The sequence below is a fragment of the Coffea eugenioides genome, chromosome 7 (genome assembly GCF_003713205.1).
Source record: "Coffea eugenioides isolate CCC68of chromosome 7, Ceug_1.0, whole genome shotgun sequence".
Classification (NCBI taxonomy): Eukaryota; Viridiplantae; Streptophyta; class Magnoliopsida; order Gentianales; family Rubiaceae; genus Coffea; species Coffea eugenioides.
In genome coordinates, this window is record NC_040041.1 from 13,700,740 (window position 1) to 13,772,828 (window position 72,089).

The 72,089-nt window shown below is 34.2% G+C and overlaps 6 protein-coding genes and 1 long non-coding RNA gene across 9 annotated transcripts; 3 read left to right on the forward strand and 4 right to left on the reverse strand.

Annotated features, from left to right (window-relative positions):
- The first annotated feature begins 5,164 nt into the window (after positions 1–5,164).
- LOC113777654 (probable transcription factor At4g00390) lies at positions 5,165–6,844 on the forward strand. The gene has a single exon (XM_027322807.1). It carries the CDS (start codon positions 5,271–5,273, stop codon positions 6,507–6,509), a length of 1,239 nt encoding a protein of 412 aa, XP_027178608.1. The 5' UTR covers positions 5,165–5,270; the 3' UTR covers positions 6,510–6,844.
- Positions 6,845–13,586: 6,742 nt separating this feature from the next.
- LOC113776975 (probable disease resistance protein At5g63020) lies at positions 13,587–15,288 on the forward strand. Its single transcript, XM_027322027.1, has 2 exons — positions 13,587–14,496; positions 14,570–15,288. The coding sequence occupies exons 1-2, from the start codon at positions 14,271–14,273 to the stop codon at positions 15,286–15,288; spliced, it is 945 nt and encodes a 314-aa protein (XP_027177828.1). The 5' UTR covers positions 13,587–14,270.
- A 2,899-nt stretch (positions 15,289–18,187) lies between these two features.
- Positions 18,188–27,882, reverse strand: LOC113778559 (probable disease resistance protein At4g27220). Of its 2 annotated transcripts, XR_003469287.1 has the most exons (4): positions 27,716–27,882; positions 20,591–23,590; positions 19,456–19,574; positions 18,188–18,953 (listed from the first exon to the last, which is right to left on the reverse strand). XR_003469287.1 is itself a non-coding variant. In XM_027324000.1 (3 exons), exon 2 carries the CDS (start codon positions 23,583–23,585, stop codon positions 20,613–20,615), a length of 2,973 nt encoding a protein of 990 aa, XP_027179801.1. In that variant the 5' UTR covers positions 23,586–23,590; positions 27,716–27,882; the 3' UTR covers positions 18,188–18,953; positions 20,591–20,612. The 2 variants fall into 2 exon arrangements, 1 of the variants encoding a protein (XP_027179801.1); XM_027324000.1 differs by lacking the exon at positions 19,456–19,574.
- A 4,990-nt stretch (positions 27,883–32,872) lies between these two features.
- On the forward strand, positions 32,873–36,912 carry LOC113778391 (probable disease resistance protein At5g63020). Its single transcript, XM_027323792.1, has 3 exons — positions 32,873–32,934; positions 35,121–36,540; positions 36,787–36,912. The coding sequence occupies exons 2-3, from the start codon at positions 35,125–35,127 to the stop codon at positions 36,814–36,816; spliced, it is 1,446 nt and encodes a 481-aa protein (XP_027179593.1). The 5' UTR covers positions 32,873–32,934; positions 35,121–35,124; the 3' UTR covers positions 36,817–36,912.
- LOC113778393 lies at positions 36,215–36,871 on the reverse strand. Its single transcript, XR_003469260.1, has 3 exons — positions 36,639–36,871; positions 36,411–36,533; positions 36,215–36,305 (listed from the first exon to the last, which is right to left on the reverse strand). It is a non-coding gene; the product is annotated as an uncharacterized LOC113778393 (long non-coding RNA).
- A 3,766-nt stretch (positions 36,913–40,678) lies between the features above and the next one.
- LOC113778854 (probable disease resistance protein At4g27220) lies at positions 40,679–46,513 on the reverse strand. Of its 2 annotated transcripts, none has more exons than XM_027324372.1 (3): positions 46,360–46,513; positions 42,339–45,303; positions 40,679–40,922 (listed from the first exon to the last, which is right to left on the reverse strand). In XM_027324372.1, exon 2 carries the CDS (start codon positions 45,296–45,298, stop codon positions 42,362–42,364), a length of 2,937 nt encoding a protein of 978 aa, XP_027180173.1. In that variant the 5' UTR covers positions 45,299–45,303; positions 46,360–46,513; the 3' UTR covers positions 40,679–40,922; positions 42,339–42,361. The 2 variants fall into 2 exon arrangements, with proteins under 2 accessions (XP_027180173.1, XP_027180172.1); XM_027324371.1 differs by having other exon boundaries at positions 40,679–40,930.
- A 3,309-nt stretch (positions 46,514–49,822) lies between these two features.
- Positions 49,823–51,717, reverse strand: LOC113778812 (NAC domain-containing protein 104-like). The gene is made up of 3 exons (XM_027324309.1): positions 51,543–51,717; positions 51,160–51,413; positions 49,823–49,994 (listed from the first exon to the last, which is right to left on the reverse strand). Exons 1-3 carry the CDS (start codon positions 51,703–51,705, stop codon positions 49,824–49,826), a joined length of 588 nt encoding a protein of 195 aa, XP_027180110.1. The 5' UTR covers positions 51,706–51,717; the 3' UTR covers position 49,823.
- Positions 51,718–72,089: the final 20,372 nt, after the last annotated feature.

Here is a 72,089-nt window from a genome sequence, read left to right on the forward strand (position 1 = left end):
GTCCTCAGTTGGCACAAGAATTTTATTTGAAGGATTTAATTCATGCGACAAAACTTTTAGGGACCAAATCGGGTTTAGTGAAAAAGTTTGGGGACTAAATTGGCAATTTTTCCAACTTTTTAACATGAATTATTGTCCTAAAGTATTAGTTTATGCCTTAGATATCAACTAAAGTTGGTAATCTTTGTTGTAGATTCATAGAATCCTGAATGTTGTGAGTTGGGGACTATTATTTCCTCTGGTATCATCATAGCAAGGTGCTTGAGAACATTTCCTTCAACAGACCCCGTCTAGTTTTGTCTTCATGTTTTTCGCCAGTTATCTGCCCATGTGATTGGGCTTGCCGGTTAAGGCACCAGTTTGAAGCTTAGAAGTGAATCTAAGGAATTTTAGTACTCTAATCATCAGAATATTGGGATTGCACTCTTTGCTGTTGCCATGGTGCAGGTAATTCACGGGCTTGCCGGTTAAGGCACCAGTTTGAAGCTTAGAAGTGAATCTAAGGAATTTTAGTACTCTAATCATCAGAATATTGGGATTGCACCCTTTGCTGTTGCCATGATGTAGGTAATTCATGATAGAGTTTCAATTACCACGGTGGTAGTGGTGGTGGTGGTGATAAGGTTTAGAAGATTGAAGAATTGGAGGAGATGAAAGAAGAATAGTGATTGATCCCTTACATTTTGGTCAACACTAGAGTGATATGCCATTTTTACCCTTTAAAAGTTGGTCACATGATGTGCACATGACTAATTCTTGCAAAAATTCAATGGAGAAGTGATTAGGGACCAAAATTGATCATTTTTTATTTATTTATTAGGGACTCAAATTACTCATTTTCATTCTAAGTAACTAAAATTTCACATCAGTGATATGTGAAGGACGATTGGTATAAGCTTTTCAAAAGGGATAAATTTAGAAACCTTCCCAGTGGTTTCTGACAATTTCACTCGCCTCCCCTGAAATTTGTAAAATTACACAAACCTCTCTTGAGGTTAAGGTTTTGATAACAAAGTTAGTCCAATTAGAAAAAGTAATATTAAACAAGTATTTTAAAAAAAGAGATGAAACTTTTATTTCAAAAATACCCCTTATACATGTATATAAGTCGTATTAGTAAAAGAATAAAAATAATTAAAAGTTAGAAACAATTAATACACACATTTAACCATTCACAAAATTCACATTTAATAAATTAGATAACATAAATAAGCAATAAAAATACACCAATGATTATAAGATTTAGCAAAACAAACTAGCCATCTTTTTTAACGTGATGTTTGTTATGATTCTCATTATTTTGAATAGAAAAATTTTCAAATTTTGTCTTTCTTTTCCTTCCTTTCAATTTTCTTTGAAACTCTTAAAACTGTGACAATTGTAAAGTAATTTCTTGAAAATAAAGGAGACAATTGTAAAGTACTTTCATGGAAATAAGGGAGAAAGGAAGGAAAAGAAAGGTAAAATTCGAAAATTTTTCTATTCAAAATCACAAGAATCACAATAAATATTATATTAAAAGAGATGACTAATCTGTTTTGATGAATATTGTAATCATTAGTGTAGTTTTTTTTTTGCTTATTTATGTTGTCTAATTTATTAAATATGAACTTTTTGAGTGGTTAAATGTGTATATTAATTGTTTCTACCTTTTAATTATTTTTATTCTTATACTAATACGACTTCTATACATGCATAAGGAGTATTTATGGAATAAAAGTTTTATCCTCTCCTTAAGGTACTTTTTAAATGTTACTTTTCTAATTGGACTAATTTTGTTATCAAAATCTTAATTTCAAGGAAGATTTGTGTAATTTTAACGAAATATGAAGAACGTTTTAAAAAGATTTTACTTTTTAAATAATCTACAAGCATGGATTCTCGTCTTATGAAGGGATATGTCTTAGGCTCCGTTTGATAACACTGAATCTGAATTCTGAATTCTGAATTCTGAATACTGAAATAATTAATTTGTTGAATTTTAAGCACTGAAAAGAGATATATGAATGTCTGAATCTTAATGCCGAATCTATTTATACTGTTTGATAAATATTCATAACTTAATGCTTAATAAGCTAAATTGTACAATTTTGCCCTTCTATCTTTTAATCCAAAAAGGAAATAGAACCTATGATTTAATTAATTTAAAATTGTTAGGTATGAAAATGACAATGATTGTGAAGAGCAATTCATACAATGACAATGTTTTTTTGTGTGGGAAAAGGGTATGGTTTCATCGTTTTGAGAATGGGAAAATGAGCTTTTAATACTCCAAAAGCACGTTCAATTACATTTCTCAATCTTGCATGTGCTTGGTTAAAGCGTTCTTCTTTTGATCTTGGACGAGAAGCATTTCGAAAATCAGACAACCAATATCTAATATTTCGATATGGTGTCATAAAGCCACGTGTGTGTGGATAAGCTGCATCACATAAATAATATTTATCTGCACAAAAAAATATCAAAATATAAATGTTTGTGGATGAAAATTACTGCAAAAAAATACTATTGTTAAAAAAAAATTTTGAATAGAGAATATCAGGTTGTTTTGTTTAATTAGATAAGGATTTTGAATAGGGAATATTAGGTTGTTTAATTAAATAAGGATTTTGAATGTAATTAACAAACAGGGATATATTTGGTAGATAAGATAAAGTAGTTGAAGTAAATCTCTTGATTCTTATCAAATTAAGCATTCAGCTACGATTCTTGTGCTGAAAAAAATACATACAAATTCAGCACCACTTAATAAGTTCAGCAGGTGAATTTTTATTTATCAAATACCCATAACATCTGAATGTCTGAATGAATTCAGTTTCAGCACTTTTTATGTTATCAAACAGGCACTTAGTTGGGATTGGGCAGTTGGTATAGTTTATCAATACAATAACCGAGAAGACTTCGGGTCTGTTTGGATCCCTTGTTTTTTGGGTTGTTTTTGAAAAACTGTTTTTCACATTCCAAATGCTACAGTAAATGTGTATTTCCAAAACAACTTCAAAAACACCATATCCAAACATTATATAAAAAACAACTACATATTTATATTTCAATTTGTATATTTCAATTATGTATATTATATATATATATTATATTAATATAAATTGAAATATACAAATTGAAAATTATATATATTATATATTATATAAATATTTATATACATTAATATTATATATATTATATATTATATAAATATTTATATACATTAATATTATACATAATATTGTATATTATACATAATATAATATAATAAACATAATATGTAATATTGTATACATAAATGTGTAAATATTTATACATAATATTTTATGTACATTATATTATAATATATACATTATTAATGTATAATATTATTATGTACATTATTGTGTATAATAATGTATAATAATGTTATGTATAATATTTCATATACATAATACGTAATAATGTAATAATGTATATTATGTATATTATATTATATATATACAATATTATGTATATTATACAAATTGAAAATTATATATTATATATTATATATTACATGAATATTTATATAATGAAATATACAATAAATATTACAAATTGAAATATTATATAAACACCATATTTATAATATTATAATATTTATAATTAATATTAATGTATATTATATATATTAAATATTTTATTTTATTTATACATATTATAAATATTTTATTTTATTTAAAAAATATTTTTATATATTTATAATATATTTATATCAATATTATACATTATATAAATTATATATAATATAATATATAATATATATTATACATATTATACATTTATATAAATGTACATTTATACATAATATGTATATTAAAGTATATTTATAATATATATTTATATTGTGTATTATATATAATATAATACATTTATAATACATTTATACATTTATATTAATATACATAATATTAATTTTACATTTATACATAATATTAATATATATAAATAAAATTATAATTTATACATTTATATAATATTCATTTGTAATTTATGCATTTATAATAATATACACTTATGCATTTATAAATATATTTATATTTTGTATTATATATAATATAATACATTTATATATTTTATATAAATACATAAATATATTTATTTATAAATATTTATAAATGTATTATAAATGCATAAATGTATATTTATATAAAAATAAAAAAATTATAAATTATAAATTATATATTTATATAATATTCATTTATAATTTATACATTTACAATAATATACACTTATACATTTATAAATATATTTATATTATGTATTATATATAATATAATAAATTTATAACACATTTATATATTTTTATATAAATATATAAATATATTTATTTATAAATATTTAATAATGTATTATAAATGCATAAATGTATATTTATATAAAAATATAAAAATATAAAAATATAAAAATTATAATTTATACATTTATATAATATTCATTTATAATTTATACATTTATAATAATATACACTTATACATTTATAAATATATTTATATTATGTATTATATATAATATAATACATTTATATATTTTTTAGCGAATATATAAATACATTTATTTATAAATATTTATAAATGTATTATAAATGCATAAATGTATATAAAAATTATAAATTATAAAAATACCCAAAAATATGTTTTAAAAATACCTCTAAAATAATCCAAAAAACATCTACAGTAAAAGTTTTTCATATAGTTTTTGAAAAACAACCCCAAAAACAACTAATCCAAACGGACTTGTATTTCAAAAACGAAATGCTACAGTGCTGTTTTTGAAAAACAACCCAAAAAACAGCTAATCCAAACGGAGCCCTCGATTTAATCTATTTTTAACAAACAGAACTTTGAATGAACAGTCAAGATCAATCCCAGCTCATTCGAATTTCAAATGAATGACTGAGATCAATCTGAGCTGTCTTTGGCTGGTTTCAACGTACGCTTGCGCCTCCAATTATATAAAACCGGATCGATCCTAGTATATTACCATCTGTACCGTTTATTTCAAAATTTTGAATGCCTTGATCCACCCATCCAAAGTGATCCCAACCATCATTGGTTATCATGGATGGACTCCAACAACCGTCACTGCTCACAGATGATCTAGCAAAACTGCCCCATCCTTTCAACAAAATGACAACTATACCCTCTCCCACTTCTATGTCCAAAAGGTCAACTATTCTCTCCCCTGCGTCCACGACTCTTCCCTAATCATTCACAGAAGATCGACTTCTGCTAAAACCCTTCTGTCAATTTTTCTCTCTCCCAAAAATGGCCAAGCCCCGTGAAACCGCAAAACCTGATCCAACAGTAGAATCCGAAGAAGAGGAAGAATCCGGCGAGGAAGAAGAGGAAGGCTCGTCGGAGGAATCAGAATCCCAACCCGAAAACGAACCTTCCGAGAAAAAGACCGCCTCCACTCCCGCTCCGGCTACCAAGAAGCCCGAATCCGCAACACCGAAAACCCAACCGACATCTGCCGCTGCTGCAGCCTCTTCATCTGACGAATCTGAAGATGAGGAGTCCGGATCCGATACCGACTCCGACACCGAAACCCCTTCCGAGAAACCCGACCCGAGTATCAAACCCATTGCTTCAAAACCCATGGATGGCCCGCAGAAAACTACAACTACTGCAAAAAAGCCCAGATCCAAGCCCAACGCGCTGGGTCCGGCTTCCCCGGCGAAGTCAACCACCGGCGCCGGAGCAAAACGGACGGCGTCGGCAGCGGGAAGTGATGAGGGGAAGGATGCAAAGAGGTCGAAGAAAAAACCCGAAGCGGAGGCTGAAAGTTCGGAGAGAAAAGGGAATTCTAATGATGATTCGAGGAGGTTGTTTCAAAGGCTGTGGAGCGAGGATGATGAGATTGCTATCCTCAAGGGAATGCTCGATTATTCGGCCAAGAAAAAGGCTGACCCGATTAATGATTTGAATGCTTTCCTTGAATTTATTAAGAAAAATATCCATACCGATGTTAGCAAGACTCAGTTGCAGGATAAGATCAGGAGGCTGAAGAAGAAGTATGAAAACAATGCTGAAAGAGAGAAGAAGGGTAATAAAGAACTCACCTTTTCGAAGCCCCACGAGCAAAAAGCTTATGAATTTTCGAAAAAGGTGTGGGGCAAAGAGAAGAATGGTGATGGGGAGGAGAATGTTGAGAGTACTAAGGCTAATGGGACTGCAGTGAGGAAGAGCCGGAGTAGAAGCGCAGTGGTGGGTATGACGCCTAAAGTTGATGAGGTGGAGGAGAAGCTGAAGGAAGTGAAGGATTTGGTGGGTGAGAAGAATGTGGTGGAGGGGTTGAAGAATGAGAGTTTTGGTCCTACTGACAGTTTGAGGATTGAGGAGTGGGTTCTTAAGAATGGGGCACATTTGATTAAGGATGCAAAGAAGAGAGCTGAATTGGAGGAGAAGTGGAGGGAGTTGAAAGTCAAGGAGATTGAGTTGTTGGCTAGGAGATCAGAGTTGATGGCTGAGCAGAGTAACCTGGTCTTGGAGGGCTTGAAATGATCGGGGGGTTGATATTGAGTTGTTGGAAGAATGCTGAAAAGGTTAGTTGTATTAGTGGGGTTTGGTGATGATTAATGTAGTGGCAAAAGGCAGCACAGCATTATGGTGTTGAATATATCTTTAGTACTTTTATGGTTTTAGGTTCGGTAATTAGCAAATTATGGTTTCCTGTACTTTGCCATTTTTAGGTTATATTTTGAATGTTAATGATTTTGAAACTGGGATGATTTGGATGTTTCAGTATTTATGTGCTGAATTAGGATGTTTGCTTTTTCGTATTTTGTTTAGTGTTGCAGTTGGATTCCTATGGTAATTGACTTTAAATGTGATGTTAATTGCTTGTTGGTATGCAAAACAAGATGCATCTACATTGGTTTATATTGATGATGTGCTTTGTGATATTGGTTACCTTTTCCTGATGATTAAGTGGGCATATAGAGATGGTAAGGAATTAATAGTAGCTGATAAAAACTTCTTTTAAGCTTTTGCTACAAAGGCCGACTCAACAATAATCTGCTAGTACCATTTTCCATTTTTCTAAGAGAGAGAACTTAGTAGCAATTAACACGTGTTCCATGTTTGGCGTCGATCCTTTCTGTAACCCATAATCTATGACATGAAGCACTGACGAGTGCAACTCTAGAAGAAGCAACTATAACCATGCGGAAGCCATTTTTAAGATTTAGATCTAGTAATCACCTCCCAATTCCTATATTCTCTATCCCTGTTATTTGTGCTTAAGACAAATATCTGAAAATTTTTTTAACTCTATATTGCTTGGTATGTGATATAGAAACTAGAAAGAAAGAGCAAACTATGTGAACCATTAAGGTATCTATGCCCTTTTGCAACATTCTTTCTAAGTGTTTACTCACAGTGTCAATGCAGGCATTCAGCTTTTCTTTATCCTCCCCAAGAACTTTTGACGGTTTGTGACAGGTTAGCGCCCTAGTCAAGATATTTGCTCAAGTTCTCCACTGGAAACCTAGAGTCCATTTTGAATCAAAGTATGGTTGCACTAATTGTTCTCCTGGCACTTCTTCTAGCATAAACTACTTATTTGGAGTGTTAAGTATCACTGGTTAATGGCACTGACCTCTTCAAAGATTTATCCATCATTCTCCCCCATGGTTTCCAGATTTGTATTGAAAAACCTCCTTTTAGATGGATGAAGTTAATTTTACTTGCAACGTGATTGATATGCTATTAAGTCTTTTAATCCCAAGCCACTAGTAACCTAACAATGACATATATGCCAAGAAGTGCCACTTGAGTGACATGTCCAGTGCCACCAGGTTTTCCTACTTTGTCAGCTCCCCTTCTTTTCTTCTGCTTGCTGAGTTACCATCTATAACCACCATTCTCCTTCTATTTTCTCTCTTATTTTCCATCTTCTCGCTTCCACTTTTCTGTAGAATCAAATTATTTTTAAGCGATGACTTGGAGTCCCAATGCCAGGATCTTTTCGATTTTGTCACTTTTTTTTTTAGTTTTATTTGATCAACTGTGTGTACCATATCTCTTCTTGCACCAAAATTAGATTTTTGAAGTCAAAATTTAATTGACAAAATGTTGTAAAATGAAACTTGAGGATCGTTTTGTAGACCTTTGGGTGTTTTTGAGTAAGTTTGGCTGCTAATTGGTGGGTTGTTGTTGTTGTTGCAAGCTAACCCAAAATTGGCTTATAATTTCAATTTTTTTTTCTGGATTTTTACCTGTGGTGTTTTTAGGCCATTTAATCAGGGTGGAATAGTTTAATTTTGGGGAGTAAATTTATCAGTGGCCTCTAATTTTATGGATTTAGTACAACATAACAATTAGGCAATGCAGAATGCAATGGATGTGTGCAAAACTAGGGCTAATGAGCCTTATGTTAGACTTTTTGAAGAATCATTCCTATTAATCATTAATTACATGGTTTGCAGTAATATGATATGCACCTTTCAATTATACTAATGAAGTCATGACTAGTGACTTTGCGATAACTCTTTTCGTGTCCCATTTCCAGATTTGCAATATCTGTATACATTTTGTTAATCTTGTATAGCTTGTTACCAGTAAGGCTGCTCTTAACTTTTTCAAACTGTAATCATCTTTTTGTTGTGTGAAAGTTTATCTTGTACTCAAATTATGGGTTTGTACTTTTCCAAATCAAGAACTGCTATGCATCATGTCAAACCTAAACTGGGTTATGCTTTGGCTGAGTTCTCGGACTGCTTCTTTATTTCATTATCCAGAATCTGAATCTGCAATTATAAAAATGCTGATGGAGTTTAATGTAATAGGCCAGCCCTTTTTACGATTGGCATTCTCGACATGTCAGTTGGAAAACAGTTGGATTGCATGCAAAACTTTGGCGAACCTCAGTTCATACTGCATTTTATATTCTATTTTTTGGTTTTATCATAATGAATATGCAGTCAGCTGTATAGTTTAATTTTGCCCCATTCATTTTTTCCTTAGCAATCAGTTGGTGATTACCATACTGATTTCTATATCTTTGAATTTGATTGATGTTAAAAAGTGATTAACTCCTTGAGAATGATTTTAGGACTTATCAATTGTGAAGATGGACGGCAACTTCTGCTTGTAAAATCCTTATTTCACGAATAGCTATGTGCATGGAGTAATGCTTTGACTTTCTCCTACTTATTTTGTGAAATCCGCTAACAGCCTAGAAGACTTGGTTCATTCTAATTATTGTATGAACTGATAGCAATTGGGTATTCCTGTAAGTTCAATAGTTTGAAACAGCAGCAATTTCTGTATTGTTTTAGTTTAGTTATTTATTCTGTATGAGTTATTGCAGTTCTGTTTTTCCTATGATTTACCAAACAAGTCATTCTATGTGTGCCGAGTTGTTGGATACCAGGCAATAAATGGATGTTAACAAATAGTACAAGCAATATCAAAAGATGCTAGGATCAGTTTCTGAAAATTCTACAGCTAGTTGTGTCCTGCTAACATGGCATTATGTTTTTAGCTAACAGTTCTGATGCTATACAAAAAATATAGCTATATTTCCTGGACATTGTGACATCTTTATGAGAGAACTGTCTCTGCGGGCTTAAAGGTTGCAGCATTCCATACTAGATTCATCCATCCTGATCATCTTGCTTAATCATAGGTTAAATTATACCATTTGATTCTGTGGAGCTCTGGAGCCAGTTATAATCTGATTTGGATGGTCTGGTGTCGCACATTTTATTACTTTACTCTTAGGTCGTTGATTTGTGCTCAGCTGTTATTTGGGTCGTCAAGGTTTCTTGGATATTTTAGACTCTTGGGGGGATACAATTTAGCAATATGATCCATGGCTTTTGCATGAAAGCTGGTGGATCATATATTGATCCACTTTCTAAGAAATTAGCTCAAATTCTCACCTGTATTGCTTGATTTCTACGGCCATCTTCTCAAAAAGCCATTTGAATACAAAGATGCATGTTTTTGTGACACTGTAATTTTCTGTCAGTAGTTTGCAACATGATTGATAATCATACGAGTATATTCAAAAGCTAATTTAAAAGCAAGAAACGAAAAAATTCTAGTTGAGAGAATAGTTTTCAACCTCACAAAGACCAAGCAAAAAAGATCATAAATGAAGACCGGTATGGTTTTCGACCTGGCTAATGAAGAACCAAAACTGTGTGCCCCTAAGATTATTCTGTTCAGAATGGTGCCAAATAGATGTATAACCACACAATATTAACATCCTTTCCTCAATACTGTGTAGATGGTGACCCTATGTTCCTTATTGTGTATAGCATTCTTTATTGTGTTCTAGTGAAGCAGTTTTAGTATATTGGAATGCACGAAAGAGGACCATTTCTTAAAGCTGAAAAGATGGATCCTGAAACATTTTTGTGATACTATGCCTGTACAAATTCCTAGTTCTTGCCTTGTCTGCTTAAAATTTTTTAATAAGATTTCTCTGTGAAGATCACCTTCAATTATATTATTGTTTCCTCCGTCCAGACTTTCTAGAACTCTATAACGGTTTCATCACCGCATAGCTGCCATGTATTCTCAACTTCGTCCTACAGTTCCTCACCATAACCACCTTTTTAAATTTGACAAAAGAAACAAAAAAAAGAAAAAGAAAACCACCATTCTGATTGTCACCTTGTAAGGATATGATTTTTGGCTCTTTTTCATCCTTGAAGTGGTCATTTTCCTACATTTTTTTTTTGGTCATTCAATTTTTTCCTTGTTTTCCTAAGCCAATCAAATGAGGGTGTTCATTTAATTCGTCACTGTTTTCCTAATTTAGTCAAGTGAGGGTGTTCGTCAGAGATATTCATGAGGTGGGATTTATAATCTCTTCAGCAATTTATTCTTGATTTTGTTTCTGGTTGTTTAGTTTGTATGATTCTGTAGGAGTTCAATTTCAGATTGTTTGAGCAAATGTTTGGAATCAGTATAGTGTATACAATCATTGGAACATGTTAATTATTGTTAAACAATTGTCTCCTTTTTTCTTATTTTCTAATCCTCTCTTCTTATTTTTTTGCATGGGTCAATTTCAAGTTGTCTCAACAAGTATATAAATGTGCCTCCATTGATGAAAGGGTATTCATCCTTGGTATTGGGTGGAAAAAAGTTTGATAATGATCCCAAATTATTAGTTGAAAGTCATGTCTATGTGTGTCAACTTGTTCACAAGTAATTTATAACAATTTTTAATACGAGAACAAGTAATGGGAGTAATTTGTCACTATATATAATTGATCACTACAAATACAATCTTTATGCTTTGTGGGGGGTTTTTTTTTTTTTTTACACAAAAAATTCGTACTTTAATAACTTGTGTAGGATATTAGTGGTTTGTTGCCTCCTATTATGTAATTCATTAAACACATATTCTACTATTCGATAGGTTATGTGAATATCATAATTGTCCACCAATTTTTTTTTTTTAAGCGTATCATCAATAATAGTTTTCAACCTACTCCTTTAATGACTCTAACTCGCGGCCTGTGAATTACAAATGAAACGTCTCACCAATTAGACTGCATTTTATTATCCACTTATATTCACAGAGTGAACATAACTTTATTTTATTTGTTCCTTCGCTGAAAATTTTATACTTAGGCACACTATGGAAGCCGAAAGGACACAACCCACCTCCATATGCAACTCGAACCACACTAATACATCATCTACTGATTTAGGGATTATCCCCGGGGCTTTGGTCTGGTGGTAGTAGCCTAGTTAGGTGAGTACCACTGCTAAGAATCGAATTCTCGGTGAAACAACTGATTCAGGATACCACACGTGGTCATATGACAAAAAAAAAAAGATTTAGGGATTGTCCAAAACTTGACATACTTACGAGGTCATAACCACAAACTGCTTGTCAAATAAAAATCTCTACATTTTAGTCAGTCTTTCAAAAGCTAGGTATATCTTGAAAGAAAGTTAAGTTCTTGAGCAATTCTACTTTGATAATGTACATAGCTTTGGACAAGAGTGAAAATGTTCATTAGAAAATTTGCAGTACAAAGGGAATCTTTTCCATGTTCACGAGGATATAAATGTGAAAAAGTTTATTGTATTACCTACCATTTGGCCAGAGATGTCAACTTCTATTAATCATGTTTTGTGGAGTAAATTTTCTGAAATGAGAAGCCTTCCTTCTTCTTTATCTTCCAAGTCTATTTCCCTAACCGCCTAAATCCCTCAAAAGTATTTTAGTCAGAGAAAGATAAATAGAAAAAGAAAAAGTAATATCAAAATTTTTTTGCTAGTCTGGGTAATATCAGAATACCTATCCAAACACACAGATATTATTTCTATTCTTTTTTTAGGTCACTTCCCTATATTTTAATTCTCGACAGAGCATTCTAATTTTTTTTTTGTACACTAAAAACAAAGCCAAGAAAAAAATTATGATTTTTTTTAGAAAATGTAAGATTGTATTGTACAAAGGGAAAATATTGCTAGGTGGGAAACCAAAATTCATTCAAAGTGGGAAAAATAACACAGTGATAATTAGGATTCATACCTATTTAAATATTGAAAAAAGAAAACAAAAGGAAAGGTAGAACACCGTAGCAGATGTCACGTGCATGCCATGGGGACCAAAATCATTTAGAAACTTCAAAGAAATGTCCAATTCATTTTACTAAAGTTTCCTGGAAATTTGGTTGGATTTACCTGTTATCTTCCGGTCTTCCTTCCTAGGGTAGAAGTTATTACTTCATTTACAGGATTACGCGGTTGAGCAATTGGCAACTTTCGGTCATAGAGCTTGGTCAATGCCTCAATGGAACTTGTAGCTAGGATGGGAGGAAATTTCCTTTCTTTTTCTCTCTAAATTCCTAGGAAGATCGGTCTTTATTTAGTAGCAGAGGGAAAAAATAAAAAAAAGAATCTTGTTAACGAAGCAAAGTGACTTTTGTAGGTTATGTGCGTGTCTGTCTATATACATATACATATACATATATATATATATATATAATGCACATTTTGAAGATAAACTGTAGGTTTTTTTATTTAAAAAAACTTTGTCCTAGCAGGGAAAGAGGAATTTAAAAAACGGTGAAGGTGAAAAGGAATTTGAACTCACAACGTCTACGTTTTAGAGTCTCAACCTTAACAATTAAATTAACGCATCCTCAATATAGGTATATATGTATACACATACATATATATATATATATATGTATATGTATAATCTTAATTCCCTCTTTTTGGGTAGAAAACGTGGTAAGAATTCAATACGAGCAGGAAAATTATATAATTTTTTTTTGCACTTTACACAAAATTAACTTTCTGTTCAAAATATTTATGGCCACACTATTTTGGTAGTAATTTTATCTTAATCTGCTTTAAGTGCCAAGAGTCCAATCCTTGGCTTGCCTCATGCTGTGAGAATATGTCACTCAACCAAAAGGAATTTCCAAGAGAGTTTCTGATCATTTTCCTCCTCTTTTCAGTGCTCTGTCTAAAATCCACAAAACCCTATTACTTCTGGACTCAATACATACAACTCCTAGTGCCTTTATTTCCCTATATCTAGGGGTGAAGACACCCTTATTTTGCCCAACTTTCATTCCCAATATTAATCCATCTAAGTAGGGATTGTCCCATATACCTTCATTGTTCACTAGGTAATGCTGTTGAGTACTTGTTCAAATCATCTACGTTCCATTATTTTCTCCCAAGTTCTTTGGCTATTTGGTTCAGTAGTTTTAAGGCAGAAAGACAATCCCTTTTTCCTTTTTATTTTTTCTGTTATTGCACTGTTTGCAGCATCTTGTGTTTTGCCCATTTTTGTCCCTGCGAGCAGGACCTGGCAATCTCTAGGACATCTGGAGGAAGCTCTTGGTCCCTAATATGAAGTTCCTTTATAAACAGCATCCAACCTTCATCAGCAGAAAGTGGTTCCACCTACCTTAATTTCCTTCTGGCATCCCATTTTGTAGCACACGTCCAATGATAGACTAACCACAATCAACTTCCTCCCTTCTTTTCCTAGAGGAATTCCTATCTTTCCAACATCAATAGGTGTCGATACACCATCAAGTACGATCACAAACTTGTTCTTCCTCTCTAATGCCCTTGATAATTTGGCTGCCCTCTACCTATCATCACCAACATCCATATTTGAGATATCGGCATGCAAGTCTCCTGCCAAGTCGTCCTGCAATTTGGAGACTGCAGAATTAGCATCACTGAACCAATATACATGCTTCAAAAATTTGTCTTCTTTTACTACAGCTGTTCTGCCTACTCCAGGCATACCATAGATCCCATTGCATGAAACCTTGTCATCCGTTAACCCAGCCCGTGCGTCCGTCAAATTTTGTTGAACTGATTGGCTCTTCTGTTACCAAGGCTTATTTTCCACTTGGACAGGAATCGTATAGCCACTGCAAAATGACCCTTGTTCACGAAGATCTGATGTCTCCCGAATCATTGCATCAACACACTGTGCCAATGAAATACGCGAACGAAATGGTCTCCTCTAGTATTCTCCTTTCAGGTGTCGGTATTTCGCTTTCTTGATTTCTACTTCTTTCAACCAATCATCAACTTCCCTCTTTCTGCTCATGAAGGTTGGCTGCTGTTTATGGAGAAACTTCATATTAGGGACCAAAAGCTCCCTCCAGATGTCCTAGAGATTGCCAGGTGGGCCGTGTCCTTTTCAAAAAAGTACGGAGGTTTGCCGCTTGGAATCATCGCTAAGGTGAGAAGCATGATAGGGGCTAATGACATTCGTGAGTGGAGAGATGCATTGGCAGAGATGGAAGAAGGACCAGATGACAAGGTTTTTGAGGTAATGAAAAGCAGTTTTTATGGCTTGAGAAATGAAAGGTGGAAGACCTGCTTCTTGCATTGCTCTATCCTCTTGAAAGATGAAACAATTCCAAGGGATGAAGTCGTTCGAGGGCTCATCTCGAAAGGATTGCTAGATAGAAGATGCAGAGAAGCAAAGTTTCATCAGGGTCATACCATACTCAAAGCACTCGTGAAGGCTTTTTTGCTGGATTGTGTTGTGAATGATGATGGAGTGGATTGCTTGAAGATGCATCCTTTGATAAGAGACATGGCCGCTGAGATAATGAAGAGTGACCCAACCTACATGATAAAACAATTCTCTTCCTGCATTTCCTTTGTAGGACTAGGAATTAAGTCTAATTGCAATGGAAGTAGGAGTATTGTTGTCCTTTCATATGATTCAAAAGGTGGAGATGGTACCATTAACGAATGGTGCAGTGCAAAAATTACTCTGCTTTTAGGTATAGTATTACTCTTTTCTTTTTCCCCAAAGTAGAGACAATATGAATACTAATGTTTGATTTGGAAGTGACAAACTTTGTGCAAATCAATAGACATATCAACAGAATGTCATATCCCAGTGACCAACAAAGGGAAGTTAACCTATGCTGTTAATCGGTTGGAGTTGAACCAGAAAACAATAAAAAAAAAAAAACCAAAATTACCACCAGGGAATGGACACGTAAATGCATGAAACTTGAACTTTATAATTAAGTGACTAAACCCTTTTGACTCGTCTTGATAGAAGAAGTGTGGTGATACAAAAATGATCACCTAATCAAATGGCAAGACCTGACTTGGATCATACACAAGAGTCACATCCATTTGCAGCCTAATAGACACTAAATTCAGTCAAGTCCAACACAAGAGTCAGGTATTTTTTCTATACTACCTAAAAGTCACATTTTAATCATGTTGAATAGATTCAACTTTATTCTTTCTTCATGTTCTAACCTGAATATCAGAGTTTAAGCAAGGGTTATAGCCCAGCATTTGACTAGTAGACTAGACAAGTAGTAGACTAGGAGGCAGAAGATCAATAGCAGGTAACAGAAAAATGGATAGACTAGTACAAGATTTGAAGTCCTTGCCATCAGCATATAGTGCTACAAGTGCGAACACATGATAAATGTGCCAAAGGCTCGAAGAGTTGAGAACAAAGATGGTTACCACTAGGAAGACAATCCGCAATACACACGCCACTCCAGACGCTCGACACTTACAGAGCAACCAAAGGAAACTTTAAGCCCTGCTAGAGCTGGACTCAAGCGGATCGCTTTGGGGAATGAATAAAAGGGTTCAGTAGGAAAACTAGGAATAGCATCTAATTTGCTGGTTGAGCTGCATGGATGCCTTCTCAGCTTGGAACTCAAGCAAATGGTTCAATCGCAAATGATTGCAGGTACCTAGCTGCTGAATGAGCAACTAAGTTCACAGAAGCAAACGGGAGAACTTGAAAGTTGAAATAAGGACTCATTAGATAGTGTTATTCTTACCAGCTGAGGTGAAACTTTGAAAGTTTGACCAACTCATTAAATATGTCGTCGTACTGTTCCTATAGTTATTTCCAATATTTTGACTCGTTGACTCCTACCCCTTTTATGTCTATTTGTTGAAGATAAACAAGAAGAAATCTCTTTCCAAGAAACTTACATCCTTGCCAAATAGAATATGCATGATGGAACTCGACATTTCTTGCCAAATATAATGCAGGAAGTATTTCGCATTATATCCTGTCAAAGTTCCCTAACCCCCCGGTGCGGCCCAAAAAAAAAAAAAACAACTCTGGCGGTGTCTGCTGCCACGGGTGCCCTGGTACCGGAAAACTGTCCTAATATTTTGTTATTCACGTCCACTTTTTCTACTATAAAGAAAGTAATGTGACTTAATAACTCTGTTTGGGCTGTAAGTGGGGGCTTAAATTCCACCTGCGGTAAAAAAAATTCCAGGGTTATGTCAAAACACTTTCTTGATTTATTAAGGTCCGTGTCTCTACTAGTCCTAACACAAAGCCTCTTTAGACTCCCCTATTTTTAGTCTAGAATAGATAGATTATACAATAATTGTCGTCTCCGAAAAAAAAAACCCTTCCCCCCAGGCGGCCCAAAAAAAAAACAACTCTGGAGGTGTCTACTGCCACGAGTGCCCAGGTACCGAAAAACTGTCATAACATTTTGTCATTCACGTCCACTTCTTCTACTATAAAGAAAGTAATGTGACTTAATAACTCTGTCGATTCAAAATCACTGAGCTTAGCTCAGTGGCTACTAAGGTGGGTCTTAAGATCCTGCTTGGGCTATAAGTGGGGGTTTAAATTCCACCTGCAGTAAAAAAATTTCAGAGTTATGCCAAAATACTCTCTTGGTTTATTAAGGTCTGTGTCTCTATTAGTCCCTAACACAAAGCCTCTTTAGGCTCCCCTCTCCTCTAGTCTAGAATAGTTAGGTTATATAATAGTTGTCATCTCCAGAAAAAAAAAAAACTGCGGAAAAAATAACCCCCCTTGCGGCCCAAAAAAAAAAAAAAAAAAACTCTGGAGGTGTCTATTACCACGGATGCCCTGGTATCGGAAAACTGTCATAACATTTTGTCATTCATGTCCACTTCTTCTACTATAAAGAAAGTAATGTAACTTAATAACTCTGTCGATTCAAAACCACTGAGCTTAGCTTAGTGGCCACCAAAGTGGGTCTTAAGATCCTGCTTGGGCTATAAGTGGAAGTTTAAATTCCACCCGCAGTAAAAAAAATCCCAGAATTATGCCAAAACACTCTCTTGATTTATTAAGGTCTGTCTCTACTAGTTCCTAACACAAAGCCTCTTTAGGCTCCCCTCTCCTCTAGTCTAGGATAGATAGGTTATACAATAGTTGTCGTCTGCGGAAAAAAAAAAAAAAAAACTCCGGAAAAAATAACCCCACTTTGCTCCCAAAAAAAAAAAAAAACTCTGGAGGTGTCTACTGCCACGAATGCCCTGGTACCGGAAAACTGTCCTAAAATTTTGTCATTCACGCCCACTTCTTCTACTATAAAGAAAGTAATGTGACTTAATAACTCTGTTGATTTAAAACCACTGAGCTTAGTTCAATGGCCATCAAGGTGGGTCTTAAGACCCTGCTTGGGCTATAAGTGGAGGTTTAAATTCCACTTGCAGTAAAAAAATATCAGGATTATGCCAAAATACTTTCTTGATTTATTAAGGTCTGTGTCCCTACTCCCTACTAGTCCCTAACATAAAGCCTCTTTAGGCTCCCCTCTCCTCTAGTCTAGGATAGATATGTTATATAATAATTATCGTCTCCAAAAAAAAAAAAAAAACTGTCATTTTAAACATTGGAATTGTCACAAACTCTGAAGTAAGTGTAACTTAATAACACTTCCATAAGAAAGGGACTATAGAATTAAATATCATACACTTCCATATATGGGATTTGGCCATTGTTCTAAAGAGGGAAACTAAACATCTATATGAGCTTAAAATGCTAGACAACCTTTCTGGTTACAGAGGTTTCTAAGAGAATAAATAAGAATGAGATTTCGAGCACAACTGATTATTGGAATAATGGAAGGCAAAATGTTCAGATCTGTTGCATTTCTTATTCTCAAAAATACATTCCAACCACTTTCTACATCATGATTAAGAAAAGAAAAGGAATCCATGAATAAAGCCCCATTTGGTTTATTGGAGATTTCTGTGTTTTACAATGTCCAACTCGTCCAATTTGTTCCTCCAAAAGACAGCACTTTGGTGTCCGCTGAAATAAGTTGGACTAGGTTTCAAGGGAACTGGGGTAAATTCTTAAGCACCGAAAAGTTCAAATTCGACAGCATCGAAAGCCAATGAAAGTCGAGAAATAACTGTACAAAAGGGCAGATAGGCAATCCATAACTGTTAACTGCTTATGTGGCATTTCCTAGCTGGCTTAGCAAATGCAGGTTCAGAACTATATTAAGACTCGGCAACTGGGATTAACTGTCTTTACTTCATATTAGCTTGGGTTCCTGAGAGAAGCAAAACCTTGGTGTGGTTGAAAAGCACTGACGCAAATTCCACGGGAATTTAGGATGATAACAAACTTCATTTCCAACTCTGGATGAACACAAAAGAGGCTCCGAGTATTCTCAGGCGCTTCCCAGCAACAACAGCTGCTGTGCTGCAAAGCTATAATCATGTGGTCAAGATTAAAGTAAAAAGAACACACAGGAAAATAAACCAGATATCGCCTATATGAACACACCGCAAGGCCCAAGAAGGCTAAGGGGTAGCGCTGATGCAAGCAAGTCAAGTCAAGGAAAGGGGAATTACACCATAAACTGGAACTTAGGAATTATTCAGCAAATCAGAAGTTTGGGATTCAATAGAGCCAAACCAAAAATGAAAACTGCTAGAAATTCAAGGGCTTCTAGCCATGTTTGTAGATGTTGGCTTGTTCTCGGTTGATTATTTTGATTATTTCTTGGCTTGTTCATGTTTGTGATGTTCTTATTTGGTTTTGTGTTCAGATTATAGATTTTTTAATAACCAAGAAAGCTAAAATCCACAATCAACCAAAGAGTTGCTTTTGCTGATTCTAATTATTCCTATAATCACTTTCCATAATTAGATTTTACAAAATCTAAAGCAACTGAGAACAAGGCCAAAGTAAAAGATCTCAATCACCAACCAGAATATTTGGTGATGCCATGGCAAAAATGAGGTCAGAGGCTTATTGGAAGTCAAATCAAGAAGATTCGCCAGAGCACCAGCCATTCTGATGGAGACCTTATGTATCTTCTTTTTTCCCTGGTAAGGGGATCATCTTAGTATCTCCAAATTTTGAATATTAATAACACAGAATAGCTGTCATTATTATGGAATGGGAAACAATGGCCATTGAGTCAACCGACCATTATGAGAAAGAATTCAAAATTAAGTTCCAAACTTTGCTTAACTGGTCTAAATGTGTCAGTCGAAAGGAGAAATATTAGGAAGTTGTCTAGACCATTATTTTGCAAGATTTGAGAATTCGTAAGCTCTGACTACCCCAAGAATATATTATACTCGATTAACTAGTACTTTTCTATCAATGACAGACATGGTATGAATAGCCACTGGAGACTAATACTTGAAGTCCATATTCCCCAAGCCCAAACTACCAATTTAGAAATATAAGCGTTGCACCTCTAGTTTTTCAATTTGCATTCTCCAGTGATGGATAGATTTCTTGCATTTTTTTTTTGGGGGACCATAAATTCAACCTGTGCTGTGTACAGAAAAGGATGGAACAAGCAAATTATAACTAAAGAAAGCAAAATAATAAAAATGAGAATATGCAAATGAACAGTAGATATCTTCACCATATCAGCCACAAGGAACTAATCAAAGTATTAAAGTGCACATAAGTAATTACTGTTATTACCTATAGCAAACAACATACACGATTTAATGCAAAAGCAGAAATCAGGGCCAAACCAGAATGCTCCTGGGACATGCACAATGATGCATGACATAGGGAAATACAAGCAGAATTTGGTAAAAAAACAAAATTAATGGCCACAGTAATATCGGTGAAAGAATCTGTCTGACATCTAGCTAACAGATCATCATTCAAACGCTACTTCACCTATAAGATCACATGAACAGAATTTGACAGAACTGAAAGAAAAGGCAACATAGTAGTTAGTGTTTCACTTTTTTTTTTGGGGTGCTTCACGCCTTTATCTTCATGTTAGATCATTTCAGACAAGTGTTGGTAGTGCAAATAGGGAGTTGTGTAACAGGGACATGGAGAACAACTGAGAAGGAAAAGAGAGACTTACTTGAGGGTCGAAGGAACCTTGATTAAACTACTGGAAATTCAGCAACAAATTGAACAAAAGGTTGTATGACATTCCCCAAACCGGGATCTTTCCATTGCAACAACTTCCACCACTCCAGCTCTTCTTTCAAGATTTCAACAGCTGTAAGGGCCGGGGGAGGATTTGGTTGTCCACCGATGCTGGAAAAAGACAGAGGCATCCATGCAAGATTTTTACACCCCATTAACCTTATATTCTCAATTGAATCACAGGTTATTGTTCCCTCACAGATGCTCCTTAGTTTTGGTAGATGTTGTAAAGTCAACTTTTTAAGCCTTGGGAAGTTGATGTAGGTTATGAATGAGTGTTGGTCATCGTCACTTGGACTGAAAACCATGTTGCCACCTTCCTTATCAGCTATTATCTCTTCCAATCTATCACAAGACAGTACTTCAACTACTTCCAGATTTTGCAGGTGCTGCAGCAACCATGGTGTGAATATTGTTGTCATCGTATTGCACCGGCTGATGCTAATCGATTTTAGATGGCAAAAGATCCTACATGGAGGACGGTCAAACTCAATTTCCCATTTGAAAAGTCCAACAAAATTTGGCAAGAAATGGAGACTCAAATGCTCAATGCTTTCCAGGGGGGCCCAAGGAGATAACATTCTCTTTCCAACTAGTTGGTCATCAGAAGAGGATACCTTCATGATGCACTCTAGTTCAGGACAATTGTCAATTAAACAGCCAGTCAAGCCACTTTTTTGAATATTGAACAATGAAAAAGCAGTAGTTAAGCAGGTGCCTAGGCCGTGACATTTTATTATAGCAAGTTGTTGAATGTCCTCTGGCAGCACTATGGCATTCTTTCCTTCTAGTTCCATGCCCCTAAGCGTCACCTTCTTGTTAGTTATTTGGCATGGACCTGGAGACAGAAACCTTAACAGGCTCAGACTTGGTCTCACTTCAATAGTATAAAAAATGGGAGCTTCATAGCTCTGGTGATACCTAACAAAATGACAAAGAGTGTCTATATCATAAAATCCACCTTGAAATTCTTCCAGATGTTTCAGTGCCTTTAGTTCTTCTACTCTGACTTCCACATCTTCTGGAATCCGAAGGCTTTGAAGATGGGAGAGTCTGTATATTGTACCATCTGGAATCATCCTCAACCCTGTACTATCCATGTTTAGGCAGTTCAGATTGACCAATCTTTCCATGCCTTCAGGTACATTGTTGATAGCAGTATGGCATAAATCTAACTCCCTTAATGCCTTGAGCTTCCCTATTGGCGGTACAAAACTGAGTCTACAACAATCAAACAGTAACAGTGCAGTAAGGTTCCCCAATTGTGAAATACTGTTTGGCAGCATTTCAAGTTCACAGTTGCGGCTTAAATTCAGAACTCGGAGGGCTCTCAACCGAAAAAAGAATGAATCAGGAATTAACCTCAATGGATTACTCGCCAAATTCAAGCTTGAAAGTTTAGGACAGTTAGGTGATGTGCCTGACGGAATTAATGATATGTTGTTATGTAGCAATGAGACCTTTTCCAAGTCCTCTTTCCACTCAATCTCATCTGGTATATGTTTCAAGCATCTTCCAGATTTTACCATATACTTACTGTCAAAGTCCATTATCGTTAGTGCCATATCTCTTATCAAACAATGCATCTTGACACATTCAGTTTCTCTATAATTACTCACATTAACTTCAGTATGGCATTCCAATAAGCATATACTTTCAAGTCTTTTCAGCATCACATGACCCTGGTCAAATAACGATAGCCTTGATCTTCTTTTATCCATGAATCCTTCCAAAATCAACAATCTTATTAATTCATCCCTTGGAATTTTGTAGTTTTCAGGGTAGAAAGAGCAATACAAGAAGCATTCCTTCAGTCTGCTATCTCTCAAGTGATTAAAACTGAGATGTAAGCTATCAAAGAGATTGCCATTTTGCCCAAGAAAAGATCCTTCCAACTCTTCCAAGGCTTCCCTCCACTCATGAATGTCATCCACTCCCTTCATGTTTCCAGCCAAGGTGATAATCCCTAGTGGCAGACCACCGCATCTTTGAACCATAGACTTCGCAATCTCCTTTACATGCAAAGGAAGTTCAAGTGAAGGGCGAAGTTTCTCCAGAAACAATGTCCAAGCTTCTTTCTCGCAAAGAGGTTTGACTTTTATTTCCTTTTGGCAACCGACTTGATGACACACTTCTAATGATCGACTGGTTACTATCAACTTGCTTCCATCTAAACCTAAAGGAATTCCAATTTTATTTATGTCAAATGGGATCCATACATCATCCAATATGATCACAAAATCTTCCATTCTGCTTAATGCCAGGAACAATTTGGCTGCCCTTTTCCTCTCATCTTCCTCATTTGAGAGATCCACATTTATGGCTATGGCAACACTGTCTTGTAATTTATGGATGGTCCCCTCTTGTGAGGCAGTAACCCAGTAAACTTTATCAGAGAATTTAGTTCCAATGACAAAATCCTCATAGATACGTTTTGCTAAAGTTGTCTTGCCTACTCCTGCCATACCATATATTCCAACACTTGAGATCCCATCATTCATAAGCCATGCCCAGATTTCTTTCAAATTTGTTTCAATTTTTTGGCCTTGCCACTCTGTTTCTACTAGCAGCCCATCAGGCAAAATCTCCTCTAGAGATGCACCCAGCTCTGTAACTTCCTTAATCATTTTATCAGCATGTTGCACCATCTTCAAACGCGCATATATACTGTAAAAGCTAGCTTGCTGGGCTTGTTCTTTGAGGCTTCCAAATTCTATTTTTATTTCATCTACTGCTTTAAGCCACTCTTCAACTGCCCTCTTCCTTTTCTTTCGCAGGTGTGACTGTGCACCTTGGACTCTCGCGATCATATTGTCCCATTGATGCCTCAAATGATCAAGTTCTTTTTGAACATGTTGCATCTTCTTCTCAAGGGAAATGTAACCACGTAATGGTCTGATACCAAGGTCTATAAGTTTATTAGCCATGTTCCCTACCCAAAAAAAAAAAAGAGGAACAATTAACTTGGTTTCCCAAAAACTAAAGACAAAACATCAAAGGTTTTTGAAAGCATATAAGCCTTACGAAATCAGTTGATGGATATTATAAAATTCCTCAATGAAATTGCTGACAATGTCAGAGTTAGTATCTAACAATAAATTCATGATGAGCTTCACGGACATTACTCCTTGGCCAACTCTGTTTTTATAGTTCAAGGATTATTTTAATAATATGTTTTAACTTTAATTGATTTTACTTGTAATGCATCTCTGACACAATACATACAGAATCCTCTTGAAAAGGTGTATTTGAACTGTTTGGATTTGATACCCTACAGGCCAAGTCCATTGGAGTTGTTTGGATAACTCGAGACTCTTCAGATTTAGAATCCACCGTAAGTCCCAAAGGATTTCACCTATTAGAAACAATTGGAATGGAAATTCATTCAAGTAATGTCATTTGAAATTCCTCTCTCTAACTCTTTCTATGATTTCAATCTACCAATCAGCGCAATCTCATATTTCTTTTCCTTCTCTTTCTTTCTATTTGTTTTCTTTAGCCATTCTCGCTTTCGAACAAGGCAAAAAACAAAGTCTCTGTTAATCCTGTATAATCGCCACATACAAGATAGCAAATTTACCAAGAAGAATTACAGACCGAGTAGGTGTTTGAATTCTGATTGAACCACATGAGTCACTTTTATCAATTTGGCTATGGAAGGAATGTTAGTTGTGACTATAGGTGTCAAACAAACCCATTTAGTTAAATTTACCCATACCCGCCCATGAATAGTTGGGTATAAGTATCTTAAGTTTTTATATATGAGTACAAATGGGTTATCCAATAATACCCATTTACTAAATTGGTATAATTGGGTAACCCACCAAACCTAATTAACCTATTTAGAATTGTCTTCACAATCACATCCATTTAGAATTGTGTTCAACAATAGTATTTTAATTTCTTCAGCACCTTTGACCAAACGTAGCATCAGAAAATGGAGAACCTAATGAAAATGTGGGAGAATCTGTTGGCTAGTTTTCAACTTAACAACAAAAAATAACTATACACTTGGAGATTTTTCTATCGCGTTTTCATTAGTGTTTTTGTTAGTGTTTTCCTAGTATCCAGTTTCAAGTTCTTAGATTCTTCATTTTTTTATGATGTTAACTACTTTTGTTTCAATTATTATTATTATTTGTTGGTTTTATCTCAGCATTTTATTTTCTCGTAGTTTGTTAACTTACTCATTTTTCAGCATTACCAATTTATGACAATCTTTATCCTCCTTTCCTACCTTTCCAAAATGAAAATTTAAATTTACACACAGAAAAAAATGTTAGGGGTTAAAAGTTTTTGGATTAAGTTTTTATGTTAACTTTCATATTATTTAGTCCAAAATTTTATATTCTTATTGTTCAATTATTAAACAGTATGCAATTTTGCGACATAGCGTACAGATGAAAAAAAATGGTAATTAGACTTATTGGGCATTATAAGTAGCTATTTAAAATTAATGATGGATGCAAACTGCAAAGGGTGGTATAAATTGGTAATTTAGTTTACAAAATGAATTTAGGTGGATCTATAAAAAATTAGAATAAATGGGTTATAAATGAGTAATTGAATTACTCAACTCATTTTTTGACTTATCCATTTATAACCATCTAATTAAATGGACATAAATGGGTTGACTCATTTATACTCGTTACCTATTTTAACCCACCCAAGTCACCTATTTTGACACCTCTAGTTGTGACCTTGCATTAGCTCAACAAAACTTTGTTGTGTGAACAAAGAAAACCATCATTATTTTTTTACCAAAATGGGACTAATCTTCAAGCAAGCTTTTATCTTAGGGATGTTTAGACGAAAGCCAACCAGGAGTTTGAGTATATGCCTAAACCCCAAGAAGGTCCATGTGTACCACGCGAAATGCCATATAGTGTACTAATACCAATTATTGACCACGATGCGCCATACCTTGTCTACTACCTGCTAGACAAGGTATGACCCACCAACATTACTTGGTGATCGGTTATTGATACCAAGGTTTGCAAAATCGGGATCTTATGTAGGATCAATTTTAGTTTTATAGGATCGGATCATTAGATCGTAAGATCCCACCAAAAACTTCCAAATTAACTAAATTAATTAATTTGAAGTTCATAGACAACTTTGTACAACCAAAATGATATCAAATAAGTAAATTATTGATAAACATATAGCATGTTTTACCTATAGTTTGACAAGCAATAAAGAAAAAGAATATAAACAGTTATAAATTATGATTACAAGTTTTAAAACCAAATGCTTTACAGTTTACACAACAATAATTTCAAATCTAACATAAGCGTTAATCTCCAACAATAATAAAAAGTCATAACTTCCCTCCAACATTAAAATCATTAATTATTTACGTATCTCAATTATTTTTAGACCTTTTTTGACCTCTAGTAAAATCTAGACCAACATAGAAGAATAAACACCATTAACACAACTTCAAATGCAATTCACAAGAATATTAAGTAATACAAGGACAACAAATATTAGAAACAAGCACTAGAATAAAATCCACAACTATATATATTTTAATGTCACAAAATAGCTACAAAAAAAAAAAAAAAAAAAGCAACGGAACCCTAAAATGAAAAAAAAAGGTCTGGGCATCTTGTCTAATTAAAAATAAGAATACAACCCATCTTAACACTTAATATTAAAAGCATTTAGTACACATATATAGCTGATAGGCATAATTAAAAAAAACAATCAAATTAGGGGTTACGGGTACTCGTGGTTGTTTTCGTTGGGCGACTTCTTCTACTGGAAATTCCTTGAGCTGAAACAAGGATACAAAATCAATAGAGAATTAGAAATGGGAGATTAGCAAAATTTTGGAAAATTTTATTGGAATCTAGATGGAAAAGAAGTTTGGAATGGAGATGGGGAAAAACCAACGAGGATTTCTCTCTTTTTGTCCTTTGTGACTTTGTCTCTGTTTGTTTCATTCATTTATTCCTGAAACTTTTTTTGTTGTAACTTTTGTTTTTGAGATAAAAATTGTTGCAAAATTATAATTAAGGGATCTAATTCTTTGATAAGTTACAAACCTGCTCCAAATGTTTCCATTTAGTTTCAAAATTTAGCCCCACATTTACAAAATTTTCAAAAATTCATAGGATCGCAATGGGATCATAGGATTGTACAATCCTATGATTTCACTAACGATTCTAATGATTCTAATGATTCTATGCATATTAAGGCAATTTTTGATTCTATGCACGATCCAAATCGATTTTGCTGATCCGAATCGTAGGACCGTAGGATCGTACGATCCGGATCGCGATTTTGACAACCATGATTGATACCAATGCACCACATAGCAATGTCAACTGGTGCACATGGAGCATCTGATAATTTTGCCCTAAACCCCGATTCACTTTTTCGCTACGAAGGTCTGAATTTGGTGAGTTTATCGTCATGCGATGAGCAAGCTTGGACATGGCAAATGAGTAGTAATGGTACCTGGTCTTTTTTATTTTTTGGATTTTTTCACATTGCATCTAAATCAGATTTCATCATTTTATGATTAAACAAGGTTCAGTACTGAACAGTGGGTTTAACTAATTTGTTCAAATGCTTTTTGTTTTCAAACGATTTATTCCAATCCATAAGCATCCATTTGAAATTCTTCATAAAACCCTGATAAATCCTTGCTGATTGAATCCAGATTGAAAAAGCTCAACACTCGTTCCTTTATGCAACTTTTCAAATCACTTGCTCACTTTACTAATCAGTTGAAACAAATACATCCTAAAATTGCAATGAAGAACAGGCAAATTATTTGCATTTAAAAAATTCGTAAAATTAACCAAGAACAAAAACAAGACAAGGAACTATTCCAATGAAAACTACCCCTAAGCAATTCCCAACAAGAAATTAACCAAAAAAACCAAGAAAAACAAAAAACCAAAAAAAAATTCAGCTTAATATGAAATTATTCATGCTTTTTGGAAACCTAGAACTAAAAAATTCTTCGTACATTTGAATTCAAAATTAATCAGACACAGAAAATTCATCGAAAATCATAAAACGCAAACAATAATTGTCGTATTACCTCAAATGCTGCGCTGAAATTCACGAAACTTGATGGAGAGAAGCTGGTGCCGCCTGGACGATCTGGAAGAACAGATGCAGATAAAATTTCTCCAGAAATGTATAGTGAAGTAAATACATGAGTCCGAGTTGACTCAAATGACGAAAGGCCAAGACTTTCAGGTGGGAACTTGGAAGTCAATAGCGGAAAATGTGAAGAAATTTCCTGCAGTTTTCTTCGAAATTCTGTAGGGTAATATTGCCGTTAACCCCCTGTTGTTATAAGCTTGTGTGATTTTGCCTCCTAAATGTTACTTATCATCAATTCACCTCTCTTTCTTTTGTTTTTTTTTTTTTGCCCTTTTTTAAACCTTGACTTGAGGCACAAAAAGTAGGAAAATTTTGCGGTCCTTTTTGGGTATCAGTCCCTCAATATATATCTTAGTGATTTATAATTTATAATTTTAAAATTATTACAATCTAAGAGTCAAAAACACTTATTTCACCATCCAATGTGTATATCAACATAATGAGTCTGCAATTTCTATTTGCAAAGTCACTATTTGATAATTTAGTGCTGTTGAAAAATTGATAAATGGTTCAACAACTATCAATATTATATTATAAGCTTAGAAAAAAAATCTTTAAGAGTCTAGATGCTTAACATGCAAGCACTGGTTGAATGGATCTAGAGCTCACAAGTTGAGTTATTGTCCAGTTCAAATCAGTTGTGTAATTCTTACAACATGTCATGTAAATTGACATAGTTTTTGGTATAAAATTTGAATTTGTAACTTATACATCTAAATTTCTACAAAAATTACAATTACATCGAAAATTTACAAATTTACATCGATGTTGTTAGATTGAAACAACTGGTTTGAGATAGAACTTGTGAGGCCCCAAATCCCTCATTGAATTCTACAAGTTATTATAATTGTTGGGATGCCCTAAAACATTAGGAGTATAAAAAATCCAAAATCCAAATGGAAAAAAAGATAGCAATCTTGAAAAAGAAAAAAAAAAAAGGAAAGGTAGAGCACCATAGCAATGTCACGTGCACGCTATGTGGACCAAAATGACTAATGAGCCTGGAGGGTGAAAGCATGCAATGAGCAACTTCAAAGAAATGTCCTTCATTTTTGCTGAAGTGAAGGAAATTATTCTTGTAAATTCCATTGGATTTACCTGTCGTCTTCCTGTCTTCGCCGTGTAGAAGTGTACAGATTACGCGGTTAAGCAATTCGTGACTTTCGGTCATTGACCTTGGTCAATGCGTCGATGGAGATTGGAGATAATAGGAGGAAATTTGCTCTCATTTTCCCTGTAACTTCCTAGGAAGGTGGGTCTTAGTACCAAAGGGAAAAAAAAATTGTAAAAAAGAACCTTGGTGACAAAGCAAGTTGACTTTTGTAGAGTGTGTGTCTATATACACACACATACACATGTATATATACACACACACAATCACACATACATATATGTGTTTGTGTATATGTGCATGTGTGTGTGTGTAATGTACATTTTGAGGATAAATTTGTAGATTTCTATTTAAATTTTTTTCTCCAAGTTAGGGAGGCAGGGATTTAAGAAAGAGGGAGGATGAAGGGAGATTTGAATTGAAGAGCTCTCAGTTCGGGAGTCTCAACTTTATCAATTAGACCAAGACCTTCTCAACGTAAGTACTTGTGTGTGTGTGTAATGTACGTTTTGAAGATCAATTTGTAGATCACTTTTTAAACAAGGTATAACCTGCTTAATGAGGTGGCCCCTAAGATGCAGTATTTACAAATTATTACACTAAGAATGCAGTTCAAGCTTGACCCTTTTCCACTAATCACAGTATGTTAATCTGGTGATACAAGTTTGTAACAAATATTTATAACACTCATACCAGAATATATTGTTTTACAAAGTGTAGAAAGATTCAACCAGAAAAGAAAATTATCATGATTAGCAAGTTTGATTTGTGATTATTTGTGTAGTTAAAAAAAATGAAAAAGTAAACTCTACTAGCCAAACGTAGTGACAGTCATTTGTATGTTTTAGATTAATACAAAGTACAAAATATATATTATTGATCCACTTGAAGCACATTATAGGATTTTAATTTTCTTTTTTGCTTTTGGGGTAGAAAACATGGCAAGAATTCAATAGCAGGAAGAAAACATGTGATCTAAATTGACACAATTTTTTGTATAAAATTTGAGTTTGTAACTAATATAACTAAGTTTCTACAAAAATTACAATTACATCGAAATTGCACGAATTTACACCCGATATTGTTAGATTGAAACAATTGGTTTGAAATGAAACTTGTGATGTAAATTGACATAATTTAATTTGGTATAAAATTTAAGTTTGTAACTTATACAACTAACTTACATCAAAATTGCACCCGATATTGTTAGATTGAAACAACTAGTTTGAACTAGAACTATTTACACTTGATGTTGTTAGATTGAAACAAGAACTATTTACACCCGATATATAATATTGTTAGATTGAAACATCTAGATTGAACTAAAACTTGTGAGACCCCAAAACCCTAGTTGAATTTTGCAAGTTATTACAATTGTCGGGATGCCCTGAAAACATTAGGAGTATAAAAAAATCCAAATCCAAATGGAAAAAAAGATAGCAATCTTGGGGAAAAAAAAAAGGAAAGGAAAGGTACACCATAGCAGATGTCACGTTCATGCCAGGTGGACCAAAATGACTAATGTGCCCGGAGGATGAAAGCATGCAATTAGCAACTTCAAAGAAATGTCCTTTATTTTGCTGGAGTGAAGGAAATTATTCTTGGAAATTTAATCGGATTTACCTGTTATCTTCGGGTCTTCCTTGTGTAGAAGTATGCAGGATTACGCGGTTAAGCAATTAGCAAATTTCAGTCATTGACCGCGGGGTCAATGCGTCAATTGAGATTGGAGATAATAGGAGGAAATTTCTTTCTTTTTCCCTATGAATTCCTAGGATGGTGGGTCGTAGTACCAAAGGGAAAAAATTTGTAAAAAAGAATCTGCGTAACAAAGCAAAGTGACTTTTGTGCACAGAGAGAGAGAGAGAGAGAGAGAGAGAGAGAGATTATGTGTGTACACACACACATTTTGAAGATAAATTTGAAGATAAACTCTGTTTTTTTAAAAAAAAAAAAATGGGGAGGGAGGGATCTAAGAAACAAGAAGGATGAAAGGGATTTGAACCCAAGAACTCTAAGGATACGTTTGATAAAGTTGAAGTTTGAAAACTGAAATTTGAAATATGAATCTATTAAATTACTAAATTATTAAGTATTAAGATGCGCATTTGATAAAACTGAAATATGAAATATGAAATATGAATCTATTAAGTTATTGATTTTTAAGCACTAAATCCGATACATTCGAGTGTATATCATATTAAGTGCTAAGTGAATAACTTATCACTTATTTTTAGGAGTAAGTTTTGCCTTAACAATTCAGTGCCACTTAATTAATTCAAATATTCAGTTTTTTGTTATCAAACGCGTCTGAACAAGTTAAGATCCGAGTCTATTAAATTTAAGTACTGAATTGGATTATGAGCTTAAATTTGATACATTGAGCATATATCACATTAATTTGGCCTAAAAAATTCATTGCACTTAATTAATTCAGATATTCTTGATTATCAAACGTGTCTAAACATATTAAGATTTAACTCATTAAATTTAAGTATTAAATTTGGTTATTAAACAGGAACTTAGGTCTCAAGTTTAGTAATTAGACCAAAGCCTTCTCAACTTAGGTACATCTGCGCGTGTGTGTGTAATGTACATTTTGAAAATCAATTTATAGGCGCTTTTTAAACAAGGTAAAACCTGTTTAATGAGGTGGCCCAAGGTGCAGCATTTACAAATTATTGCAATAATAATAAATGTAGTTCAAGGCTTCAAGCTTGACCTTTTTCCACTACTCACAGTAGGTAGCTTTTTATAGGCGGCACACCACAGATACTTGTACTTGTTCTTCTTAATTCTGAACTTGGACTTGGGGTAGCCAATAATTAAACCGTTTTAGCGGTCTTGTGCTTTTTTAACCAACAGAAGAGTCCTGTCTAATGCCTAGTGCAGATAAATTCTTCTGACATTATTAGTAAATCATTTGGTGATGCAACCAAGATTCAACTAGAAAAGAAAAATATCATGATTAGCAAGTTTGATTTGTGATTATTTGTGTAGTTATAAAAAAATGAAAAAGTAAAACTATACTAGCCAAACGTAGTAAAATCATTGTATGTTTTAGATTTTTTTTAAAATTTTTTTTAGGAATTTCCCGCAAGGAGTGGACCCCGCAGACTAAATCCCCTGCCTCCGTAACTTGTTGGCAGCGAGGCTCGAGCTAGAGACCAAGCCCCATCTTCAGCAACCCCATGTCACCGGACCAAGCCCCGGGGGCATTGTATGTTTTAGATTAATACAAAGTACAAAATATATATTGATCCACTTGAAGCACATTATAAGATTTTAATATTTTTTTTTTGGTAGAAAGCACGGCAAGAATTCAATAGCAGGAAGAAAATTATCTGAATTTTTTTCAATCACTTTACATAACTACGTGTTTCCAATTTTCATGTTTGCATGATGATACCTCATGCTGAGACCATGTATCCCTAGACCAAAAGTAAATCTCCAAGAGAGCTTCTGATCATTTTCCTCCTCTTTTCAGTGCTGTGTCTAAAAACCAAAAAACCATTACAACTTTTGGAATAAGAACGTACAATACAACTCCTAATGCCTCATTTCCCTCCTCCCTCTTTCATCATATCCTGGGGAAAGACTCCCTTCTTCTACCTTCGTTGTTCTCTAGCTGATGCTGTTGAGTACTCCTAATCATATCACATCTTTGTTCCATTATTCTCTGCCAAGTTTCTTGGCTATTTGGTTCAGTAGTTTTAAGGTAAAAAGACAACCCCTTTTGCTTCTGTTATTGCACTGTTATTGTATATGCATCATGCATCTAACCATGATAGTGTGTACATTATCAGTGCCAGTGCGTATAAGATTAACTTTAAAGTTGTTGGTTTCGCTTATTCATTTAATTGATATTTCTACTTGGCATTTGTGCAAGGTTTTACTCAAAGTTAGACTCCAACTGGTGCAACTTGATGGTCCTAGCACGGCTGCTGATATTTGACTTCACTATACTTGGCTGACGACCGGATTTTTGAATCCTGACTACAGATCCATCTAGGCTACACACCACTCTTAGTTTAGATAAGGTTAGATTTCCATATACTCATTATGTGACTGAGTAATGTTCGCTTTTTTTCATATGTACTGGAAGTTAGCTTTTTGTCTCTCTCCATCACTTCTATTTTATTTTGCATTAATAAAATTTGGATTGGCCCTGTATCCGAGGTTTGGGTTAAAATAGAAGAGCATAAAACAACGTGGGCATATTTATCCAAGATATTATAAGTGGAGAATCATCAGAAGGTTAGTGGTGCTAGTTATCGCAAGGAAATTTTTATATTTTTTAAAAATATGAAGAAAATTGCTACATACTCCTATTTATATCGGTGCAATCTGTAATTACTTCAAAATATATATCTCAATCAAAGATAGGGTATAAGAATCATTTCACCACTATTGATATTAGTATTAGGCCATAATTGGCTGACAAAGAAGATAAGTGTATATTTTTTAAACTTGAGAAGAGGGCGGCGTTATGGTGAGAAAACTTAAAAGGAGATTTTTGAAATTATCCTTAAAAATTGGTGTTTAAAAGTGTTTTTGAAGGTGTCATACAGTTGCCCCCTCCATTCCTCGCTCTTCCCTCACCATCTTTTGCCTCACTGGATACAGGATTTGGACGGTTGTGAGTAATAACCGTTCGGAACAATATAATATTTTTGGAACAAAGTATAACTCTATTTGAACTACTTGTAAAACTTAAAAACAAAGACACAATTATTACATATGAGACCCACGTGAACAGTAACAGAATATCACACCTCTATTATAAGGATGTACAAGAAATTTACAAAGAGTTACAAAACAATCAAAAAATGTTACACTATTTAGGAACGGTTGACGGATGGTTAACACATCAACCGTCCCTGCCCTGCGTCCTCATTAGGGTTGCAAACGAATCGAGCGGCTCGAGTCCGAGTTCAACTCGAACTCGGTCAACATCAAACTCAAGCTAACTACAAACTCGAATTCGAACTCAAGTTCAAAAATACTAAACTTGTTAGTTCGCGAGTCGGTTCGAGCTCAATTATATATATATATATATATATTATTTTCTATTTTAATAAATATATTTTTATTTTTTATTTTAACAGTAAAATTACATATATATATCCCTAAAATTTTATTATTTGTTAAGAAAAATAATAATAATTATTTTTTATTTTTTAAAAATAAAATAATTATTTTTTATTTTTTTAAACTCGAACTCAACTCGAATTTGAGTTGAGCTCAAACTCGAGCTTTACATTTTGAACTCATCGAATTCGAACTTCATAAACTTAGGTTGAGACTCGATTTTATTAGGTCAAAACTTAGATTCAATTCAACTCGATTTGTTTGCACTCCTACTCCTCGCTATCCCTTCCCCTTTCCCTTTCACCCGCGGCCCATCTCCTCCTCCCCACCTCCCCCAACCTCTCACCTTCTTCCCCTGCAAACTCTTACATTTTGTATGTCCTTGAGTTAACTCAGTGCAAAACCATATCTACCTGGATGTAGATTGGAACAGCATAAACAACTTTCAGATTGAGAGTCCATTTGCATGATAGAAAGAGATAATACTATGAAAATTGAGGGAAAAAAGATACAAATAATTTAGGGGTATAGGTAAAGAAAGATTAAACTGGGTAAATTCCTGGCACAAATTAACTGAAATGGGGGTGCTTTGATGAAGAATGGGGTAAAAAAAAAGAGGAAATGGCATAAGAAAAGGCAACGAAAGTGGCATAGAATATTAGACGGAAAACACTAGAAAAGGTGAGTGTTCTATGGCAATTTCTCCAAGGAAATTAAATATGGGACAAAGTGAGCCAAGGAGGCTTTGGTTTATTGGTTAAAGGTTGAGATTTTAGGAATTAGAAGTTCTATTTACATGCATGGACTTGGAATTTTTGAAGTAGCACTTTCCGCCTCTGTTTGGGCTGCCTAATCCACTTGTTCTCAAGAGGGGCATCTACAATTGCATCTGCATCTGTGGATACTACTCTACCTAAAATGAGACTAATTATTCTTGTGTTACCGTTGTAATGTTCAGGGCAGCTGATAATCATCTTCTTTCAAATGAACAAACATATCACCGTAGTTATCTATCTGTTCACTTTCATTATTGTTCATTGTCTCTATAGATCACATGTACTGCTTTTGTGGCCCAAATTTCCATTCATTTAGGTGACATAAAATAAAATGTCATTTTGTTCTGCTTCGTTGTCAGAAAAATGCTCAAGACAGTTTTGAACGTGTTGCTGGGAATTATAGCAAATCTTGGCATAGAGTGGATGCGCAGTTACTCAGGCCTTGACGCAAAGATGAAGACTCTAGAAAGAAGAATTGGTGTGCTGACCAAAAAAGCACGTGACATACACATGACAATAAGACATGAGCAAGACCTACATTCAGGATATAAAAGAAAGAGGGAAGTTGGGGATTGGTTGAAAAATGTAAAAAGAAAGAAAATGAAATACCAAAGCCTGAAAAGAGATTACCAGAGGAGACCATTTCGTTCGCGTATTTCATTGGCACAGTACGTTGATGCAATGATTCAGGAGGCATCAGATCTTCTTGAACAAGGGTCATTTTGCAGTGGCTATATGATTACTGTCCGTGAGGAGAGCAAGCCCTTGGTAACAGAAGAGCTGATAGGCCAATCAGTTCAACAAAATTTGACAGACACACGGGCTTTGTTAATGGATGACAAGGTTTCATGCATTGGGATCTATGGTATGCCTGGAGTAGGCAAGACAGCTGTAGCAAGTCATATCCATAACCAGCTATTAAAAGAAGACAAATTTTTGAAGCATGTATATTGGTTCAGTGATGCTAATTCTGAAGTCTCCAAATTGCAGGACGACTTGGCGACAGTCTTGCGTCTCGATCTCCCAAACATGGATGTTGGTGATGATAGGAGGGCAGCCAAATTATCCTCGGCATTAGAGAGGAAGAACAAGTTTGTGATCATACTTGACGGTTTATTGACGCCTATTGATGTCGGAACGGTAGGAATTCCTCTAGGAAAAGAAGGGAGGAAGTTGATTGTGGTTAGTCGATCATTGGATGTATGCAACAAAACGGGATGCCAAAAGGAAATTAAGGTGGAACCTCTTTCTGCCGATGAAGGTCGGATGCTGTTTATGGAGAAACTTCGTAGTAGGGACCAAGAGCTCCCACCAGATGTCCTAGAGATTTCCAGGTCTATTTCAGAAAAGTACGGAGGTTTGCCGCTTGGGATCATCGCTAAGGCGAGAAGCATGATAGGGGCTAATGACATTCGTGAGTGGAGAGATGCATTGGCAGAGATGGAAGAACGACCAGATGGCAAGGTTTTTGAGGTAATGAAAAGCAGTTTTTATGGCTTGAGAAATGAAAGGTGGAAGACCAGCTTCTTGCATTGCTCTATCCTCTTGAAAGATGAAACAGTTCCAAGGGATGAAGTAGTTAGAGGGCTCATCTCGAAAGGATTTCTAGACAGAAGATGCAGAGAAGCAAAGCTTGATCAGGGTCATACCATACTCAAAGCACTCGAGAAGGCTTGTTTACTGGATTGTGTTGTGAATGATGGAGTGGATTGCTTGAAGATGCATCCTTTGATGAGAGACATGGCCACTGAGATAATGAAGAGTGATCCAACCTACATGGTAAAACATCATTATTTTCCTGCATTTTCTTTTGTAGGACTAGGAATGAAGTCTAATTGCAATGGAAGTAGGGAGTATTGTTTGAGTTGAGATGGTACCATTAACGAATGGGGCAGTGCCAAAATTGCTCTGCTTTTAGGTATAGTATTACTCTTTTTTTTTTTTCTCTCTTTTTCTTCTCCCAAAGTAGAGACAATGAATACTAATGTTTGAGTTGGAAGTGACAAACTTTGTGCAAATTAATAGACATATCAACAGAATGCCATATCCCAGTGACCATGCTATGCTGTTAATCGGTTGGAGTTGGACAAGCGAAAACGTTCCTGGAGGTTCAACTCAGAAGCCAGAAATTTGCTCTTTCGACCTTGTCGAAGCTTTCCTGTTTCTCTGTTTGCCATTCCCATCCAAAAACGATGCGACTGGGGATCTCTTCCCTTCTGTCTCCCGCTGGTAAACACCCCAACTGAGTAGTTGAAAGTAAATGTATAGAGATCCAAATCCTCTTTTCTTTTTGTCCTTTTACTATACACCAATTTGCCTTTTGAATCATGTTTATGCATGTCAAAAAATATATATATATATATAATAAAGTCGTATTTTCATTCTTATCCTTTCATGTTTTCATCTTTCCTACCTGGCTTAACGAGACAACAAGTAGTTTCCTACGTGACTTGCTCCTTTTTTTGTTTAGATATATATCAATTCTGATTTCCTATAAGAATTCTTAATATTATATGATTCTTATTTCCTACCCAAAAAAAGAACTGGAAAGTAATGCGATATAAATAAAAGAGACATAAATATCTCTATTAGATATATCTCCAAATTCATGCCAATAATTGTGTACTGCATAGGGAACCGAAGTAAATAAGAATCGTTATCACTACAAGAAGTAGAAAAGTAACTAATTTCAAAAGGAACCATTAATAACAGAAGTCAATATCTGATGTTGGAAATAGGATTCTTAATAAATTTTATTATTAAATGCGTTATCAAGACATAGTGCATAGCATGAAATTTATGAAAAAGAAAAAGTTAATTGAATCCAATTAACTATATGTATTTGACCCGAACAGTCAAATACAAATTCCTATTTGAGTACGGGTTTGTAAATTCCTATAAACCTATTCGTTGTTAATCAAAACATGCAGGTTATACTCATTGCTAGGTTATAGGATTCACAATACATCTCTGCTCAGATGGTGGGGAATATTTAGTGTGTGGACCCATACAATAGGAGTCCATGTACTTAAAGGACTCAATATAGTTGAAGTGATCTTTCAAGGTAGGTAAACAATCTCGCATAATATTTAGTAATAAATTTCTCTTTTATTTCACATATTATATCTCACATAATATTTTTGTCTTTAATTTTGATAAATCATTATCAGATTGGTGGAATCGATAACCAATACCAACCTGAAGTATCTTCTTCCCAGATCCCAATTAGTATAACACATGATTTTAATCAACAACATTTCAATACACTTCATATGAATCATTCATCAGAAGGTTCAACGAAAACCACACATGAAAGGAATCCTCATAAAAAGATTTCCATGAGAAGGTAGATTTAATATACTATTTTACTTTCTTAAATTATAATCTTTATGTATTGTTATACACAATCTTGAATGCGATAAATCATTTATTTTTTTATACTTAGTTATCCTGCTTTGCTATCATGCAGTGATAATGGAAAATCAATAAATGCTGATTTATACGGACAAATCAAGGAGAATATTCAAACAGAAGAAAAACAAAAACAAGTTTCTGAAGAGTAGAATATTATTTGATACTATTTACTGCACTTTTTATTTATTTTCAAGTTTTTGAATGTTATGGTATTGTCGAATGTTATTTTTTCCATTTTTGAATTATTATTTACTGAATTAGATGTTCAAATTTATATTATAAGAATACTTTATATTACCATACGCATATAGTAATATACTTAAGAAAGGTTATAATAAAATATACATTAAGTTTGTATTTCTTATCGATATTTTTATAAAATTGACTAAATAGTTTATTATTTTTCGAAGATTCCCGCTCAACGAACGGGTACAAAACTAGTTAAGCAATTGAAAGTTGGAACTCATTCTAAAACAAACAAATTTATACCCAACAAAAACACATGAGAAAGAAGCCAAACTTGGGGCAAAGAACTTGGAAGATGCAAAAAACGCCTCAAAATGCACCAAATCAAGAAAAGTTCTTCACATATACATCTGCAGTAAAGTTCTTAAAACAAACCCTTAAAAACACCAATCCACATTATTTTGCAATAGCATTCCTGATTTTAATCAGTAATACAATCAAATGGTTAAACCCTCTGAAACCAAACTATGAAGTCACATGTTAATGATGTTGAATGGATCAAGATCTTTGAATAGATTAGATTTTATTTTCTCTTTAGAATGGAAGCTCTTTTTCTTTTTTCATGTTCTAACCTGAATCAGAGATTAAGCAAGGGTTATGGCCCAGCATTTCACTACTAGACCAGAGAAATTGTAGACTAGGAGGCCGCACATCAATAGCAAGGAGAAATGGAAGAAGACCAGTACAAGATATGAAGTCCTTGCTAAAAAAGTGCCATGCTAAAAAAGTGCCATGGCTAAAAAAGTACAAGATATGTTTTTTCCTATCAACATATGGTATTATCTCTGAGAACACATGAAAAAAGTGCCAAAGGCTTGAAGAGGTGAGGACAAAGATAACCACTGGGAAGACAATCCGCAACCAGCAAGAGATACACAAGCTACTCCGGACGCTAAACACTGACAGAGCATCCAATGGAAACTTAAGGCCCTGCTAGAGCTCATGGACTCGGACGGATTGCTTTGGGGAATGGATAAAAGGGTTCAGTAGGGAAACTGGAAATGGCATCTAATATGGTGGTTGAGCTGTGGGGACTTTAAGATGGATTTCCAAGAAAGCTACTCCACATAACTGTAAGAACATGCTTGAAAGAACTTGACATTTCTAGCCAAATGGAAATATAGGGAAGTGTTTTGTGCTACATGTTTTGGTGGGGAAGGGGGGGGGGGGTGGAGGTTTCTACAGCCACAGATGCCCTGGTGCTGAAAACTTTGTCATTCATTTCCACTTCTTGTTTACCATAAAGAACTGTTACTTATTAACTGTCATTTTAACCTTTAAAATTGACACAAACTCTAAAGCAAGTATTTATCAAAAAAAAAAAAAAAATCCCTCTAAAGCAAGAATTGGAACTTAATAATGCTAGACCGTCATTTGGTTTTACTGATGAGAAGAAAGGGACAAATAAAACTAAATGCCATACACTTCCATAAGTGGGATATGGCCATTCTTCTAAAGAAGGAAACCAGACATCTATATGAAGTTCAAATACTAGACAACCTTTCCGGCGGACAGAAGTTTAGAGCACAGCTGATGATTGGAATCATGGAAGGCAAAATCTTCAGATTTATGTAAGTTTTCTTATTCTCAAAAATACAATCCAAACAATTTTTGCATCATGATTAATCTTTTGATCCTTCCCAGAGGGGTCAAAAGATTCCAAAGGCCACAATTTACACAAAGGAATTTCCTTTAGCTTCTTATTATTTCAACTCTTCACGAGTCAAAGGCATTAATGCTTGGTCCTTGATCCAAATTGCTCTAGATGCAGTGGGGACTGTCATGTACCAAGTCTCACTCAAATTTTCTATATGTTTGGATTTATGGACTCTTACCCAAATCAAGGATAGCGACAGGAAAGAAAACGGATTGTATGAATTAAGTCCTATTTGGTTGTATGAGATTTGTCTGCTTTACAATGGCCTATAGTCACACCCAGAAATTCCATCCCAGAAATTCTTTATTGATGACAGGATATTCCACTATGAAAGACAACTTTAATTTGCTTGGGACTTGTTGGACCAATTCTTCATGGTATACGTGTTTGTATCCAACCCGTCCAATTTGTTTCTCCAAAAGCCACTGCTTTTTTTTTTTTTTTTTTTTTTGTCAAAACCAAAAGCCACTGCTTTGCTTGTCCGCTGAAACAAGTTGGATTATGTTTCAAGGCAACTGGATAAATTCTTAAGTATAGGAAAGTTCAAACTCAACACATTCGAAAGCCAATGACAGTTGAGAAATTAGTGCCCAAAAGGCAGATCAACAATCCATAGCTCTTAATTGCTTAGATGGCATTTCCAGTTGGCTTCCAGCAAATGCTGGTTCAGCTCTATATTAGGCTCGCCTCCTGAGAGAAGCGAAACCTGGGTGTGGTTGAGAGGTACTGGAGCATATTCCAAGGAAATCTAAGATAATAACAAACTTTATTTCAACTGCGGATGAACACAAAAGAGGCTCCAAGTATTCTCCTCATGCACTTCCCAGCAACAACAGCTGCTGTGCTGCAAAGCTATAATCATATGGTCAAAGATTAAAGCAAGAAAACACAGGAAAATAAACAGATGTCACCTAAGATCTCACCCCGAGACGGGGTAGCACTGATGCAAGCAAGTAAAGAAAAGGGGAAGAACACTAGAAACTAGTAATTAGGAATTATTAATCTAATTGGAAGTTTGGGATTCAAAAGAGCCAAACCAAAAAAGAAGCCATGAAAACTGCTAGAAATTCAAGGGGTTCTCAACATGTTTATAGATATTAAGTAAAAGATCTTGAGCACCAGCTAGAATATTTGGTGATGCCACAGCGAAAATGAGGTCAGAGGCTTATTCAAAGTCAAATCAGGAAGAATTGCCAGAGCACCAGCCAGTCTGCTGGAGATCTTACATATCTTCTTCTTTTCTTGGTAAGTGGATCCCATATATCCTAGCATCCCCAATTTGTGAATATTAATAACACAGAATAGCTGTGACTGTCATGGATTGTCTGGAAACGAAGGCCTCTGAGTCAACCAACCATCATGAGAGAGAATTCTAAATGAAATTCCAAACTCTGCCTAATTGGTCTAAATATGTCAGTCAAAAGAAGTAATATAAGGACATTTTCAAGACCATTATTTTGCAAGATTTGATTTGAGTACCCCAAGAATGTTATAATCGATTGACTACTTCTTTCCTATCGATGACAGATATGGTAAAAGTAGCCACTTGAGACTAGAAACCCATTTATTCCAAGCCCAAATTACCAATATAGAAATATAAAGGTTGCTCCTCTAGTTTCTCAATTTGCATTCTCCAGTAATGGATGGATTTCTTGCATTTTTTTTCTACCAAATACTCAACCTGTGCCTTGTACAAAAAAGGATGGAACAAGCAAATTATTGCTAAAGGAAGCAAAAATAAGAAAAATGACAATGCGCAGATGAACACTAGATATTTTCACCATATCAGCCACAAGGAACTAGCCAAAGTCGTAAAGTGCACATAAGTCAACGACCCGAAATAGATAATTACTGCTATTACCTATAGCAAAGAACATGCATTTGGTTGTTAAAACCGGAACAGGATTTAGAGCAAAAGCAGAAATGAGGGCCAAACCAGTACTGCCCCTGATTCTGAAGGACATAGGCAGGACAGATGGAGATACAAATAGAATTTGGTAAAGTATGAAAACTAATGGCCATGGTCATATCAGTGCAAGAATCTGCCTGATATCTAGCTAGCGGATCATCATTAAACACTACTTCACCTATAAGATCAAACAAAACAGAATTTGACAGTACTGAAAGAAAAAGCAACATAGTGGTGTTCCATGTCTTTAAGATCATGTTGGATAATCTCAGACAAGTGTTGGTAGTGCAAATAGGGAGTTGTGTAATGGAGGAAGATGGGGAATAATTGAGAAGGAAAAGACAGACTTACTTGACGGTTGAAGGGGACATTGATTAAACTACTGGAGATTCAGCAACAAATTGAACAAAAGGTTGTATGACACTCCCTGAACCAGGATCTTTCCATCGCAACAACTTCCACCACTCAAGCTCTTCTTTCAAGATTTCAACAGCTGTAAGGGGCGGGGAGGGATTTGGTTGTCCATCAATGCCGGAAAAGGACAGAGGCATCCTTGCAAGATTTTTACACCCTATTACCCTAATATTCTCAATGGAATCACAGATTATTATTCCCTCACAGATGCTCCTTAGTTTTGGCAGATGTTGTAAAGTCAACTTTTTAAGCCTTGGGAAGTTGACAAAGGTTTTAAGAGAGTGTTGGTCACCGTTATTTAGACTGGAACGTACTTTGCCCCCTTCCTTGTCAGCTATTATCTCTTCCAATCGATCACAAAACAGCAATTCAACCACTTCCAGATTTTTCAGGTGTTGCAGCAACCATGGTGTGAATATTGTCGTCATTGTATTGCACCTGCTGATGGTAATTGATTTTAGATGGCAAAAAATCCTACATGGAGGGTCAAATTCAATTTCCCATTTGAAGAGTCCAACAAAATTTGGCAACAAATGGAGACTCAAATGCTCAAGGCTTTCCAGTGGGGCCCAAGGAGATAAAATCATCTCTCCAACTAGTTGGTCTTCAGAAGAAGACACCTTCATGATGCACTCCAGTTCAGGACAATTGTCAATTAAACACAGAGTCAAGCCTCTTCTTTGAATATTGAACGATGAGAAAGCAGTGGTTAAGCAGGCGCTTAGCCCATGACAATTTATTAGAGCTAGTTGTTGAATGTCCTCTGGCAGCACTATGGCACTCTTTCCTCCTCCTAGATCTATACCACTAAGTGTCACCTTGTTATTTATTTGGCATGGAACTGGAGATGGAAACCATAACAGGCTTAGACTTGGGCTCACTTCAATAGTATAAAAAATGGGAGTTTCGTAGATCTGGCGATATTGAACAAAATGACAGAGAGAAAATCCACCTTGAAATTCTTCTAGATGTTTCAATGCTTTTAGTTCTTCTACTCTGACTTCCACATCTTCTGGAATCCGGAGGCTTTGAAGATGGGAGAGTTTGCATATTGTACCATCTGGAATCGTCCTTAATCCTGTACTATCAATGTTTAGGCAGTTCAGATTGACCAATCTTTCCAAGCCTTCAGGCACATTCTTAATAGCAGTATGATATAGATCTAACTCCTTCAATGCCTTGAGCCCCCCTAGTGGCGGTACAAAACTGAGTCTGTAACATTCAGATAGCAACAGTGCAATAAGGTTCCTCAATTGTGAAACACTGTTTGGCAGCACTTCAAGGTCATAGTTGCGGCTTAAATCCAGAACTCGGAGGGCTCTCAACTGAGAAAAGAATGAATCAGGAATCGATCTCAAATGATTACTCGCCAAAATCAAGCTTGAAAGTTTAGGGCACTTAGGTGATATGCCTGACGGAATTAATGATATGTTGTTATCTATCAATGAGACCTTTTCCAAATCCTCTTTCCATTCAATCTCATCTGGTATGCGTTGCAAGCATCTTCCAGATTTTACCATATACTTACTGTCAGAGTCTATTATCCTTAGTGCCACATCTCGTATCAAACAATGCATCTTGACACATTCAATTTCTCTATCATTACTTTCCAATAAACACATCCTTTCAAGTCTTTTCAGTATCACATGGCCCTGGTCAAATAATGATACCCTCGATCTTCTTTTATCCATGAGTCCTTCCAAAAACAACAATCTTATCAATTCATCCCTTGGAATTTTGCAGTTTTCAGGGTAGAAAGAGCAATACAAGAAGCATTCCTTCAATCTCCGATCTCTCAAGTGATTAAAAGAGAGATGCAAGATATCAAAGAGATTGTCATTTTGCCCAACAAAAGATCCTTCCAACTCTTCTAAGACTTCCCTCCACTCATGAATGCCATGCACTCCCTTCATCCGTCCAGCAATGGTGATAATCCCGAGCGGCAGACCACCGCATCTTTGCACCATAGACTTCGCGATCTCCTTTACATCCAAAGGAAGTTGATGTGGAGGACAAAGTTTCTCCAGAAACAATGTCCAAGCTTCTTTCTCGCAAAGAGGTTCGACTTTTATTTCCTTTTGGCAACCTACTTGACGACACACTTCTAATGATCGACTGGTTACTATCAACTTGCTTCCATCTAAGCCTAAAGGAATTCCAATTTTATTTATGTCAAATGGGATCCATACATCATCCAATATGATCACAAAATCTTCCATTCTGCTCAATGCTATGAACAATTTGGCTGCCCGTTTCCTCTCATCTTCCTCATTTGAGAGATCCACATTTACGGCTTTGGCAACACTGTCCTGTAATTTATGGATGCTGCCCTCTTGTGGGGCAGCAACCCAGTAAACTCTATCAGGGAATTTAGTTCCAATGACGAAATCCTCATAGATATGTTTTGCTAAAGTTGTTTTGCCTACCCCTCCCATACCATATATTCCAACACTTGAGATCCCATCGTTCAAAAGCCAAGCCCAGATTTCTTTCATATTTGTTTCAATTGTTTGGCCTTGCCACTCTGTTTCTACTAGCAGCCCACCAGGCAAAATCTTCTCCAGAGATGCACCCTGCTTTGTAAGTTCCTTAATCATTTTATCAACATGTTGCACCATCTTCCAACGTGCATAAATATTATAAAAGCTAGCTTGCTGGGCTTGCTCTTTGAGGCATTCAAATTCTATTTTTATATCCTCAACTACCTTAAACAACTCTTCAACTGCCCTCTTCCTTTTCTTTTGTAGGTGCGAGTGTGCACCTCGTACTCTCGTGATCATATCACCTGATCGACACGTCAAATGATCAAGTTCTTTTTGAACATGTTGCATCTTCTTCTCAAGGGAAATGTAACCATGTATTGGTCCCAAACCAAGGTCTATAAGTTTATTTGCCATGTTCCCTGCCAGGAAAAAAAAAAACAATTTTAATTATCTTGGATTTCCATAAATAAAGACCAAACATCAAAGGTCTTTGAGACCCTATAAGCCTTCAGATATTCGTATATGGAAATCATAACATCTCTCAATGAAATTGCTGACAGTGTAAAAGTGAGTCCTAGATAACAATAAATTCATTATAAGCTTCACGGACATTATTCCTTGGCTGTCTCTGTTTTTATGGTTCAAGGATTACTTTAATATAACGTTTTTATTTTTACTGATTTTACTTGTAATGTATCTCTGACACATTATATACACAGTCCTCTTGTAAAGGTGTATTTGAACCGTTTGGATTTGAAATCCTACAGGCCAAGTTGATTGAAGTTGTTTGGATAAATCAGGACTCTTCAGATTCAGAATCCACCGTAAGCCCAAAGGATTTTAACTGTAAAAAATAAATGGAATAATTTCCAACTCGCCACGTCATTTGATATTCCTCTCTTTGACTCTTTTTATGATTTCAATCTACATCTCATATTTCTTTACCTTCTCTTTCGGTCCATGTGTTCTCTTTCACCATTCTCACTTTTTCACAGGGAAAGAACAAAATCTCTGTTAATCACGTATAATCATCAAATACAAGATAACAAATCTACCAAGAAAATTTACAGAACAAGCAGGTGTCTGAATTCTGATTGAACCATAAGCGTCACTTCTTATCAAATCACTTGCTCACTTTACTAATCAGTTGAAAAAAATTCATCCTAATATTGCAATGAAGAACAGGCAAATTATTTGCATTTAAAAAATTGGTAAAATTAACCAAGAACAAAAACAAGACAGGGAACTTTTACAATGAAAACTACCCCTAATAAATTCCCAACAAGAAATTAACCAAAAAGAAAAAACCAAGAAAAACAAAAAGCCAAAAAAAAAGAGTTCAGCTTAATCTGAAATTATTCATGCTTTTCGGAAACCTAGAAATAAAAAATTCTTCCTGCATATGAATTCAAAATTAATCAGACACAGAAAATTCATCGAAAATCATAAAACGCAAACAATAATTGTCGTATTACCTCAAATGCTGCGCTGAAAACAATTAACCAAACTCGATTTGAGAGAAGCTGGTGCCGCCTGGACAATCTGGAAGAACAGACGCAGATAAAATTTCTCCAGGAATGTGTAGTGAAGTAAATACATGAGTCCGAGTTGACTCAGAAGACGAAAGGCGAAGACTTTCAGGTGGGAACTCTGAAGTTAATAGCGGTAAAATGTGAAGAAATTTCCTGCAGTTTTCTTCGAAATTCTGTAGGGTAATATTGCGGTTAACCCCCTGTCGTCATAAGCTTGTGTGATTTTGGCTCTTAAATTTTACTTATCATCATTTCACCTCTTTTTTTTTTTTGGTATAAGTCCCTCTATTTATATCTATGTGATTTATAGTTTAAAATTTTGAAATCGTTACAACCTAAGAGTCAAAAACACTTGTTTCACCATCCAACATGAATTTCACTTGAGGTTATGATGCCTGAAAAGTAATCTTTTTTTTAATTCACTTTTTTAAATTTTCCTTTCCTTCTTAAAAGCACAACATATTCCAAAGCCTCATAAGTTATTGCTCTTGAAAAATTGTTAAATGGTTCAACAACTACCAATATTATACTATAAGCTTAGACAAAAAAATCTTTAGCGGTCTAGATGATTAACATACAAGCACTAGTTGAGTGGATCCAGAGCCTCGTAAGTTGAGTTGTTGTCTTGTTCAAATCGATTGTGTAATTCTCACAACATGTGATGTAAATTGACATAATTTTTGGTATAAAATTTAAGTTTGTAATTTATACAACTAACTTACATCGAAATTGCACGAATTTACATCTGATATTGTTAGATTGAAACAACTAGTTTGAACTGGAACTATTTACATCTGATGTTGTTAAATTGAAACAAGAATTGTTTACACCCGATGTTGTTAGATTGAAACAACTGGCTTGAACTGGAACTTGTGAGGAAGGGAATCTTATGGAAAGGAAAGGTATGGAAAGCAATCTTGAAAAAAAAAAAAAAGGGAAAGGAAATGACTAATGAGCCCGGAGGATGAAAGCGTGCAATTATCAACTTCAAAGAAATGTCCTTTATTTTGCTGAAGTGAAGGAAATTATTCTTGGAAATTTAATTGGATTTACCTGCTATCTTCGGGTCTTCCTTGTGTAGAAGTATACAGGATTAAGCGGTTAAGCAATTTGCAAGTCATTGACCTCGGTCAATGCGTCAATGGAGATTGGAGATAATAGGAGGAAATTTCTTTCTTTTTCCCTATGAATTCGCAGGAGGGTGGAAAAAATTTGTTAAAAAAAAAAATCTTGGTAACAAAGCAAAGTGACTTTTGTAGAGAGAGAGATTATGTGTGTGTATACACACGCACATTTTGAAGGTAAATTTGTCGGTTTCTTTTTAAACTTTTTCCGTTTAAATTCGGGAGGGAGGAATTTAAGAAATGAGAAAGAAGATGAAAGGGATTTGAACCCAATAACTCTAAGGATGCGTCTGATAAAATTGAAGTTTGAAAATGAAAGTTGAGATCTGAAAGTTGAAGTCTAAATTCATTAAATTATTGAATTATTAAATACTAAATAAGATACATTTGAGTGTATATTACATTAAATGATAAGTAAATAGTTTATCATTTATTTTTTGAGAGCAAATTTTGTCTTGACAAGCATTAGTTGAATGCATCATGGTCTCATAAATTGAGTTATTGTCCAGTTCAAGTCGGTTGTTTAATTCTTATAATATCTAGCTTAAACTAACACAATTTTGGTATAAAATTTGAATTCTTTTTATAACTTATACAACTAAGTTTCTATAAAAATCACTATTACATCAAAATTGAAATTGGAATCGTTTATACCTCATGTTATTAGATTGACACAATTGGTTTGAGTTGGAACTTGTGAGGCCCCAAATTCCTAGTTGAATTCTACAAGCTATATAATTGTTGCCCCAAAACATTAGGATTATAAAAAATTCAAAATCCAAATTGCACGAATTTACACCCATATTGTTAAATTGAAACAACTAATTAGAACGGGAACTTGTGAGGCCTAAAAGCCCTAGTTGAATTCTACAAGTTATTATAATTGTCGGGATGCCCCGAAACATTGAGAGTATAAAGAATCCAAAATCCAAATGGAAAAAAAGATAGCACTCCTGCAAGTCTAGCCTTCATCGTCTATTGCAAGTCTGGCGTGGAAATGGAGAAGCAAGGCGACAAATTCACCCCCGCATACGGCTCAAGCGGTGAAGGCCTCCTCCTTTACGCTTGGTAAGCACGTCACCACAGCCAGGCTTATTGATACAGATGTAATATTAAAAAAAAAAAATTGTAACCACGTGTTTAAAGATTTTTTTTATATTAACAGTGCATACAAAATTAATCCGCATATATAGAGTTTGGGTCATCACTTTGAATTGTCTGATTTTGGTTCCCTTGTAGATTAGTAAAATTTGGCTAAATCTGAGCAAAAAAGAGCAAGGAGGAATTGGGATCGAAAATTATTGAGCATCATATCATGTTGACCTGTTCAAGATTTTTTTTCAAGTTAATGGCTTGAGACATTTGAGGTCAAGCATTCTTGAGATAAAGCACTAGGTATTGGGTCTTGAGCTGCAAAATTGATCAGAAGTTTCTTCAACTTTCTTGTTTAGATGCCATTCATTTTGATTTTAGAATTTTTATCGCTTTGGATTTTAGCATGACCAACTAATTTTCGAAACTAGCTAGGTCAAATGATGTAGTCTAGTTTTGGGGATTAATTAGTATTATTTGGGATTAATTCATACGCGTATTTCATTGACACACTAAAATGACTTACTTGAAAATCGTGTAATTGTCATTCATTGTGAAATAATTAATCCTAAAGCATGCTAATTAAATTCTTCTTAGGTGAAATCTATAACCCTAATATCTTTCTTCAGTAATTTTCTACAACTTTGCAACTGTCCTATTAACAATATTTCATTTCTAGAGTTTAGCTAAATCTTGACACATTTGATTTATTTTCTTGTAATTAACCGAAGTAGTAATTTTAAATACTCATCTCAATGGGTTTGACCTCCGAAATACTCCAAAACATCTGATTGACCTCGTACGCTTATAGAAAAAAGTCGGTCAACCGCCTTCAGATTTTTGTAGTTTCTCCAAATGTGGTAATAACTAAATCAAGTCTAGCAGGTCAAGAACTGAATGCGAAGCTAACTATGGGAGGCAATTCTTTGTTGGAAAAATTTTCAATGGTTTGAATGTGGTTGAGTCTGCTCCAAAGGTAAACTTTTATCTGCTTATGTCTTAATTTCTTCCTGTAGATGTTGTTTGGTTTGTAGTATTGCGTGATAGAAACTGTTTTTTAAGGAAAGTAGTCCAGAATGAGGAAAGAAAAGAAAGATATATACACACACAAATACATACATACATATTTACAAGTATATATATATATATATATATATATATGGTTTACTAGTCGCCTCATAAATTCTATATCTACTGCAGTTTGGGAAAGCTCGTTGCATCATCATTATCCTCCATTGAGAGAAATACCTCGTCCAAAAGTGAGAGCTCAACTTCATCATCATTGCCTGCTTGGACACTGTAAATACCTTGAGAATCTGCGTTTGCATGGTGAACTCGACACAGCACCCATTCACTGAGATCCTAAACAGAAATGGTGGAAAGTGGTAACTGAAGTAAGTTATAAGCTTAAGAAATTAATACTATTTTCAATACAAAATCAAAAGATCAGAAAACAAAACATAGGAAGAAATTCATAACCAAGCTAGACCTTCAATTGTGCTGCCTAGGTCGAAAGTCTAGCGGGAGTCCAAGGAGGAAGAAATCAAACTCATTCGTTTCTGTTTTTTCAATAATGATTATGTACAATTGATTTCAAATTGTATTCAAAATGACTAATTAATATTCTCAATAGTACTAGTGCAGGCTCCTTGCTTCAACTCAAATTGTTGTTTGCAGATTAAACGTCACGTAAAACTCCATTAACAATGGGGGCAGGTAATGTGTTGAGTGGATAGAAGAGAAAAAAGTGTAAGTGAGAAGTTCCGAGTTCGGACACTTTCATTTACAATTAAAAGGAAAAAAAACCCATTAACAATAGTACATAACTTTTAACCAAGATGGGCCCAAAAAGAAAAGCAGACTCAACTAAGTAGATTTTTCTATAATCGCTTTTCACAATTACCTTTTGAGAAATCTACAGGAAACAAGAACAAGCCTATACCGTTTATTCATTGTCCCTACTAACTTAGGCACTGACACAAAGTTACAAAAATAATAGTTTAAGCTTTGGGGTGCCTAATATTTTTGCTTAATACATAAGAATGCATTTTAAGGTTGAAGTCTCAGAATTTAGATCAATTCCTGGATTCTAACCCCTTCTCTCCCTCTCCATTTCTTAAATTCCCTTGCTTGGGAAAAAAAATTAGAAAAAACGCCTTTTAAGGTTGATACCACATCTAATTTTCCTGAAGATAATAGAATCATCATCTATAGATCACATTAGTCTAAAAGATATATAAATTCTCCTAATCGTGCTGGTTTGGAGAAAATCCTATCGATATGTTGATTTTTTTTTTTGGCAAGAAGCCTACCAATATTTTGATGCCTTTGATTTAATAATTGGGTGGAGAATATCTTAGATACACCACTTTTAGTAAATATTGTCAATGACCTTTTTACAGCAAAAGTACTGTGGATTATAGACAAATATCACAGTAGGATTTTTCTGAAGAAACTCAGATAACAAACATCCTAAAATTTGAGAGAGAAAGGAGAGGACATATGAAACATAATTGAACTTGCTTACTTTCTGTCCATTTCTCCCTTTTTTGACATGCCTTTTGAACAAATGGTATTCTTCCATCACCCAATTAGTCTGGATCCTTTTCTGAACTTGATCAATGCAGAACACCCAATATTTCTTGATTCCCAATTTTTTGCCAGCACTTGTGACTATATCTTCATCCATGTCTAGTTCTTCCCAGTGCCCTTTTTCAGTAGCTCGCCCTTGGATCACTTGGCTGAAGAAATACCATTGATTTTGGCTCATCAAAGCTTTCTCTTTTAATCCCACAAACAAGACGATTAATCAACTTTAATAGACAAAAACATAAACAAAGTTCTGCATGAAACTATTAGAATTTCAGCAAGAATTTTAGCTAGAGAAAAAAAAATTTTGAGATTTCCTACCATTGAGCTCCCATGGATCAGTTGAACAAAGATCAAGCTCAGGAATGATGCTAGGATTGCATGGTAAATTGGTGACCTTTCGGTGGAGGAAGTAACCAATAAGTTCTTCATCGGTTGGATGGAAATGAAAACCAGGAGGAAGGATTATTCTGCTATCTCCCATGGTAGAAGTAAGCAATATTACTATATGATGACAATTTTCTGCTAATTAGAACTCTGTTTTGAAAGACAAGGTCAAATAATTGGATCTTCTCATTCTTGTGTATTTATAGGAGAGATAGGAGTATAATTTAAGAAAGTAGAGTTGATAATTAGTTGGGTTGAAAGGCTGCCGTGGTGGACCAAATATAGATTTGAAGGGGGAAAAGGAAATTTAAATTCAGAACCCCTAATTCTTAAATTATTGATACAGTTAGTGCTAATTTATGAATATCAATTCCAACGACTGATTAAGGACATTTATAGTCTTCATTCAACCCTCAAATCATTCCTCTTCTTCTTTCTTTCCTTCTTTTCATCTATCTCTTTATAGGATTGTATCATTTCCTCTTATAGAATTTAGAGTCTTGCTTAAACTATTTGGATATTGGTGTACATACTATTTAAGTCAGAAACTACATGGAGTCATGGCTTATGTACATATGTACAAGTACAACCTAGCCAGATTGACCAACTTGCTTTGCAAGTCATATCCATGAAAGATGTACATTAAACAATTCACAACGGTATGTAATTTGCTGTAGTTGGATAAATATTAGGGTAAAAAACAAAAAAATCCCCTCTGGTAAACTTAATACACAGAAAAGCCCCTCGTGGTTTCAAAATATACAATACGACACTCCGTACTTTAAACTAGATTGTAAAGGTGATGGAATCCGTTAAACTTAACGGAAATGGACGAAATGACAAAAATGCCCTGATATAATTAAGCAAAAGACAGCTTAAAAAAATTATTTGTTTTATTCTCTAGATAAAGAGAATTGAGAGTTAAGGGGTAGAACAGGTATATTTGTTAAAATTAGGTATAAAATTTTTTTTAGGTCCCAATAAGTCATTTTCATTAAGTATAACGGATTCTGTCACCTTTACAATTTAGTTCAAAGTACGGGGTGTCATGTTGTATATTTTGAAATCACAGGAAACTTTTCTGTATATTAGTTTTACCACAGAGGGTTTTTTTGTATTTTACCCTAAATAATGTTCGAAGGTCTTCAGTATACTTTTCTTGGGCTTTTAATCTTTTTTTTTTTTTTTTTGCTGGGGCTCCATGTACGCATAAACAGTTGGACAAATAGACTACTGCCTTGTCTCAAATGTTTTGTACTATTTCCAAAATCCAACTTTCTAGAATTTGTTTTTGTTAGTGGCAGTCGTCTAAACAATTATAAATTTGCTCTCCTTATTCGAATTTTGAACAGCTTGATACATGTTATCTACAAAATTTTACAAGGGATCAAAGTGACGAAAGAGAAAGTTATATGATTTTTTTTTTTTTGTCTAATGACAATATTTTACGATACCTTTTAGATTTTTTTTTTCAGGCTTCAGACCTTGTGCATGAGAAAATTTCTACGAGACTCTCTCTAACCACTGGATCAAAAGTCAGTGATCGAGTAAAAGTTATATTTTGACCTTTTTGGAATTACAGAAATTTGGAATTAGGAAAACCGAGAAGTATAAGAAAAAGTATTCTTTTTTTTTTAAAAAACCAAAATCATATAGGATGCTTAAGTGGCCAAGAATGATGATAAAGTAGAAACTAGAAAATGTAGGGACATAATAATGACAGTCAATCTTGATATCAAGTTTACGTGTGCAAACACTTGTGTGCTGATTTGGAAAGTTACCACATACTAGAAGATAGTTACTAAAATTAGACAAGCATCAAAAAGCAACATGAAATTGATCAAGAAAGAATGAATTTATAAAGCACATTAGTATCTTTTTATTTAAAAAAAAATATTTAGTAGGGGAGGAATGAGATTTAAGAAATGAAAAGAAAGTAGGAGATTTAAAAATCAAAATCACTAATTTTTAAAGTCTCCACCTTAGAAGCACTTTAGTACACTTGATTAGTGTAGAAGCAAAAATGACGAGGTTTCAATTCTATAATAAAACTTTTTTTACCTCATTAGCAGACCTGATTATTTCTCCAATTTGAAACGAATACTCTTTTTCCATTTTTGATTTCCTTTTTTTGGTTCCTAATTAAGAAAATATGCCAGCTTTAATTGTTTTTCCTCTAAATTTTTTGAAACTTCCTGCAACATCTTTTTTTTTTTTTTTCGCTTCAACTGAAATAGATGGTGGGAGAGAATTCGGTAATTTTAAATATTAAGTTTTCCTTTTGAACATTCACATACATGTTCACTCAAAATTGACGAGTTTTAAACGGATCTCAAATGGTTCAACATCTAACATACAATAATTATGGACTCAGTCCGAAATCTTAAAATCGAGTTGAGTTCAAGTTGAACTATCATGTTTCTCATTATGATTATAATTCAAGTTAGACACGCAAACATTTGACTCAATTCAACTTAATTGAACGGTTACCTTTAATTCGACCAAATACCCTTTACTTTTATCAAAAGATTGTACGAATTAAACACGTAAAGAAGGCACTTTTTTTTTTTTTTGCTTTTAGTTGATAACTAAAGGACCGTGAAACTTCAGGTAGATGTGTAAAAGTTCCAACAGAAGGGACACGTAAAGTTTTGTCTCCCAAGCAATCAATTTAAAATGAAATCGTGTGACAAGAAATGCGGCATCATTTCATGGCCTACAATAGCCTTTCGTGGAGCTTCTTTTCATTGTGTTGAACAAATTAGCCAAAAAAAAAAGGGAAAAATCATTATTGGATTTTGTCACTCTTAGGCAACTGTTTTCTCCAACAAATTTAATTTGCCATGCATCTTTAATCAAACAAATTGAAACTGAAATCAGCTTTCTCGTCCCACTGTGTCATATTGTATCACTTCCACAGTTCCCTAATGCACAAAAGATAAAGATAGTGCCCCAAAAGAAACCAGAAAGGAAGATGATGATCTCTCACTGAGTGACAGCAAATGCAATGAATGCCACCAACTTTTTCTAACGTTAGACAAAGCCAAATAATTTATTAAGACACATCAAAACAGCCGAGTTTTGGCTCAATGGCCACAAAAAAGGGATTAAATCTCTCTTTGCGCTGAAGTTGGGGGGCTCGAACCCTACTTGTAGTTAAAAAAATTTCAAGGAGGTGCCAGAGCATTACTTTGATCTAGTCGGATTCGTAAACCTGCTAACTTCTTTAGGCTCCCTCTCTCTATAGAATAGAATAGTTTAAATTATACAAATGTTATTGTTACAGAAAAAAAAATTTTAAGACACATCAGTAAGTGTTGAGAGTGATAACTTGCCCTACTGTTATCCATATGAAGGTCATGTAGTAAGGATCAAAATTTTTCTATTCCAAAAAACATTATGGAAGTTTAGATTTTTTTTAAAAAAATTTGTTCTTTATCGACAAAAAAGAGCCAGCCACATTAATTTGTTCTAGATCGGGGGTCTTTGGAATTTAAAGTGCAATTGCAAAAGTCAATTTGCTAGTCTCAATGTAGGCCATCGAAACTTGTCTTTCGGGAAGAAAAATATGCAATTTAAAATTTGAACAATTCCATGGAGTGACTTATATTAGTGGTGGCTTAATCAAGCCTACTAATAGGTCCAATTTTCACTTTCAGATAAAGCCATCCCATAAAATCTCAAATCAATGATGACGAGTTTCACTCTCCAATTGGTGTTCGTATACGTGCATGGACACGCGGTATATCTGCACGAAAAGTTGGTAAAGGCGGGGCTGAGCCGCTATCTGGGAAGGTCGATGGTCTGGATTTGTCCAACTTTTAAAATGCTCAATATGTGAAGTAAGAATCACGTAAATCACATCGGTTTTCATCTTTTCATGCAAGGGGGAAAAAATCCTAGCAGCCGCTGAGCTAATCCACACGTACACCTGTAATCTTTTTTTTTTTTCAATCGTCATCCTTACTCCTACTCCTACTTTATCCTAATCATATACTTTATCCTAATCAAATTATGGAGAGACTCAACTGAACCTATGGAGGACTGATGGGAACAGAACCACCACCGAACCAGACGGGTACGTGGATTTTTTTAAAAAACCACAATTGTGACAAATTGATGGGAGGCAAGGGTTCCCAGCCTAAGGCTGATGGTTGTACACCTGTAGTCACTCAATCATTTTTAGATTTAAAATAGCCACTCAGCTCACAAATGTGTATATTAATAGTCATTTCGTCCAAATTTGATGATAACTTTAAAATCTTAAACAACCATTGAACTATATAGATAATATATTTTAACCATTCAACTATTTTTTGTTTCAAGTCAGTCACCCAACTCATCGAAATAGTATGTTCGCAATCTTTCATTCAAAATTTGTCATTTAGACCTATTATTATTTTTTATTTAGTTTTAGGTTTCTAAAATTAATTCACAAGAACTTCACTAAATAATTTAGATATTTTGTCAAAACTTATGACTCATAATCTATTAAACCAGCTGTTACAAATTCTAAATTTTATTTATTTTTTGTACTATATATTGAAAAATCTAAAAATCTAGATGGAAAAAATTTAAAATTTGACTTTTCAAGATAAAGATCTAAAATCAGGTGAAAAACAAATATCTTAAGAGAAAAGTGATGAAATTGCAACTAGTATGCCACTTTGCTAAGTTAAATTGGTGATTGAAAAGGAAAAATCCTTTAGTGGCCAAAAAGTGCAAGTTGAATGGATCAGTGGTCAATAAAATTTGTTCTCCTATCGTTGGATGAAATTGCTTTTGATTTGGCATAGTGAATGAATGCACATGGAACTCATTCTATTGATACTAAGAGCAATATTTAATAAAATGACCAAAAGTATAGTGATTTAAGAGTTTAGTGATTATATTAAAAAAAAAATACTTGAGCGGCCAAAATTGTACGAGCGAAATAGTTTAGTACCTGCTGGGGTTTTTTGCCCTCTCATGCAATATATTGGGCTTGTGAAATAATATTGACTTTATGTGTTATACAAAAATAATTCACAAAAGACACTTATTTTGAAATTTTTCTAAAAATTTTCATACATTATACTGACAATCGTCCCTTCTGTGCTGAAGGCATAATTATAGACCAATTTTCGGTGGAACAAGGAAGTTAGTACCTTGGCAATAGACCTAAAAAAAAAATTAATTCATCTCTATTTTTGACTGTACAATGATTTAGCCTATATGATGTGCCTAGCGATTGTAGAAGGAAGTAATAAAAAGGAAATGGCTTCTAACTATTAATTCTTCAATTATTTCTTATCATAAAAGCACATTATCTATCAGTATTTTGTTGATGACAATGATAAATAATTCAAAGAATAGTATTATGAAGGCAATTTATTGATATTTCACAAAAGAAAAGTTGTTAATTAACTTTTTATATACTATAAGGGCCCCAATGTCTTATTAGTGTTTAGGATGTGTACCTAGGATTGGAGGGTATCGATTTAACCCCTTCATTTTTTGAATTATTTAATTCCATTGATTTCTTCCTGGCAAGAATTTTCCTCTTCTATGTTCTCTTATTTAGTAGTCATCAATCAACAAAGAATATAATCTTATTGGTAGGTAAATTTCAGATTCTAGCATACCTAATATGCCCTATAGTACATATATATATATATATATATATATATGCAATTCCTTTTTTTTTATTATTATTATTAGGACATATGCATCATTGGTTGGAAGGAGTAAAGGTATAGGAAACAAAGTCACGGATACTACTATTTTATATTTATTCCAAACAATTTCCAAAAGGAAATTTCGCCAATTTGGTCCCTAAACATTTTCACTCAAATCAATTTCGTCCTTCATTAAAAATTTTAACCAATTTAGTCCCTGAACTAGTTTTTTACTTTCAGTGTAGGACTTTTTACTACATTTTACTCAATTCGCGTGGACCAAAGGGGTATAATTGTCACACTGGCTTAATCTCCTGCAATTATCCACCGAAACGGATTAGACATCATTATCCCACCCATGTGATTATCGTCGGAAATAGAACTCAAATGGGGAAAATTGGGAGAACAACTAGGGCGAGCGGTGACCAGAGGCTGGAGGCCAGAATCGAAATGTCTACGCCACGAGCTCAGGCAATGGACGATGGCGATTCTGTAAAGGATGGCAACGATCAAGTGGAGTCATCGGGCTTAGGTGAACAGACGATGGAGGGCAGAATCGAAATGTCTACGCCACGAGCTCAGGCAATGGACGATGGCGATTCTGTCAAGGATTGCAACGATCAAGTGGAGTCATCAACAAGATCAGGTAAGTCGGCTAGCTTCAAACCTAACCTTTATCAACCGTATGCATGAGGTGCTTGAGTTGAGTGCCACTACCCACTAGTATGTTGGAATGGTGATATAATGTATAATGAAAGGACTCGAGGGAGGGGGGTTTAATTTGCAGTATTGTACTTCAGTGGCGAGGCATGAACAGGTTAGGGGATGTTAAACTTTTTTGTTAAAGTGCTTATAGATTCCACATGGGTAAGATAAAGCATTTAGTTTGGGTATGGTATTTTCAAAATTTTACTTTGTTTTCTTGAGATTTGTGATGTTGAAATGTTGGTAATTTTGAAATTGAATATGTATGCTTTTGATTTAGGTGGTGAAATTTGGTCTCGATTAAAGTAAATTTGTTTGTTTGTGAACTGTGATGTGGTCCCTGTGCCTTTAAAGTATACTATGCATTGCTTTCATGTTGATGAAAAGTCAGACATAACTGGGGCCAAAGTTCTGCATCTGAGAAATAATAAAAGATTTCTATTTTTTTAATAAAAAAACAGGTCAAGATGTGGACTATTTTACTTTGAAAGTACATTATGGTGGCGTCTATGTTAAAGAGCCAAAACAAGCATACGTAGGGGGTAGCGTGGAAACATTTGAAGGAGTTATTCCAGAGAGAGTTAGTAAGTCAATTCTGCGTGACTTTTGCACTTTTGTGGGCTGTCGAGAGGATTCAAAGATGATATATGGAATCCCCTATGAAAAATATGTCCTAAAGCTTCGGCAAATAGATAGTGAGGATGATGCAATAGACGTGGCTTGCATTGGTAAAAAATATGGAGAAATTGATGTGTATGGTGTCTATGAATTTCATATACGAGATGTTAATAGCAACACTGATTTAGGTGCAGCAACTGTTGAGGAAATTCAAGTAAAAGATGATAATTTATATATGGGGCTCACCTTTGATATAATTTATATGTTAAGCAAAATTGGAAATTCATTGTCTACTTTATTCCCTAATGCATGTATGTGATTTATGCAGGCACATAGGGTGTTAGATGAAGATGATGATGAAGCTGACATAGCAATACTGGAGGGATGATTAATAGATGTGAACCCCCCTGACAGCTTAATTTTTTGTTGCACATGTTTAGGGCATGAAGTCTCCCTAATATAGATTTTACAATTGTAATTATAGCGTACTGATCTTGTGGGGGAAAGAGCCTAGAAAATATTCATGTGATTGTTTTGTTTTGTAAAAGTCTGCCGATGTTACCTTGCCATGTATCTCATAGCCTAGACATGAGCTTCTGCATTGATCTCTTTTGGACAATTGGCATTCACTGGTTATATGAAATTCCTAATATCTTTTGTTGGTTGCATATTCATCAGGTGTTACATGGGTTGGTTGTGTTTAGAGAGTATCAAATTTTAAGGCGAAATCTTGCCGAATTTTTCAAGACACCATTTGATGTAAAATTTCTTGGAGTAATGATAATTTTGATGCATTTTGCTCAAGTAATTAATTGAAGGGATAACCTAGAAATTCTTGTTTGGCTGACACGCTTGTGTCTTCCTCTGCTTTCAGTGTACAAGGAGAATTGAAGATCCTAAGAGGTCACTGCAAAAAAATTTTTGAGAATCAGAGCAAAATAGTAGTTTTTATTAATTTTGCAAGTTTTATTAATCAGGTTGTAAAGCTTATACATGGAGCAGTCAGCTCAGTTACATCAATAGCTCACTAAGCATATCTATATATTCCGTACTATGAATAATGAAAACATAATCAGCAAATCCAGCTAAGCTCAATGCCCTAAAAACAGAGCACATAGCTTGGACTCTGCTCCATACAAACCCAAAAACACCATATTCAAAAAGTAGGTGTTCCTAGATTCCTTGTAGCATTACAAAGCACAAACTCGGCTAGCCAACTAAAGCGCCTCCACTTCCAATGTGAGATGTTCTGCAGGAACTAGCTAGCCATTTAGTTTGATCAGCCTTATCTAGAATGGGAACAAATAGATTTGGAGTGAGGTTCTGCAATTCCCTCACTAGCCTACATCAGATAAGGACACTTGAGAAAGCGAATAAAACTGCGGATCAACTACAGGTTCCAACAAAATTTGCTAATTCTGCGTTTCATCAACAGAAGACAGCTTCCAACAAAACAAATTACGATGGGCTAAATCTAATTTTTAATCTCATTTAGGAAGGCCTATCAACATGTCCATATACAAAATTTGCCCATCCATTGCATATATTACTTAGAAAAATGCTTCATCAAATGCTTACACAGCCTTACAACCAAATCATAGTCAGACAAAATTAAGGCCAACCATATCCACCTTACAACTTCGTGAACAAAAGGCTAACAGCAACTACATACGTTTCCCTAATTCATCTAAACTAACATTTGGAGCCCCCAGTCTTTTTTAGCATGTCCTCTTTTCTCGCTGCCAACAAGCACGGCAATTAACAAGCAACCACAACAAACAGCAACAAAAACTGGCAACTTGCTCTTATCTCTTAACTTTCGAATTTCAGCCTTCATCATCTTCTTCTCTTCTTTCAACCTTGCAAGTTCAATCTTCATGAACTGGTTCTCTTGTTCAGCTTTCCTTAGTTCCTTCAAAAGTTGTGCCATTGTATTTTTTGTCATCTCCGGCATTGGTGGATCATACCACAAAAAGTACTTGCAAGCTTTCGGTGACTATAATCAATATCAATACCCCAATTAGATTACCTATTATTGCAAGTTAATCTAAAGCACAAATTACTACAAAATACCCATATCCGATTATACTGCCAAATTTAAAAAATTAATTCCCCAGAAATATATTAACAAAATAGAAAAAATACCCCATAATTCTTGCAGCCGTGGAATCTTCTTCCTGGATTTGACAATGTCCACGAAGGAGCTATTCGACATGGTTCATTACAATCACAAAACACGCTCTCAGATCCATTGTACTGACCTACCTTCTCTCTCTTCACCCCTGATAAATTTTCACTTTCCTCATCCTTATGATTTGACTGTTGGAAGCTGCACGAACTTGATGCTCCATTGAAATACTTTTTCCCTTCATGCATTTTACATGTGCTCCTTTGCAGATACAATTGGGCAACTAAAAATGAGCCCTACTCTCTTCAAACCAGATGCTCGCCCCTTTTTGTAATGATGTCTAATTCGTTTTGGTGGATAATTGCAGGAGATTAAGCCAGTGTGACAATTATACCTCTTTGGTCCACGCGAATTGAGTAAAATGTAGTAAAAAGTCCTACATTGAAAGTAAAAAACTAGTTCAGGGACTAAATGGGTTAAAATTTTTAATGAATGACGAAATTGATTTAAGTGAAAATGTTTAGGGACCAAATTGGCGAAATTCCCTTTCCAAAAAGAAGTCAAATGAAATCCTTCTTTAAAATTTCTAAAGAACAATAAGGAGGTAAGAAAAAAGGATGGCAAGAAAGCAAAGCAAAATCAAAGTTCAAACTTTCTTAAAATAAAAGAGAAAAATAAAAAATACCCCAAATATCCAATGCCTAAAATGCATTACTTGGGCCAAGTTAAGTTAAGACAAACTACCTCCTTGTAAGCCATGCTATTGGACAAATGCTCAACAACAAATGCGCCCTATTCAATCGTTTCGGGCCATTTGAGGCTCGCTCTGTGCTAGGGCTCGCCCCCACGCTTGGTTCAGAAAATGCCTTTGAAAACACTAATTACGATTATTAGCTCCAACCGTAGTTTGTTTGTGGAGGTCCAAGGCTGAACTTTCTTGGTAACTTTTGCTGTCGGTGGATGTTTGGAGTTATGAGCGGATACGAGGCCTGATGCTATCAGTAACAATTGTTTGGAATAATGTAACATTTTTTTAATAAGGTATAAATTCACGTGAATTACTTATAAAATTTAATAATAGAGACGCAATTATTACATGTGAAACTTACATGAAGTGTCACAATTATTACTTTCAAGGTTTGTAAAATCGGGATCCTACGTAGGATCGATTTTAGTTTTACAGAATCAGATCGTAGGATCGAATCGGATAGTAGAATCGTAAGATCCCACCAAAAGCTCCTAAATTTACTAAATTAATGAATTTGAAATTCATATACCATTTTGTACATCCTAAAAGATTTCAAATAAATAGATAACTCATAAATATTTTTTACCATGTTGTCCATTTCCTGTTTTGAGTTTTAACAATCAGACAAGGAACCTTTACTTGATCTACTAATGTTTTCTTTACAACCTTTCAGCCGAAAAGTTGTGTTTTTGTACTGGCCGCCAGTAGTAGAATGTAGAATAGATGATCATAGCAAAACTAGCTACTATAGAGATAGACGAGGATCCATATGGCTTGCAATAATAAACTAACATTGTAAAAAGGGCAACAAATGAAGCCTAATATATAGTTGAGTATCATTGACCACTATACATCACTTGTATGCATCTCAAGTCAAGTTTGAAACAACCAAACAATTCCAGTTCATATTGGCTTGCCAGCCATTTAATTTTCAGACTTACATTTTATTAATTCTCTGTAATTTAATTCTAATGTGCTAAAATTAAGGAAGCAACCAATCAACACAATAGGGGGCCTGAAATACGTGGCATGGGGGCCTCATAATCATTCATTCATGGGTTCAAAAGAAAAGATGAAAGAAAACTGCCGACGATCATCAATTTGCAGGCATGTGGTGTGGAGTAACAACTATGGAGGATTTGAGTAGAGAAATGCTTAGCCAAGCAAAAGGAATACTATAAGGCGGTGAATAATCTTGGTCTTGGTCTTGGTCTTGGGGGTCCATCTAAAACAAAAAATAATTTGCAATGCGTGAAAGTGACTTAAGATCTAAATTCTAGAGTAATTCAGTTGGCTGGAATCCGGGGGCAACAGAGGAGATTTCGTCTTGAAGGTGCCAAAATCCGGCGGCAGCAGAGGAGATTTCGTCTTGAAGCCTTACGAAATCTAGCTTGAAGCCTTGAAGCTGTAACTTGTTGGTACTTGGTAAAAGCCGCAGCGATTTCGTCTTGTTGGTAGGCATAGGAGTTGCAGCAGTTTGATGGATAAATTCTAGGGTTTTGGGCAGCGGTGGAGAAGAAAAGAAAAGAAAAGTGCAGGCTGAACCGCTAAAGAATGAAGAAAAGAGTAAAAGAAACGACAAAGGAAAGGAGTCAAAGGCTGACCGACTAAGGAAAGGAAAAGATGAGAAGAATCGGTGCTTTTTTTGACTTTTTGAGCAAAAATTGTTAAAACATTGGAATTAAAGGCTGCAATTCTTTGATAAATTACAAGCTTACCCCAAATGTTTTCATTTACTTGCAAAATGAAGTCTCGAATTTCACATATTAGCAAAATTTTGTAGGATCGATGTAGGATCGTACGATTCTATACAATCCTACCGATCCTACAAGCAATTAATGCAATTTGTGATTTTGAATGCGATTCGGATCGATTTTGGTTATCCGGATCGCGATTTTGACAACCAAAGGATGTACACAAAATTTATATAAAATTACAAATTGTTCAAAAAATATTACACTATTCAAGGACGACTGATCTAAGCCCTGCGTCGGTTGAGCATTCTAACTTCCCAAGTGATCCAGCTGCCCCAATCTAGCCTCCCCCTTCCTATGTTCCTATTGCATTTTTTTTCCTTTTCTGGGCTATTCCATGTCTTGTTGATCATGGTTTCACTCCATCGTCTTTGATTTTTTCCATGCCTAGTCTTTCTCATGCAATTTTCCATCCAATTAATGAATTCTGGTAAAAGGAAAAACTTTGCAGCGCAAGGAAAATTATGAAACGTCAAAATGGTGGTGAATCATTCATTAGTCGCTAAAAAGGAAATTCGCAATTTTTTGTCCACAATTGTGGCCTTAGATCAATGTTTTCAGAATCGGACTGGACCGGCCGGTTCAACCGGTTGGACAGCAAACTGAACAGGCCACGGTCCGGTCTAGAGCTAAAGTCGGAGAGTAATGAAAAACCGCTAGAAACAGGATGACGCGGACGAACCGTGAAAAGCCGCACGGACTGTGAATCGACAGTTTTTGAAACTTTTCAAAAATAATTTCCAATTTAAACCGTGAAAAAACGCACGGACCATGAACCGGCAGTTTTTGAAACTTTTCAAAATTAATTTCCAATTTGCAGCCACCAAGAATCGAACACTAGACCTTGCGTTTGTCACAAGGAGCCCTTTACCATTGAACCATAGCCAGCGGACAATTGTTTTGTGTAGATATCTACTTAATTTATTAAGTGAAAAACTAAAAATACCAACCTAAGACACATCGAACTTATTTTTTTGTATATAAAAAATATATAAATGCAAAGATAGTAATAATTGTTAGAATATGTATATATATATATATATATATAAAATAAATTAGGTGAATATTAAATGTGTTAGGGCAACCGTTAGAAAAATCCTTTAATAAAATAGCTTTTTCAAATTATTTTTTTTAATTTTTGTAGAAAAATGTACAACAACGGTTTAATGTGTGTAGAATAAAAATAATCCATAAATAGATTAGTGAAAAAATAAAAAATTTAAAAAATGACAATCCAAACAAGGTCTAATTTGGTAACTAAATTGAATTGTTTAGATAAGTTATTATTATAAAAATTTTTAATTACATTAGAAACACTTATGCTTTACATCATAAATACATTGTTGGTATATCAATGTTTGTTAATGTACTCCCCTTGATTATTAATGTAATCCCCTTGATTTTTTAATTTGTGAAAATAAATAAAAATACTCAGACTTTTAATTTTAGTTACAATCTCACAATAAAATAGTGGTTGAAATGCAATAACAGATAGAAAGATTGAGTAGGGATATTCTTGCTCATTTGACATTGTAGACAAGTATTTAGGAAAAAAATTGATAAATAATTACTATTTTAAAAAATATTTATAATTACATTGTACACATTCGTACTTTACATCATAACTCCTTGATTTTTTTTATGTGTGAATAAACAAAATACTTAAAAAATTTAATTTCAATTACAATCTCAAAACAATATCGTAGGTAGCAAGATTGAATAAGGATATTGTTACCTAACTAACTGGTAGATATGTATTAAAAAAGGGAACATTGATAAATAATTAGGCGCTAATAACAATTTTCTAATGGACAAAAAATGTGAATATGGAGAATTTTTTTTCTTTTCTTTTTTTCTTTCCAATGAATATGGACCGAGTGAGAAAGCCAAATGGCCGAAATGAAAACACAAATTTGGTATCTGGCTAGATATCAAATTTGAAAACACAAATTTTAGATTCGTGTGATAGAGGATATCGGGCTGGATATTTTTTAGTATTACTTCAAGAAGGTTCCATATTCCTCTGAAGTCTTATTTAGACCCATCTCAAATTTGAATTGCATCATTACCGAGTTGGGCCTGACAATAGCCTGTACCATGTTCTTGGACATCAACCTTCAAAGTTTAAGCTTGTAGCCGTAGGCAATGAACTGTTTCCGGAAAGAAAGATGTTTATTTAAAAAAAAATAAATAGTGAACCGGCCGGTCGGGCTGCGAACCGGTCCCTTCCCCGGTTCACTGGCTGGTCTGGTTCTAAAAACATTGCCTTAGATAAGGACCTACTTGGTTTATCCAATTTTTCAACAAGACACAAGAAACTTTTTCAACTTGGGCTCATTAAGTAAAAGTAGTTACCAAAACAAAGCCCTCATGAGTAGTAGTATTGCAGTACATGAAGTTAACAATAAATGTAGTCAAGGGATATCCTGCAAAAATAACAGGTGTTTACAATACCTGGAAATGGGCACGCCTCTATGTAAATTGACATCATAGGATTTTTTTTTAATAGGAGAGGGATGGGATTTAAGATGTATGAAAGGAACAGGAAAATTTGAATCCAATACCTCGGAGCTCTCAAAAATAGCATCAAAGTAATTTTCAAAGAAGTATATGTACTCCCTCATTCCCACTTTGATAGTTTTGGTTTTTCATTTTAACATAGTTTAAGTAAAATTAATTAATTTTGTTGGAAGAGTAAATCTAGTCTAGTATTTTTCTAAAATACCCTTATATTGATATTAGGACTATAACTAATTGCTATACTTTTACATTAATTACAATAACAATACTATGAAAGTTGCACCATTCAAGATATGAATCTAAGCAATTAATGAATGACATAGATTATATTCACTGATAACAAAGTACATTAAATAAGAATATTTTAGAGAAGTTATAAGTTAAGTATATATTTTCAATTGAAAAGTAGATTATAGTTTGGGACGAATGAAAAAGGAAAACAAGATTATCAATGTGGGATGAAGAACGTATATAGAATGTGTGACGCTTTTGTCCAATGATATGAAATGAGAATACAAAACAATACCTAGTTTTATGGAAACATGGATCTTCGCCTAAGAATACTCAAGTTGTAGAAATGAAGACTTGGATTCCTTATTAATTGGGTAAGAAGCTATATAGGAGTATACTAAAAAAATGGTAAATATTACTTAAAAACTTCATATGTTTTGTGTCGCGCCCCATTTTTTAAAAATAAAAAGGGAAAGGTGTTAGAAAAACGTGTTTTTGATTTTATTTTTAGAAAATAAAGAAAAATGGCCTAAAATGGGACATATAAAGTGTGACGGTTTAGGCTCAAAATTTAGTCTTAAAAAGGGTTTTTTTTAAAGAAAAATAAGAGGCGCCACTTGGTATCGAGTTTAGGTGTATCAAATCATCTAAAATGTATTTTAAATAAAAAAACCAATAAAACCTTTTTAGACGACTCCAGATATTTGAAAACGAGAGAAAAGAGTTCGGGAGTCATGTTTGAAGAAAGAGAAGACAAAGATTTGATTTAAAGCACCCTTTCAACTTAACCAAAGTTAGTTGCGGGATTTAGTCAAAAATTCTCCTAATCTAACCTATAAAATTTATCACATTTTTTATGTTTTTATATGGATGCAATTCTAGACCTAAGGGATATCAAAAGGATTGAAATGTCTCTTCAAAGTTAGACGACTCCAGATCTTTGAAAATGAGAGAAAAGAGTTCGGGAGTCACGTTTGAAGGAAGAGAAAACAAAGATTTGATTTAAAACACCTTTTCAACCTAACCAAAGTTAGTTGTGAGATTTAGTAAAAAATTCTCCTAATCTAACCTATAAAACTTATCACATTTTTTATGTTTCTATATGGATGCATGTCTAAACCTAAGGGATATTAGAAGGACTGAAATGTCTCTTCAAAGTTTAATTGGTACCAATCACATTAATTGTGAAGTCCAAGAATAATTCTTTGAATAGGTCATGAAAAATGCAAAAGATGAGACACAAAAAAAAAAGAAAATATAATATATAGATAAACATACATGACTTAGAAGAGAGGAATGCAACATAACGGGTATGGGATGCTAAAATTCGTCACTCAATTTTCCTTCTTATAGAGGGGTAATAGCGTGTTAAGGTTAAAAAACCATAGTCGTTCATTTTCCACATTCGAAGAGTGACTCTTTTAATCTAAGCAAGCAAATGAACTAGCCTATTTCTAAAATGAAATACAATTTTAAATGATATGGTCCAAACATATAAAGGGTAAGGGGATGATAGTAGGGAAAATATCATGCAAATGATAAAAAATTCTAAAATAGGAAAAAAATGCATGAGATGCAATAAATGTCACACCAAAGTATGAATCTAACGTATCAATGATCTAAAGAGTCTAGTGTTGAGTTAGTCCATTTCTAAAAGTCCTCACTAGCGTTGCACTAGTGAGAAATTGAGAAGAAAAGTCACAACTAGCGTTGGACTAGTGTGGTGATGTCATGCATTCATTATAAATAAATAAAGCATATAAAACATAATTAAAGTCAATAAACACATAAACACATAGAGCACGTAGTACATAGACATAATATTTAAATGGAAAATCTTAGAGAAAACGAATAAAACACATAAGCATACAAGCATGCAAGCAAATAAAAACTAATTATTACATTGGGGTCCTAACTACAATCTAGAAAGGAATTGTGAAAATAATAAACCTATCTATTATATTTATCTAACTAATTATATTTTTGATAAAAATAAAATCTATCTATTACATGGTCTAACTAAATACATTTCTTGGACACCTATTTATTACAATTTGGCATTTAAATGCCTCTCAAATAAGCATAAAAAATTAAATAAAATGAATGAAAACCTAATTGGATAAAATGAGTAAATGAAAAAAAAACATTCAAAACATTCAATTATACATAAAAATGCATAGGAGCACATAAAGGAATTTAAAATAATAATAGAAGGTACCTCCTTTGAAGTAGTGGTTAAATGAGGTAAAATTTTCCCTATTTATACTCCAAAACCGACAAAAAAGTTAAGTCACCAATTTAATTAACAATTTAAAAGAAAAATGTAAACATATAGCAAATTCACTTTATTACTATAAAGAAATATGAATATACATAAAATCCATAAAATTTACTAATTAAATGCATTTAAATGAAGCATGATTGACAATTAAAGAAGGTAAACAATTATACTTAAGAAATCAAACCATTAGGGAATTAATTGTAAAAAATTGAAAAGTTTTTAGGCCAAATTATAGTTTTTACTCCACCGTTACTCCATTACTCAACTCAAGCGTTATATTCCGGCAATGTCGCCCTCAGGGGCTTGGTCTGGTGGTTGAGGTTGCTGAAGATGGAGCCTCAGGTCCCTGGTTCGAACCTTGCTGCCAGCAAGTTGCTGAGGGTGGTGAATAGTCTGCGGGGTCCACTCCCTGCGGGACACACATAAAAAAAAAAAATATATATATATATATATATATATATATATATATCCGGCAATGTCAAAAAGACATTCATACCTGATGGTTAATTATAGTAAATGCCCTCAAGGTATTACAGGTTTTATATTTTACCCTATAAAATTATCTTTTTCTCAATTTGTAGTTTTGTCCCAAGACCATTATGTAACTCCAATGTTTTATGACACCCAAGAAAAACAATGTCTAAAAATATTTATATCGTTGACATGATAGTGAGCAAAATAATATCTTTATGGGTATGAGTCTAGTTAAATTTTATCTTTTAATGACACTTTTTTTTATATAGAGGGACATATCTTGCACATTTCATGCCATAAATTGCAAAATAACAAAGTCTTATTTAATAATTAAAATGTGAAATATTACTAAATTTCTAAAAACTGCTTAATAACTATTAATCTCTCTTTTTGATTGTGCATATAGGTTTAATTTTCATTTAATGGCTAGATTTTTGGTTTATATAAAAATATACACTTTTTCCTATTAGTAATACTCAAAAATGGCAAAAACATGATGGATTTGGCTTCCAAAGCTTCTATAATCAATTTGTAATGCTGAGAGCTACTTTCTTCAAATTTCAACGATTTATTATAGGGCATTTTTTGTTATATTGGTGAATTTAACTAATAAGGGAACAAAGTGAGAAAAAGACAATATATTCATGGGGGGAATCTTATAAATAATCCAAGTTTGATACTCAAAAAACATTTATTGTGCTTTGTCTTGATCTATGGATAATTTGGACAACTATGATGATCTACTCAAATTTTTTCAGGCTCAAAAGCAGTAAGCCCCAAAACTTTGGGATGCTTTGCACTATAGTCTCTAATTTTATTTTTTTTTTGGGTGCCATTTTAGTACTTGTGTTAGTCAAACTTAACATTTTGACTGTTAAATGGTAGTAATTTCCAAAATTACTCCATCATATATGAAAAAAATACCTGTTGTCCTAAATTTAATAAAAAGATCTCCACAATGCTTTCACCTAAGCAAAAACCCAGTAACCATTTTGTATAATTTTAAAAAAAATTTAAAAAATTTTTTTTTTTAAAAAAAAAAGAAAAAATCACAACGCTTTTAATCAACTTAGATGAAGTGTTGTATTTTTAACACTTCTTCGTCAACAAATTTTTTTAAATCTATCTAAACAAACATTTCTGTCTTTCACTTATCTTTTTGCTTCAATACGTTTTGTACCTAGGGATTTATGCTTCCTTTTCCCTCAAAATTATGAGCAAAATACATTCGTTTCCAGAATAGAGAATTAGCAATAGCAATGCTATTATTCATGTTCAACTCATTTGAATTTGAAAAATTTTGATCACAGAATAAAAAAATGAAACTTTTTTTTACCCTAATAAACAAATAAACATGAAAACAAGATTGAAATTGTTTGCCAATAGACAAATTAGTGTGCAAGCGGATTGATTATGTTAGTGAACCCCCTCAAAAAATTATATTGTTACCCCACTTTGCCCCCTTATTCTCCTTACCAGCATTGCTAACCAATGCAAGTAAATATTGCGATACTTCTTTTCTACAAAATGAGGACGTACGTAAATTTATCAGATAGAAAATAGAGAGAAAAAAAAAAAAAGGACAACAAGGAGTGAGGCCATTTTCTCGTTTTATATTCACATTTTAGTCACATTTTAGATTGTAAAACTCAACCTCCTTTAATTTTCAATTTCATTTGAATGTTATTTTAATTTTTTATCTTTGTTCTTCAAATTTGGCATATTTCCTCCAAAAAATTTTTTAAGGAAAAGTACATAAAACATTGGCACGTGAAGTTGGTGGCAGGCATTTAGCTTGTATTCAAGTGGCCGCGAGGGTGGAGTATCACTTGTATTCTGGGTAACTGTTCTTGGACTAAGACCACTCAAGGGTAAGTTGTTGTCACCGGTGGGGTTTTTGATGGCTTATCTCCTTCTTATCATGTTTGCTCATGGACGCATGGAGACGAAGGCCCGGCGTTGTCTGTTTTGGTCATCGGGCCTAATTGTTGGGAGATTGAAGAAGATCTAAATGAAAAAGAGATAACAAATGTAAAATGACTTGTCTGGCTGTGAAAGTTTGCCCTGCAGTCGAAATCCATTATTATTAGTTGTAATGTTGTTTCTTAATTTCAGAAACCTCCATTGAGGTTTCCAACAATATCATTTGATACCCCTAACTTTTGAGAAATCTCACCTACTTCTTGTATTTTTAACTTTTGTAACTTTATCAACTCATTTCAAAAGATATGATTTAAAAACACTTTGGAAGAGATAGAACGTTTTTAGTCCAAAATTACCCTTTTCTTGAGAACTTTTAATTTTCATAACGAACCAAGATAAATCCTTAATAATAAGGTTGAAAGACCTTTTGCAATTTTTGAAATCATTGGTCTAGAAAAGAAATGCAAAAAAATTTGTTATAATTAGAAAAAATAACATTTTGTGTCTTGATACTTTTAGGTTTTCAAAAACATCCCAAATGATTTTGTAAACATAATTTTAAATATTCTCTGTATTTTCAATATTCAAGTCATTGATCTATACAATAAAATTTAGAGAGTTCAGAATCCTTAAATTTATAAAATTCTCAAATAAGTGAAACACCTTACAGTGAATGAAATAATTTTTTTTTTGTCATGAAGCAACATAAAGACACTCTTAAATAGTATGTTTTCATACTCTCTGTCTTCATTTTCAGGCTTTTAGCAATGTATGTTTACTTTTAGAAAATAGTAGGATAACACAAGGGCAATTTTGGCATGAAAATATTTCTTATTGATATCAGAATTAAGAGAATGGAAAATGAAATTCCGGTCGATCGACACAATGCATGGGACAAAAATGGACCAAAGCCTTGATAATTGCAGGTCCCATTGATACCCCAGATCTTGGCCATATCAGCTAGGGCTAATTTGGGTCATCCAATCTAATTCTTTTTTTAAGAAGAACTTTTTATTATCAAAATTGATGGCATAGATATAAATCACATCAGCTCGACCCTATTTGACCCGTTAATTATACATATACTAGTGGAATTGTAGATAATGATAATAATTCTTATAAAGTAAGAATTATTCTATAGCCCCTCTTCCTTCTTGCCCCTTCCTCCCTTCACATCAAAAGACCACCACCACAACTTACTCCACCCCTTGTTTGCAAAGCCAATCAACAAATTTTTGCCTACATATCAACCTCGATTATCTTGCTTTATCCCCTTTTCCTTCCCAAATTGAAGAACCAATACCATAATAAAATGTTGTTTTGGGACAAGAATAGGTTTAAAAGGTGTTCGTAGGTTGTCAATATATCTTGTATCCATTCCATTCCTCTAGATAAAAACATCCTTCTCCGGCTGTTAATCCAAACGACGCAGGTCCAAATTA

What these genes read in the sequence shown, in the direction of transcription:
- LOC113777654 (XM_027322807.1), top strand. Translation starts at nt 5,271, where the DNA reads ATGGCCAAGCCCCGTGAAACCGCAAAACCTGATCCAACAGTAGAATCC.
- LOC113776975 (XM_027322027.1), top strand. Translation starts at nt 14,271, where the DNA reads ATGAAACCTTGTCATCCGTTAACCCAGCCCGTGCGTCCGTCAAATTTT. An exon ending in CTCTAGTATTCTCCTTTCAG is followed by an intron (nt 14,497 to 14,569) that starts GTGTCGGTATTT and finishes CTGCTCATGAAG; the next exon opens with GTTGGCTGCTGTTTATGGAG.
- LOC113778559 (XM_027324000.1), bottom strand. Translation starts at nt 23,585, where the DNA reads ATGGCTAATAAACTTATAGACCTTGGTATCAGACCATTACGTGGTTAC.
- LOC113778391 (XM_027323792.1), top strand. Translation starts at nt 35,125, where the DNA reads ATGCTCAAGACAGTTTTGAACGTGTTGCTGGGAATTATAGCAAATCTT. An exon ending in AGAGTGATCCAACCTACATG is followed by an intron (nt 36,541 to 36,786) that starts GTAAAACATCAT and finishes GCAAATTAATAG; the next exon opens with ACATATCAACAGAATGCCAT.
- LOC113778854 (XM_027324372.1), bottom strand. Translation starts at nt 45,298, where the DNA reads ATGGCAAATAAACTTATAGACCTTGGTTTGGGACCAATACATGGTTAC.
- LOC113778812 (XM_027324309.1), bottom strand. Translation starts at nt 51,705, where the DNA reads ATGGGAGATAGCAGAATAATCCTTCCTCCTGGTTTTCATTTCCATCCA. An exon ending in TGATCCATGGGAGCTCAATG is followed by an intron (nt 51,414 to 51,542) that starts GTAGGAAATCTC and finishes TGGGATTAAAAG; the next exon opens with AGAAAGCTTTGATGAGCCAA. An exon ending in AAGGGAGAAATGGACAGAAA is followed by an intron (nt 49,995 to 51,159) that starts GTAAGCAAGTTC and finishes ATTTCTGTTTAG; the next exon opens with GATCTCAGTGAATGGGTGCT.